The sequence below is a fragment of the Hetaerina americana genome, unplaced genomic scaffold, assembly GCF_022747635.1.
Source record: "Hetaerina americana unplaced genomic scaffold, ioHetAmer1.1.p SCAF_5, whole genome shotgun sequence".
Classification (NCBI taxonomy): domain Eukaryota; kingdom Metazoa; phylum Arthropoda; class Insecta; order Odonata; family Calopterygidae; genus Hetaerina; species Hetaerina americana.
In genome coordinates, this window is record NW_027287095.1 from 84,006,305 (window position 1) to 84,078,393 (window position 72,089).

Below are 72,089 nucleotides of genomic sequence, written 5' to 3' on the forward strand. Positions count from 1 at the left end.
TGAAAAGTGTAGGTTTTGAAAAATTGAACAAATTAATCACCTTTCCTGTTTTGAAACTTTATTTTAATAATTCACAGCTAATTCAACAGCTTCATCAAAATGCTAGCAAAGAAAATAGGTTTTAAATATAAATTATCATTACTCTCACAGCTGACATAGGGAGTAATGCATGCAATAAAGATTCCTCATTGTAGAATAATGGATGGATAGACACATTTGAAAGTTTTTTTGTGCATTACCCATGGGTAATGAATATTGAAGAGTGTCAATCAAGCTTTCATAGATTTAGCTAGTAACAGTTATCAAGTGAAGCTTGAACTTATTAGTAGAATTATTAAATCTGCATAATTCAATTAGTTATAAGAAAATGTTACTGAGACAGGAGCCATTAATGGCACATTTAAATCATTCAATGGCACACTTATGGTTTCCAAAATAAAGCTGATGCTCTGGAAATTGTGACTTGTGGCTTGCTATCACAGGTACCAATTGAATTGAAGCCTCCTGGTTGGTGGTAGATGAGACTAGATCACCTTGTCACTTCAACTCATCTTGAGTGCAATGTGTTCATGATAAGTGCGTATCATTCACTCCAATGAAACTCTATACATGGAAAGTAAATATTACTGTGAAGCAAGCAATTTTCTCAGGCCTCTTTGTCTGTTACTGATTTAGGTAATCAATTTCTAAGCAGAATACTGGTGAATACATAGTACAACAAACAAGGTAGGTATTCAGAGCAATCCATTGACAAATGTCTCCAGCTCAGTTACTTTTGGACAAAAATAAGTCTAGCAAGGAAAATAATAGTGATTACCAAGAACAGAACAATACAGGTGGGGATACAAGAATATAACAACACTGCCTGTACTATGAAGTCACCTTGAATGGTAGACTCAAAATGAGGTGACGGTTTTATATTAAGTTTAGAGCTATTCAGGAATTGTTTATATGTAGACATTTGTTGCAAATGCAAAAAGGTTTCATTTAGATGGAAAGCTTAAAATAAAACTAGATATTATTTATATTTTTATTTGGTATTGCTGGAATATACTAACATAGTGCAGCACAGTTCTGCTATGGAGTTTGTGGTTCCTGCTGTAGAGACTGGAGTGTCTCTTTGCCTGTAAGACTGTCTATGCATAGGCTAACTAGCCACTGGCATAAATAGATTAACAATTTGGGTCCAAAACTTCAATTATTTCACCTTGAAAGGATGTAGCATACAGCTAAATCTGCATAATACCGATTTCAGTGTGCTTGTTGCTGTATTTTAAAAATTCAAACAAATCTTTCATGAACGTAGTGTTTTTTGTGTTTACAAATTATCACCTTCCAGTTGGTTTTTATGGTAAAAGAGAGAAAAGATGCACTTAATGAAGCTTCATGTTAGGCAGGGACAGAAACAGAGTAGCGTCCAGAGCAGAGGAAGAAGAATTGGGAGGTTGCATTAGTGCAATGAATAGACTGATTGGTATTTGTTACTTGTGGTGTCTCTGACTAATGATATTGCTATTGACTACATGTCTGCCTTATATGATTTACGCAAAGGAAGCTCAAAGTAGATTTTCTTATCAGATGACCGCAGGTGTCAGCGATTTCTTTAAGGACAACTGAAGTATCCCTTCAGTTGGTAAAGATTAGGGTATGTGCAGTGCAAAATTGAACCCTCCCCATCCCATGATTGATATTCTCGTGACTTCATGATGGAATACATTTATCCCATTTCCTTTGCTAGCAGGTCTATTCTTTTCATTAAAAACCTCAATGATATCACTTGAGGTATTTCAGTGGAAGCAGAGGAAGAGCAGAAGATGAAAAAGTCAAAATTTTAAAACTAATATTTTTCCTTGAAACATGCCCATATCCATTTCGTAGTTGAAGTGAGTGAAAATAGGAATATTGAATAAGTAATATCTTTGTGCCAACCTATATTATTAAGCAAACAGTCTCATTCATCTCTGTCTAGTGAGTGCAATTGAATCAAAGATTTTATTTAACTTTTTGTACAATTTACAAATACTTCATGAAAAATTTTATGTTGTGGTGGTATTTTAACAGCATAAATTTATCAAAATAGGAAAATTCCCTTCTCTGCTGCAAATGGATTGAATGTTGAAAATTTGGACATGGTAGTCCACTGAGCAGGTTGTTGGTCTAATGAACAGAGGGCCCTGTTTAGATTCTGGGTGATTCTTATGGTTACCGCCAGTTTCACCTGAGCTGTGTGAGTTTTCGTGTACCAGATCTTCCAGCAAAACCAAAGGTGGCATGGAAAATAAAACAAAGAACCCAGCCCTGATGTGTAAATTCCTAACACCATTTGGTTTAGTATTGGGTAAGCTCTACCCTCACTTATCAAATCAACATATGGGTTGATAACTGTGGTATTGGTGGTGAGAAATTTGTTGGAAATCACCCCACAAAAATACCAATATTATGCGTGTATATACATCTACATCTATATGCATTATACCCTGAAAGCCACCTCAAGGGCTTGTGGCAGGGGGTGTCAAGTCACCACCGGTAAAAGAGAATAAAACCACATGCAAAACCTACACCCAAGAGGCTTACATATTCATGAGAAAACCTCGACCCACACACATGAAAATACACCATCAACCAACATACACATGCACCTGAAAGAATTGGAAAGCAAGAAGGGGAAACTCAACTATCACATGGGCATGCAACCCATGGTCTCTGCCCCAAAAGACAGAGGGAATGTGACACTACAGCAGGCAGGCAGTGGAGGCTTGACCCCTATGATAAAGATGTTGGCATCATAGTGTTTTTTACTGTAATTAAATCATTTGAGACCGCTATGATGTGCACATTATTGTGATATTTTAGTGGCATAATTATTATACATATATCATTATGCTTTCAAATACCTACACAAAAGTGTTTTTGAGTGCAATTTTTCCATGGAACAGGAAAACGATATAAAAATGTGTATATTAACTTGTAATTTCTTATTCCACTTCGTAGGAAATAACATAAAACATCAAAATAAGAACATGGAATAATCAAAGAAATCCCATCAGAGGAATGACTATATTTTAAAGAAGTGGGCACTAGGAAACATGCTTACATTGAGAAAACTAGCAAAATATGTTGCAGAACTCAAGCAGTAGAGTTGATGGCATATGTTTTTGCATCTATTTTTGGTTAGAGGCACGACGGCAGAATTTGAGACTGGGATGCTCTTTAAGAGTAAAAAAACCGAGCAAATTGTTTAACCACTGAGGCTTTTATCTTCAGTGATAATTAGAATTATGCTTTATGAAAGAATGAATATAGATATATGCATTCATGAAAAATACACATGTGCCGCTATTAATGTTATCTATTTAATTTTCAGAGAAATGGTTTAAATTTGACGCTTATTTTACAAAGCAGTTGAAGAATGAAAAGGAGAACAAGAGACTAACAAAAGGTGACAGTTTAAAAAAGGTGGAAATTTCTAAAAACGTGCGTCTGTGTTGCCGAACATTTACAGTTAATATTTTGATTAATATTTAGTAGCATGTGCTGTTACTATTACGAAAAAAGAATTTTTTTTCATTATTATACGGCATTGGAGCTACGCTGTGACATGTCACTCAAATAATTCCTACTTGTTTTCAGTATGCATCGGTGATATATGGTGATGAACGTATTTTTTATGTTAAGTTAATGGGAAATACTCTGCGCACTCAACAATTAAGTTTTTATTAATGACGTAGTTTCATTCGGCTGTGTATTTCTTCATTAATCTAACAGTTTCGTCTGTCTTATTGCTGTGTTCGTGAACGCATTGCATCAGCATGCTACCAAAGTTAATAACCAATATTTACCCAGTGGGGAGGCTTTCGTGTGTTCGTTTTTTTAGTTCTCAGAAGTTACATAGTAATATACTATGTAGCTCTAGACCCTGGCCATATTTTTTACCCAGAACTAATTTTCTGGAGCCGGTAATGAATAGGTGTACAGTTCATGCGTCAACAAATTATTTCGTTGCCTTCAGAAGTCTCTCTAGTAGTCCCCCTGGCTTGCATATGAAGAAGAGGCCTCAGAGAAAAAAGAAGCCTTTAACGAAGGACGGAGAGACTCATACTGGGGTGAGTCGTTTAAAATCATTTGTGATTCATATATTTGTTTTCTCAGGCATTCCTTTTCAGTTTTATTGTGCTAAAATTAATGCTTTCAGTTTTGGTCCGTCACAGCTTATGCTACCGCTGAAGAATATGACTTGGAAAAGTTGGAGGAGGGTCTACGACAGCAGAATTTATATGAATCGTGCTTCGTCATGAATGACGGAGATGACAATAACAAAACAGGTAGTTTTAATTAAAAATTACATAAGTAGAAAATGTATACAAGGAACTTAATCAATTAATTTTGAATCCCTTATTTGTGTGGGTGGATATTATCGTAATGTGTGCTAAGGATTAACTCGTTTATTTCCCATGGGGCTGTGAAGTTTATACTGTTTCAAAACACGATGTTCTTATTTTGAGTTTGCCATGAATATTCAATTCTACTTGTCAGCATGTCAATATCTTTATGTGCTGATAGTTAAAATTTCGGCTCATGAGAGCACTTGAACCGTCTTTTGTCAAATCCCTTCTGCCAAGCTCTCAATAATAGCAAAAAGCTTAGAATCATTGGTTGTAGATAAGCAAAACCCTATCTTAAATAGTATCATTATCCCTGAGCATTATGCTTTCGCCAAAGGAAGATGAACGCTCACTAATCTTTTTGTTTTTATTAAGTATCTTAAAGAAGGTAAGGAAAAAAGCATACACACATATGTCATATTTTCTGACTTCAATAAGTCTTTTGGTACTGTTAGTTATGAGCTTCTTCTTAGAAAGTTGGATGCATTGGAAATGACTGGTACCTAACTTAACTGGATGGAAAGTTATGTGACCAATAAAGAAGTTGTAGTCAAAATGAATGCATCTGAAATTAAATGTTCTATCCATCATCAAGTGTTCCCTAAGGATCCCTTCCAGGTCCACTATTTAACTTTTTTATAAATGATGTTACAATGGCATTAGACCTAATTCCTTTTATTTTGTATGCGGATGACTTACATTTTTTTTAACAGTTCAATTAATTGATGATCACCTAACTCTGCAAAACTATCTAACTTTCAATTAAAAAAATGCTATTCCTTAACATTCAACCAGAAAAGGAGGCCACAGCATTATGAGTATTGACTATGCAACTACTCCATGGCCGGATAAACAAATATGAAAACCTAGGAGTTGTATTTGACTCACAGTAAACATTTCATCAACATTATAACTATGGTCAATCTAATCTTACAAATTCCTTGAAATTATCCTCTGATACTGTAAAATGTTTAATCATATAGAGCCATTTAAAGTTCTGTTTATCTCTTTAGCCTGGCCACTCTGTGAATTCTGCTCTACTGTGTGGTCACCTTACTAAAAACTCCTATTCATAAAATCAAGCATGTTCAAAGAAAATTTGTGCACAAAATTGCATTAAAATTCAATATTCACAAATATCTTCATAGCTATCATGAAATGTTACCTCAACCAAATCTTTCCTCCTTGCATTAACATAGAAAAATTAATAACATAACATTTCTTAATAAATTACTGCATTACAAGATATATCCCTTATAACTCCTAAGTGCAATATCTTTCAGAGTGCCTTTGGCCCATTACAAATACTATCATTTTTATATTTAGTTTCCATTTTTTAATTTGGATTATTATTTAATATTGATATTTTTTCTAAATTAATTAATATTACTAGGTATGTCTGCGTACCTGTAAACCATCTAAAAATCTTTCATGCATTCCAAATCAAAATTCATCTAAAGTTCTAAATTATATTTTCATTTTCAATAACGAGTATGTATCTTTTTGTAAATGTTTTTGATAATTTTGGAACTAATCTATGTTTTTGCCTTTCTTTTTGTAAAAGGGTTATTTCCATCAGTAAATATCTAGATGGTTTGGGAATGTTTCTATATAAATTCCCAAGAAACTGCGGGAGATGCCGCAACAGTAACTTTTAACGGAGTCATCCGCTAATGTGCATTTCAATGCAACAATTTCAGAGTGTAAAAATCATTCGCCTTGACTGGGACTCGAACCCAGATCCCTCAATATCCGGTCGAGTGCTTTAGCCACTAATGCTACCGAGGCGTCCTCTTAAACTCTGAAATTTCTGTTTAAACCTTTATCTTTCCTTGGTCTGTGTGTGCTTTTATGATTTTAGAGTTGGTCATGTTTTGTGCTGTTTTGATCGAACATTGATGCTTCACTGTAGTGTGGCGATCATGATAGTTTGGTGGCTAACATCCTCGCTTCCCACCCAGAGGGCCCAGTTTCAAATCCTGGAGATGACATATTTTTCAGTGGTATCTCAATCTCTACTTGAGGTGCTTTGTGTAGGGCACTTTGAGTTAGTGCGCCATCGGTTGGATGGGGCAATAAAACTGTGGATCCCTTGGCACCTTTCGATAAGAGGAGGCTAATTCCAATGCGGGGTTTCTCTCGACCCTTCCACTTTTCCCACCCATCCCTAATGGTGCTAATGACCTCAGCTGTCGGTCGCCTCAACCAAAACTACTATTAACTTATTAACGCGAGGTGGGAAAAAGCAGAGCTTAGACATGAGAAATTTGGCGTCTTCCGCATGACTGTAGTTGAATTCTTGTAATAAATTTATCTTATCAAGCTATTTGATACAGTTATTTGAAATGTAGAGGTAAGATCATATTTAATTGTTTGGTGCTTCATTTCAAGGCTAAGTACATAGTTTTTGTCATTTTGTTTGTGTGCTTGTTAAATCTTATTTTGGTATATAAAGATTACGGAAAATAATATTCAAGGGTAATCTTGTTTTGGAGAGTGTAAGGTCAGTCGCCTCCCCTAAAACTACTTCTACTACTTCACTCTAATGTTTCAATAAAGACATTATTTTGTAAAAGATTGTAGCAGATGTCCCAGTTAAAAGGCAGTAGTAGTAAACACTGATGTTACCATATTTGCAACTAATGTTCATGGGTTAAAATTTTCACTCAGGCATTCAAAAGGAATATTATTCCTAGAGCAGATGGTATTACTAAGGGGTCATAGTAATTTATTAGGTATGCATTATTTTCTGAATGGTTTAAAAGATATTCTTCTTTTCAGAGAGTTCTGATGTTCTTCGTGCAACAGCAAAGTATCAGTTTGACACGGAACCTCGAGATATATATTTCTTCAGAGAGGGAAGTGTTGTGCTTTGGAATATTTCAGATTTAGAATGTACTAATATTCTGAATTTCCTGAAGAAGTTTGAAGAGAACAGCTACCCAGAGACTTTAGTTTCTGATGAATGTGAGACAATGAAGTATACGTATTCAGATCAAATGTAAGTTGCTGTTGTATTCAGTTTGTTTTTAGTTTCTCTTATTTTGATCCAAAAGAATTTTAATATGGAAATAACGTATTTTAAACTCTGTACTCTGCCTTCTACTCAACCCTATCTGATAAAAGTTTACGGCCACTGCAATTCTCTACTCAGCTAAAGTGATTGACAACTTTGAGCCACTTAAAACAGTACATTAATCTACCATTCCTATTATAATATTCAACTAATTTGTCATAGTATTCATTCTCATTCACATGCATTTAATGCTTGGGAAGTTTTAGCCGGCGATTTCATATAACTGTCCTAAAGAAAAAAGACTAAGCCTTATAGAAAGGAATTGGACTTTCACCTTTAATTATGACACTAAGGGTGTTGTTTTGCTCTCACTCAACTTCTGCAGGCACATTAGGTGACCACTCAGGAAAATGTTACTAATGCCAGAGGGAAAATAATAAAAATAGACTTTAGCACTAAATGAATTAAATTAATCATTCTATTTTTAAGAAAAGACTGGTGAAGACTTGAATATTAAGCATAGTTTTGTATGGCTTGGAAACTTGGTCATTGAGGTTGGAGGTTAAGTGTAGATTGAAGGTTTTTGAGATGTAGGTGTGGAGGAGAAAGGAGAGAATAAAATGGACAGAAATGAATAGAAACAATGAAGTTCTAGGCATGGTAGTGGAAGACAGAATATGTCCGGGAAATTTCAATTGGGCAAGATAAGTGGATACGGGAGATATGAGAGGCAATTGGTTAGTGAAGACTGTGATAGATTGGAAAATGCTGGGAAAGCAAAGTCAAGAGAAGAAAAGAATAATCATTTTGGATCAAATTAAGGCAGGTTGAAAGTATCCCGAGCTGAAGAATGGGTTATTATAATACCTGTATATAGTACAAATTTTAAAGATTTTTTTGTGTCATGTTAGTGAGGGCAAAAGAGTAGTTTGTAGTCCCTAGGTCTATCAAAAACCTACCCAAAGCTGGTACACTAATTCTAATAATATGTTCTTCGTAATGGTATTTCAAGATCACAACAAAACTAAGGATAAGACCCTGGCATTTGTTATGGGAAAAGCTTGCTTTCATCTTCCATTCTTATGACAAACACTTAGCATTTTTGCCTAGACCCTCATTAGAAAGATGTCTGTACTCCCCCTGCCGCTCACCATCATGGTGGCTCTCAAAGGGTGTGACATAGATGCTAAGGGAAATATTTTCTCAGCCTCTCAGGTTAATGGCGATAGACATATTAAGGTAGGTTTTGGATGGTAACTAACACATTATATACTACATACTGTGTGGATTTCTTTATCTTATTTCCTTCTTCATTTCTTTGCACCTTCTAACTGTCTTCATGCCCTCTAAGACAGCCATTTGATTTCTTCCTATGCCACATTTACGTATTTTTCTCCCCTCTTTTATGACTTATAGTATTCTGCAACCTCTCAGTGGTTCCTCCATCCATTTTCTCTGCCTTATATTAATTTCAACTAACAACTTCCTCTCTTCTCTTGCACCATGCTTAAAAAAATTTGTTATTGATGTTCCTCTCCTTCCTGCTTATTTTATCCCTTCTACAATCTCCAATCGTGGGAGCCTTGGGTCTATGCTCATCCTTTAGCCTCAAAGGTCAACTCTCAGATCCATACAATTCTGCAGAACATATTTAAGTCACTGCTCCCTTCTTTGCATCTTTTAGTCTGTTAAGGTATTCTGTTTCTCTTATGCCCACCAGCTGGCCAATTTATCATTTGCTCACGGCTATAATTCGGAAAGCTGCCACTGAAACCAAATCATGCTGTCAATATTGTGTGCTTGCCTCTTTAAAATCATTTGCTCTGAACATGCTCACTTAGGGCAGGTGACTTATTGTTGCCTCTCTTTTCAGCAAGAAAGCCTGCCTCCAGGATGAAGTAATTCTTTTTAATGACCTGGATGTTCCAGACCTAGAAAAATATACATTTTCTAATGCAGTGGGTCTTTCAGTTAAACTTGGTGTCTTGGAAGCATCCTTGGATCTCTATATCGACAGCGTGAGATCTGTGACTGAGGTAAGGTTTTTTGTTATACTTTTGGTTTTGAGAGATTGAATGAGATTAGAAATTGTGCAATTGAAAGAGTGTTTGGATCTACCAGCAGTTTTTCTCTTCCCACCTGTTGCAGAAATGCATTCAGAAGAATCAAAACGTTAGCAATTTTAAGTATGTAATTATTATGTATGTCTTTATGTTTGTAGCTAAATGCCGATCTTAGCCTTCCTAGTGTTTTTACAGCAAGATATGAAATCATTAAATTCAAAGTGGAGTAATTCATACACGTAGATATTTCTTTAGTTAAAAGAAGGAGCATTTTTGCTAGGTTCCATCTACGTTTTCTTATTTATTCTTGTATGTGTACCTCTGCTACTTAGGCTGCTAATAGTGCTAGTATAAAGTTTCTTAACCAGTTGCTAATGTCTTCTGACAGAGTCGATTGAATAAGGCTGATGTTGATATGTGCAACACTTTAATCTGAATCTAGTGAGGAGCCATGCTGCAGTCTGACTAAAAATGAAAAATGCACATGCCCCCTTGACCATTTACATTGGATGAATTCAATGATTTACATTGTAGCATACATGCTGTATCACTTGCTATCTCTAGCAATTGATTTAGGGGATAGATTTTTCATGGTGTTAATCAAAATAAATAACCTTTCAGTAAATGCAATACATGTTTCTGCTTTTATTAAACTCTGTACATTTAGATTTTCTTGAAAAAGTGAAAAAAGATACCTTACATTTGATGGGTTATCGATATCTAAGTCCATCAAATGCCAACTTAAACTTTGCTAAACTGTGCAAATCTGTATTATGTTTTAAAATTTCAGATTCCTTTGAGTTGGAGCAAATTTTTAAGAGCTCAAAAGTTTGACATGTGTGATTATGCTGCTAATTACAATGGATCTGGTAGATTGGCTCTTTCATGTTAGTAATTGGGGGAGGCGACTGACAGCTGAGGTTATTTATGCCTGAAGGGAATGGTGGTTAATCTGCTAGGGGTAGAATGTTTCAGGGAATGGAGGATGGGTGGTGAGAGATCTGGCATCATAAGTGCTCTTCGTGTAGTACCCCAAGGAGAGATTGGGACACCATTGAAAAATCCAGCCACCACCGGGATTCGAATCCAAGCTCTCAGGGTGGGAAGCCAGTACATAAGCCACTGCAGCATTGCGATCCCTTATTTCATGATTACGTTTAAAAGAGTGTTGACTAAATGAAATTCTTGCAATATATATGCTTAAATGAAAGTTCAAACTGCCTCAAATTTCCATTGCCACCTTAATTATAAATAATTAAAATATTTAAAAATTAAATAATTATCTTTTTTTTATTTTAAATTCATTGCCAAAACCCACCTGGGACCAGGATGACTCTAAGGAATTGCAGATTTTATGTATGCACCTATTTTTTTTTTAGCACTTTCATCATAAAAACTTGTCCCTCAACCTACAAATCTATAGTATGGATAGAAAATTTCAGAAAAATTAAATAAAAAGTCTTTTATGGAATTGAATTTGAGTTGGTGTATGTATCAGTACTGCTTGGATTTTTGGTTTTGCAAGATTTACTGGAATTTGTGTCAAAAAAAGAGTTTAACAATTCTGTGGATTTATTTGGATTAATGTTAATTATCTTTTAATTGGTAATAAATTATTTTCAGGATTTACGTCAAGGGAAACACATTAACATGTCTAGGGAAGAGGTCCTCCGCAAGATTGGTGAACTGTTTGCTCTGAGGCACATGATAAACTTAAGCTCTGACCTTCTTGACACGCCAGATTTTTACTGGGATAGGCAAGATTTAGAAAATCTCTATCACAAAATGTGCCTCTACTTCAGTATTGCGAAAAGAACTCGGGTAAGTACCTATTTAGAAAGATTGGATGCAAGTGATCTTCTAGAATAAATTAATAATGAAATTGTGAATTAAATTGCTGCATGTATCTTGTACCGTAGCAATAGATGCTCATCCTTTGCAGGACATAATTGATAATCATCTGATAAGATACATTTTATTATAATCTCATGAGTGGGGATTGTGCTGAAAATGGGGGGATATACTCCGATTCGTGCAACAATTATTTTTTTTGTTTGGGCGTTACGTGAAAGGAAGCAATCAGGATTCAGATTAAAAATCATATAGATTTGAATGATTTGAATAATTTGGCCAAAATGTTGTGAAAATGATGACAATAAGAGTGTTCAGGGTGAAAATGTTGCCATCAATCAGTTATTAACTTTTGAAAAACCAGGATTACTCCTTCATATTTTAAATGTTTATTTTACTGAAGATACCAATTATCTTTCTCATAGGACATGCTAAGTACACTTTTTTAGAGGCAATTTTATGACTCCATTTTAATGTAACTCTAAAAGCTTTAACTACCAGATAGGCACAAAAAGAATGTTGTGACTCACTGTTGGAATCATACCAGGATCTTGCCATAAAATTCTGATTGAAACACTTAAGATTCATCATGTCACTGGAAAATTCATGTTTTATTTGTCTGCTGATGTCAGAAAGAAAACTACATGGGGATCGGTTAGGAACTGATTACTGATGCTGATGATTGGATGAAAATTCTTTTAAGATCAGCATAACTGGAGATGGGATGTAGGTTTATGGATCTCTGATGTTGAAACAATATGCAGTTGTCACAATGGTTGAGAAAAGGCACTCCTCTTCCTAGATATGGCTGAGAGATCTGTCAAAGATCATGGCGATGTTGCTTGTATTTTTTGAATGGAAAGGCATTGCTATAATGGTCGAATGGATATCCAGTATGTTTATGTTGTTAGATAACAAACAATGAGTTATCCTAAGAAGTGTTAAGATGTTTGAAGGAGGCTGTGTACAGTAAGAGGTCTTATGTGTGGATATTACGTGACTTGATTGCTCTGTGTGCCATGCAATGTGCTCATGCATTGCTCCTTATCCACAATTATCCGGAAAACCATCAGACATCCATTGTGCTACATCCACCCTATATTACAGACTTGGCCAAAGGAGACATTTTCCTGTTACAAAACTTAAATTAACTTTGAAATTATGTTATTCTGAAACTTTATAGGAGATTAAGGAAGAGATATTTTAAAGAAATGTTCACAACCACAGAATGTGCACTCTAGGAAGTGTTTCAACAATGGAAGAACCAGTTTAAAGTTGGTCATCAATAGATATGATTGCATTAAAGAGGATGGTTTGTAAATGTTGCAAAATGGGGAATGTAGTCTCTATATCCAGAGTTTGGTCTTTTCTTGAGCATTAGTATTAATTAGTATAAATTCTTTCCCTGAAAGGGAAAATTAATTCATGTAATATTTTAAGCGAAGACATGTGCATATTCTTAGTATTAATTGCATACATTTTTCTTCATTCATTTTCTACTCATATTGTAATATGAGATATATTAAAAAAGTAAGGACTGTTTTCTTAAATTTAAACATTGGCAGGTCAGAACAAAATTGTAAACATATGGCACCATCTATTGACTGTGTCTGAGGCTACGGAAGTTATTGTTTTGATTCAGCGGTCATTTTACTGTCAATGAATGCAGATAACAATGTCTGCAAAAATCATTGCCCATGACAGTGGCAAGCTTGGCTTCCCACCCTGAGGGCGCGGGTTCAAATCCCGGCGGTGTTGAATATTTTTCAGAGGTATCTCGATCCCTACTTGAGGTGCTTTGTGGAGGGCATTTTGAGTGAGTACGCCGTCCGTCGGATGGGACGTTAAACTGTGGACCCCTTGGCGCCTTTCGTAAAGAGTAGGCTAATGCCGACGCCGGGTTTCTCTCCACCCTTCATCCTTTCCTATCCATCCCCTATGGCGCAAATGACCTTAGCTGTCGGTCGCCTCCCCTCAAAACTACTACTACCAGTGGCAAGCTGTGATTCAATTTTTGTATACAAAAGAATCATCTGCTGCCCAAATTCATCGAGTTGTGCGTAGTTGATGGACCAACAGTATTGAGTGTAGGAAAGGTTAGACAATGGTGTAGAGGCTTCAAAAATGGCTGCACGAAAGTGCATGATGAAGAGCAGGCCTAGTATCCAGACAGATGAAATCGTTCGACAAATGGACCAATAATTGGAATCTGATTGACGATTGAAAATTAGTTCTTTGGCGGATACATTTCCTTTTCTGGTATGCACCACTGTAGCCACGATTGTCATGGAAAAGCTTGGATATTACAAATTGTGTGCAAGGTGGGTACTGAAAATGCTTATTGAACCCTCACAAAGAGCGAAGAATGTTGGATAGACGTGCATTTTTGGACCGCTATCGACAAGATGGAGATACCTCTTCTTGAACTTGAAACAGTGGCTTGGTGGGCAACAGTTTGAAGGTGACGAAGAACTCAAGACTGCAGTTATCAGCTGGTTTAATTCTCAGTAGCAAACTTCTATGTCGAGGTATTGAAGAAGCTGTTGCAGTATTAGGAAAAGTCCTAATAAATGAACAGTGATGACGTAGAAAAGTGAAACTGGTTTGTAGTAAACTAATACCATTAATAAAAATTTTCTGACGTATAATGTTTTTTTATGATCAAAAGAACTTAACTTAAAAAATAACCCTTGTAGATTCCAATGAAAATTGAAGTTGTTTTTCATCAATGGAAGATAAGATATTCTTTAATATATGAACAGTGTTCATTCATACTCGTTTATCAGTTATCTTTTAGCGCATCACTGTATTTGTGTAGTTTCATCAGTCTTTCCCCTTTGAGCTGAGGGTTATCACATGAAACTTAGCATAAGTCCCTTCTGTCAAGAAAATTTTGAGTTTCCAATATCACCAAAACTTTAATCTTGAATGATTAAAATTACTTTTTTACAATTAAGGAATGAAATTTTTCCAGAATCATTCTACTGAAAGCAATTACTTCTTTCCAGGTTATGAATGAGAAGCTTAACCACTGCATGGAGCTGGTTGAATTGTTGTCTTCCCACCTGAATGATCGCCATCACATTAGACTAGAGTGGATGATTATAATACTCATCATGGTGGAAGTTCTGTTTGAAATTGTGCATTATGCCGAGAGAATCTTGGGGTGAAAGATTTGCTTTACCGGCTGTCGGTTGTTTTCAAGATATTCAGCTTTCAACTCTTTGAGTGTTCTCTCAAAAGAACTTTCTTTCTTCTCGGAAGAACCTTCTTGGCTTGAATATTTATAGCGAGCATTTAGATTATGAAGTATTAATTATCATTTAATAAATATTTTGAAATATTTATTATGTTCACTCATTACTTACATATTTTATCTTAAATGACTCGGGTTTCCCTTGGTAGGTACTACCATGTATCAAAATCCAAAGATTTAAATCTGAAGGTATCCTTGCGCATGAAGATTAAGGTAAGATGAAGTAGGATCTCATACCATCACCTTATGTTCAAAATTGGTTTATGATAAGGAATTCACTGCATATGAAAATAAGTTGTCTATCATCAATGTCATCTCCGCTGGAATTTTCTTGGAACTTTTTCAACATGACTTTCTTACTTATTCTCAAGTTGAAAATTTGCATATTGTGTCAGTAATGGAGGCTCTAATAACATTTTTTGATGGTTGAATAACCTTATGGTATATTTATTCACACATTTTTAGTTCCTCCTCTTTTAGCTGTTTTCACCGATCTATTGATGGCCTAAAATAGAGGCCTTAGATGCAAGGTGATGTTTAGAAGACTACCTTTTCCTATTTGCAATTATAATTGATGAGACTAGCCCATGCTGGAACCAGATGCATTGTATACGAAAGTTCAAATTTGTTATCAAAAAGCCAATGTTGTCAGATGGCCGATTTATTTTTGTGAGAATCTTCATAAAACTCAGGGCTATGATCTCAACTTGATAATTCTGACTGCCTCATACTGAGAGAGAATATTTCATTTATTTGGAAATTAATTTTGGAATTAAATGAAATTCCATTAATTAATGGAATTTGGCGATTGGAATTTCACCTGTTAACAACTTGATAGGAGACATTGAGTCCTGCCTGAAAGTGGTGACCTTGTGGAAAATGGCCTTTGGTATATTTTTTTATTTTTATGTATCGTATGAGATTGTTAACGAATAAAAAGACAAAATATTTGGAATGGGTCAGTAGTAGATGTAAGACCTTCATGATTGGTGCAGTCTCATATGGATCTTCTTCCATAGATGTTGCTTTTTTTTGTTAATGACACCATTGCAGAGGTTGCATTGCAATCACCTTTCTTGTCTCTAAAAAACTATGTATAAGCAAAATAGAATTTTGAAGGTGTCATCATGCAAAGGAAAAGGTGGGGTTGTTAATTAATATGTATATGTCACTAATAGGATCATGGTTAAAAAATAGCCTAGTTTTGAATATCTGATATGGCTTTAGAAATTTAGAAACTTATTGAAATATTTCTGTGCTGGAGGTGTGATAAAGCAGGTATCCTCTATCCATTGATCTAGAAGTAGCATTTTTTGGGAAGATAACAAAAAACTTAAATCCACCCAATTTGTGGGTTTTAGTACAACATGACTCTTAATAAGTCATCGAGTTTAATAACATTTTTTTCGTATCTCTTCGGTGGATAAATTCTATAAAATAATAACAGGAAGTTTCCTGCGACAAGAGTTGCATAATAAAAGTATTCTTAGGTCACCGGTACTGCAGGATAGTTGCTTTCTTTATACTAAAATGGCAATTAGGTGCACACAGCTGGGCAGAAATTAGAATGAATAATTTTTCCATGATATTTTTATAATTCAAGCTGAAACAGAATATCTTATTTTACCATTAATTCCAACATAAGGATTTTTAGCATTCTTTGAAAATATTGCAAATGACCTCGGTTCTGGAAGCTTCGGTGCAGAAATATAAGTGCAAACATGTTTGTTCCTCCTTTTCCATGGGTTTCTGCTTGCAACAAATGGTTCCTGTACAAGTCATATTGTACCCTTACTATTCCTAAAGTATCTGGATTAGTTTCTATCAATTACGGTGTGAAAATTGTTTCTTACAAATATCAGTTTCAGTTAAGTTAAATAGTTTCCAAATAATTCTAATAAGTGGACGTCTACCCGGTCAACAACAAAGTCCAAAAATTTGTGCAACTATAGTTCATTCGAAGTATTTATTGAAAAAGTACTCGATTGCTGTGGACACTGAAGCGAATGAGATAGAGAGTGAGCTATCGCCTTACAGTATTTGCTCGCTAGTCGGCGGATCTTCATTTTTTTTTTAAGGTAATCTACTGGTTAAGGTAGGTTTTTGGATGGACACAACTACCAAACAAATAGTTTATTAGTCCTAACAAAACACAAAATCCATCATCCTACTCTATATCAGGTCCCTCTTCATCTCTGAGTACTTTCTTCCTCCCTTCATCCCGTCCAACATCCCTATCCTGTTCCTTCCCTTTCCTCTTTTGCCCAACATTCTACACTGTATCACAGTCTTCAACATCCCACTGCCGGTCAACACCCCCTTCATCCACTTTTCCTGCCTCCATAGGATTGCTCCCAACAAACCCCTCTCTTCGCCCACCATACCAAGTACTTCCTCGTTTGCTTTTATCTCTGTCCATTTCACCTTCTCCATTCTTCTCCACACCCATATTTCAAAAGCCTCCAGTCTACGTCTATCCTCCTACTTCATTGACCACGCTTCCCCGCCGTACATAGCTACACTCCATATCAAAGTTTTTACGAGTCTTTTCTTAACATCCTTACTCAATGTCCCTGTCATCAACTCCCTCCTCCTTGTGAAAGCCTCTTTGCCTAGTGCAATTCTTCTCCTTACGTCCCTACTACTTTGACCGTATTGGTCCAAAACACTACCGAGATACGTAAACTGTTCTACCTGCTCTAGTTTTTGCCCTCCTATTTTAATGTTTAGCTTAGCCTTTTTCTTTCTAGAAAATCACATAACCTTTGTTTTATTAATATTGATTCTCATCCCATACCTGTCGCACTGAATTTCCAATTCACTCAGCAATGCCTGTAACCCCTTGGCTGACTGACAAACTAAAGCTTGGTCATCAGCAAACCTAATTGATTTTAAGAATTCCCTGCCCACTTTCATTCCTACCTCCAGTTCTTCCCATGCCTCTTGGATCATTTCCTCTGCATAAAGGTTGAACAGCAATGGTGATAATGGGCAACCCTGCCTTACACCCCTTCCTAACACTGTCCATCCGGACTCCCCGTTTCCCACCCGCACCTGAGCAGTCTGAGACATGTACAGGTTGCGGATTAGCCTCCTTTCCCTCCCATCTATTCCTATTTTCTGCAATACATTCATTAGGTTTTCCCAATTCATTCTATAAAACGCTTTTTCGAAATCTACGAAACAGGCAAATACCTCCTGGTTGTGTTCTATATTCCTCTCGATTAATAATCTCATTACTGCAATGGCATCTCGTGTACCTCTCCCCTTCCTAAACCCAAACTGATCATCCCCTAAGTACTCATTTGCCCTACTCTCTATCCTTTTGTTTATGATCCTGAGAACAACTTTAGCGGCGTGGGATATCAAACTAATTGTCCTATATTCCTCACATGACGTGGCCTATATACTACGGATCAGCCCATATAGCCTCTTCCTCCCACACTTTCCTAAGCATTTTAAAAGTTCCACGGGAATGTTATCTGCCCCCACGGCCTTTAGTTTCATCTCCCTTAATGCCCTTTCTATCTCATTGTCTAGTATGCCTGGACCTAAGCTGTCTTCCTCTACGTCATTTTCTTTTTCAATGTCTAACTTTGTTGGTCTGAGTTCTTTACTATACAGTTCTTCTATATACTCCTTCCATATCTCTTGGATCTTTCCTGCGTCAACTATTACCTTACCCGCCTTATCTCTAACTGTTAGCATAGCTCTTCCTTTCTTACTTCCTGATAACGATTTAACTTTGCTGTACAGCGCACCGATTTCACCCTTCCTCTGCAGACTTTCCATATCCTCACACTGAGTCTTCCACCATGCTTCTTTTGCTTTATTTGTTGCCCGCCTCAATTTATTGTTCAATTCTTTGTACTTCATTTTGCCTAATTCGTTATTTATATTCTTCCATTTTCGCCGCTCATCCATCTTTGTAATCATCTCATCCGTGATCCATGGTTTCCTAGTCCTTTTAGCGTTAACGGTTCCAATAGTGTCTTTTGCGGCTTTAGACAACCCTTTCTTGATCATTTCCCATTTTTCTTCGATAGTACTAAGCCGTTTACCATCCTCCATGATTTTCTCTACCGCCTGTTTGTATTCCTTCCTTTTCAACCCATTTAATGCTTCTACATTCCATTTTCTAACTCGCCGCCCTTGCCTTTTCTTTTTGAAACGTACACTACATTTCATAACAACTAAATTGTAGTCTGAGTCCGCATCCGCTCCCGGGAAGCTGTGGGAATTTATCACACTGTTCCTAAACCTGCGTCTAACCAGGATATAATCTAGCTGATATCTTCCTGAGTCACCTGGCATTTTCCATGTATACCTGCGTCTTTTGTGGTGTCTAAACCAAGTGTTGGTGATGACTAACCCCTGTCTCCTGCAGAACTCAACTGCTTTCTCCCCGCGGTCATTCCTCGTGCCTAAACCGTAGTCCCCCACCTCATCACCATCTCTTCCTTCGCTTACCGTCGCATTCCAATCCCCCATCACTATCAAATGTTTCCCTGCAGGAACACACGCGATCATGTCCTCTAACTGATCGTATATCCTATCGACCTCTTCTTCCTTATGGTTGCTCGGTGGCATGTATATCATTTATGATAAGATAATTGAATATTACATATAAAAGCTTAATTATTTTCTCCAAATATGTGTTTTGTATTTTATTTTCTGTGGTTCATACATACTTAAATAGTATTTTCTGTAATGTGCGTTTTTTGTGTTACTCTAATGACGACTCCATGCAAATGTATTTCGCTTAAGGATAAATAAAGCTACTACTTCGCAGGATTTGTACATACCAATAGCTTTTATAAATGTTTTTAGGTCGGTCTCCTCACTTGATTCATTTTCTACCTCCACTTTAATTACGTAATGGATTGTCGAGGCTGTTCTCGCAAAGCCAATTCGTGGTGTTCGTTCTAGGCCATTTGTGTATCTTCCCCCCCAGATATATTCGGATCTATGGCGCAACAATTAATGCGCATATGTAATACCCGTAAGGTTATAAAAAAAAGGGGCACAAAATTTGATCGAGTCATTGGTTTTTGAAAACGCAAATCAAGTCCGCGTTTTAATCTAAAAGACAAACGAGTAACAGATTTCGTAAACTTAAACCCTCATGGATTGCCACGGTTTGGTGGTTGGACATGGAATGTCAGTTTATACTGAAGAAATTTATTATTGCGGAAGGGATGACACACTTAAGGCACGGCTGTAGATTATACCTTTTGTTTGCCGTTGTGTTTTTACTAAGCCTTGCTCTTGTTTACGTTGATACTGTTGGTAAGTATTTGGACGCATATAATATGGAAAACCCTGCTTAATTATTCCGTTGCTATATGTGAAACTTCTTTTATGTTTTCTTTAGCTACCAATCTTCACACATTTGATGGAGTATCCACAGCAGATATTGTTGGGTCTGACATTTATTTCGAAATAGTCGAGCCAGAAGAAATAAGCTATACATACAGGATACGCCCGGCAAGAGATTTTGGCGTTCCATTTGTAAGTTTAATCCCTAAATAATGGATATTATTCATTAACTTGAAGAATTGTTTTGGTGATTCGATCGTCAATGGAGTTTTTCACTCGGTATTCAGTGTATTTTATTCGAGAGGCGGTACGGTCAAATGTCAGTTTTCTTCATTTGTTGATAGTTCATGTTCCATCCAGATAAGCCCTTGTACGTATGTCCTCCTGAATTATGAGGAAAATTAAAACATCCTTGCGGGCAAACATATTATTCTGAGCTAATATACTTGAAACAAGGGATGGGGTTATCCAATGTCAGGTTATATTTTATCTGAAGGAAGGCTTATCAACCGCTGACAGTAAATAATCAATGTATAAGATAAAAGAACAGTATAAGCTTGGGTAATACTGTTTGAGCCTCAAATGAGAATTATATACAGTGAATGATATGATGTATACTTCGGACAAAGAAACTTGAACTAATGTTGTCACTGGCTGGAATAAAATATGCTCAACTGATATCACCAATGAATTTAAAATTTTTATTTTTCTTCTATCCATTTTTACAGAACTCAAGCTTTTGTGTCAATAATATTCCTTTGGTTCTCGTTGAACCACCAAATGGGTGCACTTGGCCTTATAATGCAGAGGACATTCAAGGAAATGTAGCTCTAATTGAAAGAGGGTAAGTCAATGTTTTAATAACGTATCTAGTTTTTGGAAGTTTGTCGATTTAGTGTCAAATGAATGTTAAGTTCATGCCTTTACATCTTTTTTAGGGAATGTTCATTCCTGAGTAAAACAATACAGGCTGAAGCTGTTGGTGCCCGTGCAGTAATTATTTCTGACCAAGATACTGAAAATGATGAGTTTTATATAGAGATGATTGATGATAATACCCTTCGTGATGTTACTATCCCAGCTGGATTTTTATTAGGGAAGAATGGGTAAGGAAATTTTTGATAACTATTCAAATGATGTACTAAACTCTCTAACTGAATTTCTGTCACATCCTAGTTGAGTTTTAAACATTGCCAAAACAGTATCTTAACAAAAAATCAGGCGGATTAACATAACCAAATACTGCAAAACTTCACCTTTACCGACTTTGAGGCAGTTGAGCAGACATGACAGTAACCTTAAGAACTACACAAAGTTTGTTTGCAAATTCTTTGCTTTCTGCTAATACCAATTATGTACCCATGGTTTATCTACAAGCTTTGCAAATATTTAGAGAGTTTTAGTTATTATTAAAGACATTTCGTGCTTGTGGTGAGGACTAGGAAAAAAGTGAAAAGCCAATGACAGTGTTTGTGTTAACAAAGCAGAAGAAATAATTTAGAATGATTGAAGATAGTATAGAATGGTCAATGAAGTCATCTCTCTGGTACATCCATTTGTTTTGTTTGTTTTCATTGAATGGTGTGATGTGAATTAATGGCTTTCAAGAATTGTCCATATTATACCCCGAGGTTGAGGCTTTAAGCTATGATTTGATTGCATGGAATTACAAAATGTATTTAGTGTATGAATTGAAAACAAAATATTGATACATTAATTGAAAATGATGGTTGATACAGGCAAAAGATGGCATTGTGAATTCCTCTGAAGCTCCTCTTATTACCCTGTAATGACCGCTGACTTTTTTGGGAGGGATTCTCTATTTATTTAATATGTCAGGGGTGAAATAGAGAAAGGGCAACATCTTAATATAGCCAAGACTTGGCTGTAAGGCTAAGAGTACTATGAAATGCTTAAACACTTGTGTTCATTAATGCCCACCTCTAAGGTACAAAAAGACAGTTTCATTTGTCTTTTGAAGTTATTGTCTCTAGTAATGTGTTAATATGTTTACATTTTGCCTTTTCACAGGTATATCATACGGAAGACCCTGGAGAAATTAAATCGGAATTATGCCTTGATAAACTTGCCAATAAATTTATCATTTGTTCCTCTTTATAAAATGAATCAGCCTCCATGGCTTGGGTGGTAGGCCTAACTGTGATATGTATTAATTGAATCAATTACCCCCATTCTAGCTGTGGGGTTGCCGTAATTATGTAAATATATTTTATTTGTAGATTTACCCTACAAAATGTACAAAATTGTTGAATGCTGTTTGGGCATTGGCAGGATTTTGATGGACTGTCAGGTAGTTCATCTCTAACATATCTTAATCCTCATGATGGAGAAATTGCTTTATTAATTGAAGTTCATAACTACCTGCAAATTAAAATCTCTGTGTTTGTTTGAATTGGCACCTTGTGTTACCACTACACTTTAACGTTAAGACATAACACTAATTTTAATGTCAATACTAAACATAGTAATTCATCATTGTTTTGTTTGTGTGAAGTTATGAAAAGGATACTGAAGATTTTCATTATGGATAATATTCATAGGGAAAAAAATGCTATGCCATATTGTAAATTTCTACCAAAATTTAAAATTGTCATTTGAATTTTGTACAAATAAGTGGAAGAGGAATTAAAGTGATATTTCCAAAGTGTCTTGAATTTTTTGTTGTGCCCCAAGAGTGTAATCATCCAACAACCCGTGAATTCAGGCTGCTCTTATTCTAATCAGATTCAGTCAACCTATGCATATATTCTGGCTCTTAATGATTTTCTAGTGACTGAAAATTTTTATCTTTACACAGATGCCTTTTAGGGCTCTTTAAATGTCCATTTGAACATGACTAATAATTATTTAACAAAACACTGGCATTGTTTACAATAGCAGGATCTCTGCAAGGCTTAAGTCACTGCTCTAATTAAGTACATGTATGTCAAATTACATAGCCATTGGCATCTTCTGTTAAGGATACACTAATAGTTTCTCTCCACCCTCCCCAGTTATTGAACAATCCTATCTTTACATATTTACCCACCTATCACCAATGGTGTAAATCACCTTCACTCTCCACCTTAGCTGCGAATCACTGATTACCATAGGAATATTCAATAAAAGAAGCCCAAAATAATAGGCTTAAAAGAAATTTAGCTGTATGGACAAGAAATAAACATGCACTTCTACACATGTGAGATTATAATGGAGAATATAGAGGATCTTCATGGTTACTTGAATGCAATGGACAACATTTTCATAGAACATGCTATTTACATCAACTGGAAGTAAGCAGCCGATTTTTTGTGGTAGAAAAAAATTTAGATAGGTGCTCTAGTTGAAACATAGAACAAGTGGAACATCTTGTCCCATCTCAGAGGTTCTACAATTTGGAATGGAATAAGCGTAATGGACCAAAGTAAAGTACACTACCACCCATCTAGGCATTTAAGATGAAGAGTATTCGCCAATAATAATTATTCAATCCAAGAATTAGATAGTTCAACAGAAAGAGTAACAAAGTACAAAAAAAGCCCTGTCCACAATTTCTAAAATTTGCTGTTAATCATTAGTGATATAATTCTATACAATTCTCAGCAAGAGCATAGGAGAAATACATGCCTGTAGCCTGTTTTTATATTAAATACATATGCACCTTTTTTCACGCTAAATCGTGCAGTCGAAAATGCCGCCCAGAGAAAGGGGCGGGGGTTTTTATGAAAAAAGAAGTACGAAATGCGGTATGAAGAGTTCATTAGAGAGTATGGATGGAATTAAATAATCCAATTTTAGATATTTAAAAAAATGGTTAGCTGAAGGATATGGCCTTTTGGGTCTCGGAACGAGATGGTAACATTAAGATGGAATGGTTCCGAGTGTTTAAGTGTAATCAGGTGAGTCGTGTCGGAGTAACAGTTCAGGTGATTTGCTATGTGTTCGGACTCATCACATTTTAAATTATTTCCCTTAGAAAAAGCATGCGGCACCGGTGGGATATGGTTAAACTGTTTTTTAACGCCTTAACCTACAATTATTTTGTCGATCAAAGTTATGTAGCCGATACTTTGATGGAACCAATGTTTTGGTTTGTTGACAACTTCACCAAAGTACTTGGCCCAGTAAGTGGATGGAAGTTAACTTAAATATTGATGATTGTAATTACTTATCATAATTAATTAATTGCGTGTTCGTTAATGATTTGACCGGTGCTTCTAAAAAATAGAACAGTTTTTTGTTTTTTCAGTTTGCAGCCTGACACTATCCGTGGTATTTATTGCATACTGGATAGGATTTCCCCACTGGTGGAACAAGAGTCAAACGGCTACGATAGCACTGCTGATTCTAGGAAATTGGCTGCTTCTTAACATTTGTTTCCATTTTTACATGGCGGCAGCTACTTCTCCTGGGCATCCTCCTGAGGTGTGTATGTATTCTTCAATCGGCATATTATTAGATTATTTCATTTTTCCTAGCTACCATAGATGACTAATGTCCTCAGTCGAGTGTCATGTGTCGAATACGTGTTTCGCAAAGATATGCGATTCATGGTTACATTTTTGTGTCACAACTCGTTTTCATTCCGGAATAAGTGGCGTTAGTTGCATTCGCACGATTAACTGATGATTGACAGTGTTTTAAATGTTTGCCAAGTAGTTCAAACTGAAGTAAAAATAGATATTTTGGCAAAAGAACCACGGTTGAAATGTAGGCATTCATGGTACGCTGCTAAGGATATTTTATTTTAAAGTTATTAATAAAGTATTTTATGCCGTTGAACATATGTTATTGGAGTATCATGTGATTTTTCTCTAATTTTTAGGATACCTTGATTCCTGAAGCAGTCAGCATATGCAAAAAATGCATTTCACCAAAGCCACCCAGGACTCATCATTGTTCTGTTTGCAATAAATGCATCTTGAAAATGGATCATCACTGTCGTATCCTTCAATATGGAAAACGTGCACCATAATTAGTAATTATTTTAAAATTAAGGTTTGGCCATTAATGGGCAGATCGGGTATGCTTACAGCGATTTAAAGCATATTTCTAGGTGCCCCAGTGGTGGTACTTATTTTACTATACAGGTATGTGCGAACTTAAAGTACTATTGTATATTGGGAAAACATTGAGCATTGTTATTTGCCATGTTTTCTGACCACTCCTGATTCATGCTCATCTTAGTTGGCTCCGAATGTCTAGACTTCATTATGACCAACATAAGTTACTTCAGTGGTTCATTTTTTACATACTCATCAATACTGTTCAATGACAGCCACTGGATAACAATAGTGTTATTACCCCATTGTTTTTAGAAAATCTATAAAATTCTCAGCCATATCCTCATCTATCCTAACACATTTTGGCAAACTGTCATACTTTCTTACTTTTTATGCTAACTCTTATGCAAGATTAGTTGTTCTTGAGTCCTATTGGCAGTGGACTCACATGATCTAAATACTTGATCAAGAGGGCTGGATGATGTTTTTGTCCTTGACATTGATCCCCGTGCTCCTCCTATGAATTGATATCAATAGCAACTACATTCCCTTTGGGAATTTCATATTAATTTATTCCACCAAACACCCATGCCAGTATCTTTTCACTGTAGATACGATATTCTCGTACTCTTATGATTTACCAACTATTGCTAATATATCTGGTTTGTAATTAAACTGGACAAATGGTTCTGTAATACTCTTTAAAACACTTATATACCCAATAGAAGGTTGTCCCATATTCCCTCCAAATTCTTTTGTTCCAATGATCAGTAGTTTGTTTCAATGAATCACTGTCACCATTGCCCATTTAAAAAAAGGTATGTTAAGTAACTCTGCAATGGGTCTTGATTTTAAATCTTTAGCGAGCATTTTTTATTTGGAAAAATTAGGCTTTTATTAATATAGTAAGGTAGGTTTAAGCTGTCTTTCTTGCCCTGTTTTAGATGTTTATACCAGGAGTTTCATTAGTATATTTTTTTACAGTTTTTACATCTGATTATTTAGAATTTTATTTTAAGTATGAAGTATTTTAAATTTAAATTTGGCAGAAAAAATTACACGCACGCATTGTAGTGACACATTTGTGTGCTGAAGCATTTGCAATTCAAATAAACATAATTTCCCCAGGATGTGCAAAGATGCCATTTCTCAAAGAATTAAAACCATGTCTTTATTTGTGGATGATAAAGTCAAATTTGATAATAATAGAGATAAGATAAAAGCAGGAAAGGCACTACTTACTGAATGCCTTGAGCGCAAATTTTCGGTATGAGATTAAAAAAAAGCACATGGTGGTGCCAAATCAGAAAGATTTGGTAAGAAATATTTTGGAGCAATGGTTTGGGGGAGTTAATGTGATTTTCAAAATGTAAATGTACATCTACTTCTAGAGTTTGAGGTTACGTACTCCAAAAATTATTCTTTTGATTTAAAAGAAGCATTCTTTTTTAATTTGCCTCCTTTTTCTTTTATAAATATAACCATCCATTTGTCGCATAGCTAAAAGCCCTGGTACTATCACTTTTGTATTTATTACACATTAGCATTATATCATTGCCATTTTAATTACAGAGTCTGTCCCAAGTATAAGTAGAATGAATCCAGGGAAATTAATATAATTCAAATCAAAGTTCATATTAATGAAATTAATCAAAAGAGTTCCTTTTGCCATCGACACACAAATTCCAGTGCCTTTGACAGTCACGGTATGCTACCAGGAAGGCATTGACTGAAACCTTGTTCAGGCATCTAGTCACAGCCAATTTGTCATCATCCAGTGTTCTAAAATGTTTACCTTTCAAGCTCCTTTTTATTCTTGGGAATAAAAAGAAGTTGGGTTGTGCCACAGTAGGGCAGCATCCAGGAGGTAATGTGACATTGTCAGCTGATCAGCCTTCTGATCTTTCAACAGACTCTTGGGGACCATCTTGGCACACATTCCTCATGGCTAAATGTTCTGTAAGAATGTTTTGCTCTGTGGTTTTCAGAATATTACAATCTTCTGCTAACATTTTGATGCTCAGGCGTCAAACTGAATTGAGCATGTGTCTTACTTGGTGTACATGTTTGTCAAACAGACGTTTAGGGCATTCCTTATGGTCAACCTCCTCCATACTGTCCCAGAACATCTTGTGTCCGTGGAAAACAGTATCAAGCTGATAATATGATCCATTTCAATTGGATATTTAAATAATTGTAGATTTCAATGCATACAATTTTCCTTAACAGTTACGAAAAGCATGGCTAAACAATTGCGTTGGTTTTGGAAATCACCGATATTTCTTCATGTACATGGTGTACATGTGTTTGGGTGTTACATTTCTCATGATATTTGGATTTGAAATTGCATACGTAGAAGTGTGGATGGATGGAGAAGAGTTTGATGATGAAGATATGAAGGATGAAGAGATTGTTGGACATCCAGTCAGAATTCACAACTCCGTGATAATACCTGTGGTAATATTGACTGTTTTTATTATTTCTCTTTTGGAATTAATCGGGGCCGTACCTGTAAGTAATTGTGACTATATGGGAGGGTGCATTTATACCACATATATGATTATTTGGTTTTTCTTGGTTGAATAGGGGATGGTTGGGTTAGGGACTAGTGTGTTGACCAAGTTTGTCCATAAGGTATCCAGCCATGAAATATTTTGAGAAAAATGACCTACCCAGAACAATGAGGCCGTAAGTCCTTATCAAAGTACTCCCCTTGGAACCTTACACACTTATCTCAGTGTCTCTTCCACTTTTCAAAACAATTGGCAAAGTCCTTTTTCGGAATGGTCATCAGTTCCCTTGTTACATTCTCTTTTATCTTGTGAATGTAACAAGAATTTCGTGCTGCAGTTGCATGGGACTTGCTCCAAACCCACAAACGATGACCCAGGTTTTCTGAAAAAGGTCATAACTGAACAAGGGTCAATGGTCTATGGCTATGACCCTGAATCCCAGCCCCATATCTTCCCAGCAGTCGATTGACGAAATAAAGGAGAATGTGAGGAAGCAGTTGATCACCATTCCGATAAAGGACTTGGCCAATTGTTTTGAAAAGTGGAAGAAACACTGGGATAAGCATATGAGGTTCCAAGGGAAGTACTTTGACAGGGACTAAGGTCTCATTGTTCTTGGTAGGCTATTTTTCTCAAAATATTCCATGGCTGTATAGTTTCCGGATACACCTCGTATGTTCAGTTACTAATGATTTATTTGTATTTGTTTACTTATTATTTTTGGTTCAGTATTTATTATTAATTGTATGGTATCAATCCCCTATCACTGTGTTCATATGTTGATGAGGGAAATAGGATGTTTTCAATGGGTTTCTTGAGTTAATGACTATAATGTTCCCGTCTGACTGGAATTAACCAATTGTACTTTATTTTTAGTTTCATAATGGTTCAATTGAGTTGTAATAATTTTCAACCTCTTTATTTTATGGCAATGGCTGGCAGAACGACCTTGTGGGTGGAAATTCATCACTCATCAAATCAAAAAGTGAAACACGAGAATGGAAGCAGACGGCCATAATTTATGCAGCAATTATTTCAGCAGGTATACCCTAATGTTTCGGTCTAATAATTTTTTTTATTAATGAATAATCTTCTGGGCCAAATGGATGAAAGAAGAAAATGGAAGACTGTTAACAAAGAGTTTTGCAAAATGAAGTACGAAGAGTTAAATAATAAATAAAGACGGGCCACAAATAAAGCAAAAGAAGCATGGTGGAAGTCGCAGTGCAAGGATATGGAAAGTTTGCAGAGGAAGGATGAAATTGGTGCGCTATACAGCAAGGTTAAATCACTTGAGCCTGTGTCTTTGCTCCTTTTCGACGTGTCTTATATCATGTACATACACCACCCACCTGGTATTTTTGTATTGTGATCTCTGGGCAAATAAAAAGTAATAATAATAACTATCGGGAAGTAAGAAGTGAAGATCTGTGCTAACAGTTAGAGATAAGGCGGGTATGATAATAGTTGACAGAGAAAAGATCCAAGAAAGATGGAAGGAATATATAGAGGCACTGTATGGTAAACAGCTTAGGCCAAAGGTTAGACATAGAAAAGGAACATGACGTAGATGAATATAGCTTAGGTCCAGACATACTCAACGATGAGATAGAAAGGGTGTTAAAGGAGATGAAAATAAATAAGGCCGTGGGGGTGGATAACATTCCTGCCTAACTACTAAAAGGTTTAGGAAGATGTGAGAGGAAGCATCTTTATGGAATGATTCGTGGTATCTATGAGGAAGGAATCTGGCCGGAAGACTTTGTGAGACAGGGTTAGTTCTTATTCCGAATAAGCTAAAGGCTACATCATGTGAGAACTACTGGACAATAAGTTTGATATCCCACGCAGCTAAAGTTGTTCTCAGGATCATAAACAAAAGGATAGAGAGTAGGGCAAATGATTACTTATGGGATGATGAGTTTGGGTTTAGGAAGGGGAGAGGTACACGTGATGCCATTGTAGTAATGAGATTATTAATCGAGAGGAATATGGAACACAACCAGGAGGTATTTGCCTGTTTCGTAGATTTCGAAAAAGCGTTTTATAGAATGAATTGGGAAAACCTAATGAATGTATTGCAGAAAATAGGAATAGATGGGAGGGAAAGGAGGCTAATCCGCAACCTGTACATGTCTCAGACTGCTCAGGTGCGGGTGGGAAACGGGGAGTCCGGATGGGCAGTGTTAGGAAGGGGTGTAAGGCAGGGTTGCCCATTATCACCATTGCTGTTCAACCTGTATGCAGAGGAAATGATCCAAGGGGCATGGGAAGAACTGGAGGTAGGAATGAAAGTGGGCAGGGAATTCTTAAAATCAATTAGGTTTGCTGATGACCAAGCTTTAGTTTGTCAGTCAGCCAAGGGGTTACAGGCATTGCTGAGTGAATTGGAAATTCAGTGCGACAGGTATGGGATGAGAATCAATATTAATAAAACAAAGGTTATGCGATTTTCTAGAAAGAAAAAGGCTAAGCTAAACATTAAAATAGGAGGGCAAAAACTAGAGCAGGTAGAACAGTTTACGTATCTCGGTAGTGTTTTGGACCAATACGGTCAAAGTAGTAGGGACGTAAGGAGATGAATTGCGCTAGGCAAAGAGGCTTTCACAAGGAGGAGGGAGTTGATGACAGGGACATTGAGTAAGGATGTTAAGAAAAGACTCGTAAAAACTTTGATATGGAGTGTAGCTATGTACGGCGGGGAAGCGTGGTCAATGAAGTAGGAGGATAGACGTAGACTGGAGGCTTTTGAAATGTGTGTGTGCAGAAGGATGGAGAAGGTGAAATGGTCGAAAAGGAAAACAAATGAGGAAGTACTTGGTATGGTGGGCGAAGAGAGGGGTTTGTTGGGAGCAATCCTATGGAGGCAGGAAAAGTGGATGAAGGGGGTGTTGACCGGCAGTGGGATGTTGAAGACTGTGATACAGTGTAGAATGTTGGGCAAAAGAGGAAAGGGAAGGAACAGGATAGGGATGTTGGACGGGATGAAGGGAGGAAGAAAGTACTCCGAGATGAAGAGGGACCTGATGTAGACTAGGTTGCTGGAATGTGTTTTGTAAGGAGTCAAAAAATATTTATTTGGTAACTGTGTCCATCCAAAAACCTACCTTAACTGGTGGATTACCTCGTAATAATAATATTAATCTTGGGGGAGCTATCCCCTGGATATTCTTCCATGGAGGTTTGCGTTGCTGGGGCAACAGTTTCATCTGCGTTTCAGTCTCTTGTCCCTTTTTTTGATCGGTGGGATCCTACTCCAGAGCTGGCAAAATTGTTGTCCCAGTAAATTGGACCCATAGAGAAGGGAACCCAAGAGGGACAAATTTCAGCATCATCACACATAATACCTTCACCAGGATTGTTTTAATGTAACACTTAAGATTTTCAGAGTCGCCACTCATTCAGGAAAATTGGGAATAATTTGGTAATAACTCAACTCATTCGGAAATTTTGGGAAACAGGGCCAAATTTTTAGAAAATCAATGAAATTGATTTGTGGATTGGGATAATGTTAGGGGACTTGTGGATCCTCAACAAGAAGGGCATTCTTTTTAGTTGTGAGATCAGTCTGTTTTAGGCATTAGCCATTCCCTGTGCAAGCCTTGGAAAAATCATAACTACAGTTTGCGATGGACTTTAGTGGTATGAGTCAATATGCAATGAGGTGTGACTTGTAAAAGATATGTATGGGCAAATCTCAAATTGGGATGTGAACGGGGATGCACGGAAATTTATTGGGAAAATCTGGAAACTTTCAGGAATGGGAACCCATCATGATTTTTAGTTGAGGTCCAGAGTTAGAATGAGACAATTAGAAAAGCCCCTATCATAAAGGAAATTTTCACTTTTGTAAGCTTGGGAAATAAATGTTTACCGCCCTGTTTAAAGCCCTTCCTGCCTCATTCATGTGATTGCTCAAATTGCTCAGAAATACATTTGTCAGATAAATAAAGTGTTGAATACAGATGATAAAAAAAATTGCTCTTATGAAAGTCTGCTTTATAGCTTTACTCCCTCTTCAATATAGCCAGTATATTAATAACTGCATCTGATTGGACACTTATACATTGCTCACCCCCAGAGGCAGGAGGAACTAGGGTCATTGAGGAGAATTTGTGCATTGATTTGGAAATTGAAATGGAAGTAGGCGGTGCATAGTATATATTCTTAAATTCTTGGTAGTTGTTATGCCTTTTTTCAGTGATAGACCCTTTTAAATGCAATAATTTCAAGCACCTTGAGTCCACAGGGTTAAAGATAATTTTCACACTCAAAGACGTTTACCTTAAACAATTTCAAAGGAGCTATGAGAGATGTTGCAATAGTAGCTTTCAACAGAGTCATCCACGAATGTATATTACAATGTAACTGTTTCCAAGTGTGAAAATCATTCACCTTGGCCGGTATTCAAACCCTCGATGTCTTGTTGTGGAATTTCTACCTTTGTAGCTTCACTGACTAAAACAATTGGCTGAATATTGAGGGATCTGGGTTCAAATCCTGGTCATGGTAAATGTTTATAACACTTTTAAATCATTGCATTGTAATGCCCATTACCAGATGACCAAATTAAAGGTTATTGTCGTGGCATATCCTGCAGTTTCTTTGAAATTGTTGACTCCTCAATTGTGTGAGAGAAAAAGGATTCTTACATCTGTAAAACAGTCTGTTTACCCTAATTTCTCTCTTCTCTCTCATTTACCTTGATAATGGGGACAAAATTATTCTGTGTGTGTCAACATTAACCATGTATTATTTGGCATAGGTTGATTTTTGCATGCTAATTTTTGTCCCTTTAATTGGCTCCAATCCAAGGTCTTTTAATAATATTTTTAATATTTCTACTCGAAAATATTTTTTTCAAGGGAATAGAAAGCTCTTCTTTGTATTTTAAATAAGTTATTAAAATTCTGGGCTTTGAATAGCTTTTCCAGGGAATTTGACCATGGAATGATTGCTGTTTATTTCCTCTTTCAGCGGTGTTTATGGCCCTGGGGTCGCTGTCAATATGGCACGGAAGACTCATTAGCCATGGGGAAACCAGTATTGAAGCTCACATAAATCGTGCTGAAACAAAACGCTTAGCAGCTGAGAATCGGGTTGGTTTCTCTAATTATGCTTTTTGATTTTTACACTTAAGAATTTTTGCTCTGTTTAAAACATTATTTCTGGAGGACAGTCATTTTTGACCAATTCCACCGACTGTAAGAAAACTTTAATGACCAGGTACCCCTATACTGTTGGTGTCTGTTGTCTTTTGATGGGAATACTACAGGTATTACACCACATTCTTACATGGTGTTGTTTTGAGCGTTTGATTCTCAGAAACTAATGTAAGCTTATATATTTTACTTTCATTCTTTCTTAATCTCTAATCTTAAAAAAAATTAGTTATTTAAAAAAAATTAGAATATAGTAAAAATAAAATGCAATCATTTTATTCTTAAGGAACCATTATGATTGTGTGTGTACTTTTCTGTTTTATTATGTGCAGACTTGAGTTTATATGCCTAACTGCACGTATGTCTGTGTATATCATGTGTGTATGTATGTATAAATGTGTATATGCATGTATACCCCTCTATAAATATGTACATATTCACATGGATATAGATATAAGGAAAAGGGATAAGGGCACATTTAATATACTAACGAAGGAGAGGTAGGGAAGGCAGAATTGAACAGATCACAAGTGCAAAAATATTTCATTGACCAGGACTTGAACCACAGATCTTTTGACTTGTCGGGCCGATGCTCTTACCACTTGAGCAATTGAGGAAACATAATTTACGCTGAAATCTGTGGGGGGTTTATGCAACCCAGTGCCCTGCCGTACTACAAATAAAATACTATAAATAAATACGATAAATAATAATTAATAGTTGTAATTATATTTCAAACTGATACTGATCTAAGTGTTGCTCTTTTCCAGATCTACAAAAACCCCTATAACTTTGGTCCGCGCAAGAATTGGAGGTTGTTTCTTGGTCTTGTAGGTGGCAGGTATGATGATTGCTTCATTGTCTCCTAACTTGAAAGGTGGTTTGTCATTTTGGTATTCATGTCACATGTGGTCTACAATAGTTTGTAATAATTTGTTGAAAGAAGACTCATATTTAACTGAATAAATACTGTGTATCATTGCAAAATACTAAACAATTATTATAATAGATTGGAAACATTTTATCAACGTATAATTATATCTGCGGTAATATAGATGAAGAATCGATTCCTTCCCACAATGGAATTGCCAACTGTGCTTCACACACCATGTGGCAAGGTGCTCATCGCCTCGATTTTTTTTGTTTGAAGTTTGATTGTTCCCCCACTTGTACGAGAGACAGTGGAGTTTTGTCATCATCTTTTATCAGGCTCCTTTTTATTTCTTAAGAACATGACAGTCATTTGTTTAATTTGAGTAATTTCATAGAATTGCTACAAGCTAGCAAGCCTGTCTATCAGCGTAGACAGGGTCAGTTATGTTTTCATTTGATTCTATTTAAAAAATGCATCAATACACTCATTTCTGTAAACATTGCCAATTTGCAATCCTATAGTCAGAGGTCATTCTCATTATTAAAACTTGCAGTGAAGAATTTCCTGTAGACTGGATACAACACTTTGATTTTGGTTGTAAACTACGAGGGTCATCCGGAAAGTAGTACCCGTTCGTGCCGCATGAAGTGCTGACGACGCGAGTAGCCGCTGGACGAGGTCAGATAGCTTCAGTGGCTTGTCTGCCTTCTCTGAGCCAAGTTGCGTGACGCTAGCATTGCCTGTGTTGTTTCTGTGATTGTTTACAATGTTTAAAAAAATTGAGAACGCCGCCAGTTGTGAAGTGAGGGCAGTGATTAAATTCCTCAATGCAAGAAACGTTCGCCCATGTGATATTAATCGCCAATTAAAGGAGGTGTATGGAGACAATGTAATGGAACGAACGGGTACTACTTTCCGGATGACCCTCGTACTTATGGCATAATGACCAATATGTTTTCAATTTCTTTTTATTGGGGGAAACGTTTATTGCTGAAATGCTTTGTTGACATGAATTTGCTTTTTTACTCATTGTGATATGATTGTAAAATCGACTCTCTCTCTTTGTTGTGAAACAGAACATGGTTGCATTTGGTGATCCCGTCGGCTCACAAACCCGTCGGAAATGGTTTGACGTGGCCCACTATTCATTCAGAAGAAAGCGACGAGGAATTGATCCAAGTTGGAAGTAATGAATGCAAAGCTGGGTTGATTGCAAAAAACCTCAAGCAGCCTTAGAAGTTTTATCTTGGAGTATGTTTGGTGCATTCCTGTTTTGTCTGGCACAGTTTGTATTTTTGTCTTTCATGGAGCTGATTTTTGTAAATTAATCAAACTTCATGGAAATCCAATTTTTTTCCTGAAGATTGGGTAATATACATGTTATGAATTGGCTCCAAATTGTGGAAAGACTTCCTGCATAGATGGTGGTGTCTCCAATAACATCATGGCAGGCAGTCAGTGATTCTCTGGTATGATTTGTCGGTTGTTCAGGAAGGGATGTGGATGAAATATAATTTTTAAGCATTTTGCTTAGTTATTTATTGTGACTGAGAACCATATATGTTTGAAACAATTCAAAGTGGAATCTTCAGCCTTAGTGATCGATTGAATACCTAAGGCTATGGCTAAAGTCAGGGTCAAGAAATCAATATAAATTTGGTTTTTCTATTCACAGCGCAGGAGAATCCATTGCCATGCCTGAAAAAATAATTATGATAATTAAATAAATATGTTTAGAAAGCAATGTAAAATTAGTTAGCACACGTGATCTGTGAATAATTTGTAATTAATTATTTTCTTTGGAAAATGAAGTAAGAAGTCTTAATCAGTTAACTGATTTTTGCTATCCAAATGTGAAATGTTTGGTCGAAAAAAGTGGGCTTCTCATGTGACTCAACTGTAATTTGATAGGTTTTCATTGGGCTTTTTGTTTGAGAAATTTCTTGAATTGTGATCGAACATATTTGGTGGATGGCTGTGTGAATGTGTTGTTTGTAATTATATTCTGCGTTTAGGAAATGGAATCCTAAACTAATGCAAGTGTAGAATACTTGTAAGAAATATTTTGTGGAAATTACATTGTTTTATTTTTCTTTGGCAAAGTTTTGTACTGATCATACTTCATTGAGTTCAATTAATGGCATAGCTTATTCTAGTTGGATCATGAAAAATATTTTAAAGTGTGTACAGACATAAATTGTCTTTGAAACTTTTTTTTTATAGCCGTAGCTCTGTATTCAAGGTCAGTATTTTTCAGTTTTTTTTTGCACATCTTTTCTAACAGATAGTACAAATGATTTCGTAATATTTCATTGAATGTTCACGTTTTGATTCTGAAGTTAGGTGTTTTTGTATGTCGTAGTTGTGGTGGGGGCCAAGAGGGACATATAAATGAGCCCATTCCTGTGTGTGTGTGTTAGTGTCCTACTCATGCCTATTTTTTATGCATGCGTACATATGTAAACCTGCCATCAATCCTCTTTTTTTTTTATTGACCGTAAAATTACACTTGGCTCTGAAATTATATTTCTAAGTCTTCTATGAATGCGTTCAACCTTTTCTATACTCTTTAGATTATTAAATGACAGTGTGATAGTCTTGTTATTAATCCTAATGAGGAAAGCACCATTGGGACCAAACGATTCAGACCAACTGACAGAACGACTTTGGGCCTTCCCGTACATAGATAGGGTGGCCACTTTAGTTAGGAAAATCAGGGAACCAAATGAGGAAAGAGGGCAGAATTCTTTGAAGAAGTCGGGAAATTGTTGTGTAAATCAGGAGTATTTTATGAGAAATGAGAATTACTGATGAGGATGATGTTCCTTTTAGTTGTGAGATTGTTTTTTTTGTTTAGCATGGAAGCCTTTGTGCATCCAGGATCGTGCATTGTGAAAATCAGAAAAAATGAATAGCAATCTGCGTTGCATGAGTGGCTGCCCTGCAAGAGTTTCAGTGAAAACTGTCTATAGTGGAATATTGCAGAGCCAAAAACATTTCTGTTGCTTTAAGTTTTTGGAAACATCCAGGTGTTTGAGTAAATATATTACTGGTTTCTGTGTAATTGCAACGTATTTTTGTTGAATTAATCTTCATGTGTCGTATGATGTTTGATAAAAAATTAAAGTAAAGAGTCATCGCAGTTGATGAAATTTGATATTTGAAACACTGTGAGGTAACACACATAGTCGTTTGGTATATTTTTATTACATTTTGGTACACACACTTAAATTGGAATTTAAATGTTAAAATTTTACAAAGGAATCAATTTACAATGAATAGACATTCAGATAAAGTAATCACTTATTGAGTATTTGTGATTTCTTGGTCTCTAAATGTTTTTATTCCCATTGTCATTTATTAACTTTAAGAATTGTGTCATTTTACTCCGAAAAGCATTAGCATTAATCAATCAATTGTATCCTAGTATTTCCAATATATACATATTTTTCCAGCTCTTTAATCATTGGTCTTGAGTGAGGAAAGTTACTTTCTACGATATGAACTATTAACTAAATATGATATTAACTAACTAACTAACCTGTACATTAAGGATAACACTTAAAGAATTAAGTGGCAGCATTTATACATTAAATTCATGATTTTTCATATGCACATTTAAGGTTTATTCTTTAGTTTTTCGAATGGCTGTTCCTTTTTTTCTCGGGACATTCTCTTTGAAATAATTTTGGATCACATATTAGTGTTGCACTCTTGTTTATGGTATTTTTAAATATTGATTCTATCCTAAATTTATTGAATTCCTATTCCAAATTATTTAATAATTATGTTCCCCACACAACTAATGAACAGTATGCACAAGCTATGAAAAATCTGTTTGTGAATATTGGGCATCCTGTTCATCTGAGCAAACTGACCCATCTAACTTTGTCCTTGAAAGTGTGTCGATTTGTAATTGGGGGAAAGAGAAACATGGTATGTTGTAGTTGATAGCTGTACAAAATTGATTACCAAATGGAGATCTCCAAGTTAGCCACTAATTTGCCTAAACATGGTTCAAATTATTTGTTTGATAGAAACCTATGTATCCAGGTTTGAATGCGTGAAGAATTGCATATTCAAGGTTGGGTCTAAGGAATTTCTCCATATAGAACAAGTTTTTGCTGTGTGGGGTCAAAACTATGGACAGATTTCACTGTACTATGTTGCTGGAATACTTAAATCAATTAATGCCCTCTGCCATGAAAATTCGTAGAAAAATAGATTGTGCTGTTTATAAGTGTGATTGTTTTTCAATATTTTTTGTGCCATATTTAATTCGTGTGTGTTATGTCAGAAGTATGTCAAGCCTCTTTCTGAATGCACTTATGCTTTTATGTTCACGAATTGACTGGTAGCAACAGGATAAATATTTATCATTGCCTTGACCTTTATCCATGTGCCTCATTGCCTTATGCACATGCTCTAGTTTTTTTTGTTAAGTAATCTTCTTATTATCTTCATTGGACTAGAAAAAATTTACTTTGAAAAATACTGAATAAGCTTGGCAACTGAAGACTATGAAACAGTCATGTTGTGTTATATTATGGTTATAAGAAGAACGTGGAGGGTCTAAGAAAACTATGACACATCTTCATGGATACCTTAAGCCCTCCTTCACAACCAAAACTATGTTTAACCTAGAGTATTTGTCCTTTCTTTTCATAACTCCCCTAATGCCGTCCAAAATGTCTCTTCTCTTCAGCGTTTACGGAACATTTTACCTTCTATCGAAGCCTTCAACATCCAGCTCTCCTCCTCAAATGTCTCCTGCTATCACTTTTTTATCCTTCTTAAAATTTCTCCTGGCAAGATCCTCTCCTTCCATCAACCACATTCAACATTTCTTCATATTGAGTAGTTTCAGGCGTGATGATGTGGAATCAGAACGTAATAAAGATAAAAATAGTGATAATTTACCACCGGTTATATCTAGTTGAACATTGTTACTATCTTTTCTTTGCTGCATTTCTTTGCTTGTCTTCATCTCCATCAAGTCAGTTTTAATCTCCATTCTCACGTTTCCAAAGCTTCCTGTCTAATTTTCTTCTTTCTCCTCAAATATCACTCGAACTATATGAATGTTGCACTCAATATTGTTGAAGTTCTTGCATCAAAACACAAACTATGCAATGTGATATCCATATTGTGTGAGTATTCGTTAAAAAATTATGGAAAATGGTAGGTTATGCATGGGTTTTGTGTCAGTGGGTAGCAAAAAATAAGTGTGCTAGAATTCTTAAGAAATGATATGATTGATGGAGATGAGTGTAAATGAGTTGGGAGTGGGAATGTGGTGGAACCTGATGAAAATCTGTTAGCTTAGGTTTACAGTGTTTTCCTCCATGGCCCTTAGAAAAAAAAGATCAGGGAAAATTCATCAAAATTACCTTAGAAACAGAATGTGTACTGTTTGTGAGTTCAATTTTAAGCTTGCAAATGTCAATCATCAAAGTCCAATCCCATAAAACTAACATTTGTGTGCCATTGCTAAGAAAAATAATGATTGATGCGTCAGTTCAAGGATTTGTTTCATATTAATTTTGCGGAAAAGTTGTTTTCAATATGATCATTTGATTTTTTAGGCCTAACATTAATTTGAAGGTCAGGCATTCATGAGAAGTATTATTATTTCATGTCAGTTTTATCTAAGGAATAGTAAAACTCTACCATAGTCATGATGGGCGGACAGCCACTGCTTGTTTAAGTTGACAGTTCGTGTATTTCCTAGTTTCCATATGTTTTTTTTCTTGCCATGTGCAAGAGGCAGTCTGGAGCTCATATTCAGCTGTGGAAGGAAGCACTGTTCTGTTTTTTTATATTAATAATCCAACATCTTTCACTTTTGATGGATCATTACTTTTTATACATTCATTATTTCATGATGAATTCAGGGTTGGAAGCATCCGTGTGAAACAGGTTGTGATGAAATTAATGGAAAAGATAAGGAAAATTTGTCTAAAATTGGATAGAATTTTTTTTGAGGACATTTACAATGATTCGAATTTCACCTCACTGGTCGGAAAGTATGAAAGAGGTTCAGTTGTACATAATGAATGATGCCTCTGATGTAATATTTCACAGTTACAATGAAAAATGCAGTCTCTAACATGCAGATTTTTATTAAGTTCTAAACTGTTATGTCTCCTGCTTCATTCAAACTGTTTTCAGTGGTCATCCTGCCAATTTTGAAAGGTGGATACAGATTCTATTTTGAGGCATGGAAATACTAGTGTAAATTTTTGTGGGCTATGCTTTCTCTGGATGCATTTGAAAAATGTTGGGGTTATTTGAGAAGATTTTGCGATTGTTCGTAATTTTCCCTAGAGACAAATACCCAATTTGATGCCCAGTGCTTTTATAAGGAGAAACAAGAAGTATGCCATTGAAAATGAATGATGGAATAAGCCTGTGGATTTCATTGATAAGTTGTGATGAGTTCTTATTATTTTCTTGACATTGTGTGAGTTACGTCAAAAAAGCAGGAAGTTCCACATTGTCTATGTGTTAAATTATCCTCACTTTTGAAAAAAGTGTGGTATCTGTGATAAAATCAATTTTACTATCAATGGGAATTTATAAATATGGTCCGCCAACTTAAGTTTCAATTTGTATGCGTGAAAAAATGAAATGATGAAGGTTTTATGTTGAAGATTTTTGTGGTCTGACTTGTGATTTTGTATTTCTATGATTCTTCTGTTATGATCCATCCTGTTAGTCATCACATATTTGACTCGGATAGAGGACACTGCAATTTCTCACAATGTTTTAGACTCGTGCAAATAATTTATTCAAGGGCTCTGTTCTTACTCAGGTTGTATTGTGTATCTGTTAGCCAATGTCAGGGTTGCCTCCTATCTGGAAAACTTGGAAATGTCATGGACTTTTATGTGGGTATGGAGTGTAGGTAAAGTCATGGAATCCTGGAATAATCACTGGAAAAATTGTGTCTAGGTTCGTCTTCTTTATATTTTTGATAGTGTGTTGTGCAAAATGGATCTAGTGGTTTTTTTTAAGGAAGACTGATTTTTGTGATTTTTCATCATGTAATATGTAAAATGAGCAAAAGTTATTCCTTGTACTAATCTGTGTATAATGCAGGAATTGTCTAGTGAAGATTTGTTTAGAATATTTAATGTTTGAAATTTTTTTGTTGCATTTTATTTTATTTGTTAAAAGCTTTGCTATAATATCTTAATCTTAAATCATCCATGAAATTTGGACACGTGAATGCTTTTCCTACATGTTAATATTGTTCCGCAGGGTTTGTTATCATATATGTCTGGCTGGAGATTCAATGCTCAGCTATAGTTTGTGGATTATGCAAATGATGACTTGAGGAATTATGCAAATTTAACCTTGTGAAATTACCTTAGTTGGTGATACATATTATTACTACTAGTAAGAATTCAATCTTAAACAGGAAAGAAAAGAGTTTCTCATTTTTTTCGGACACAGCATTTGTAACTGAAATGATATCAACGTTTTTGACCTATTTAATCTTTTGATTTTTGTTGTGCAGCATGCTGTTAAAGTATAGTGTATACATGTAGGTTATCTAAGGCAATGCTGCTCGAAAATGGTGCATTTTGATTCTTAGAGTTCAAATTTAAGGAAATGTATGGAACCAAGTGATTTTATGTTTTGGAAAACCTGGCAGAGTCTGGGAATGATGAAATTATAGTTAAGAGGCAATCCTGAATGTGCTGTGTATTAAAATTAGTAGTATTCTTTAAAGAGAGATAGATGCCATTCTTAAATTGTAAATATTTTCGATTTTGACTGTTACTAACAAAAAAACCTGTATAAGTGTTAAGGATTGAAGGCATGTACTAATATATTTGCTTTGTAATAAACTTGTTTTTATATTTGGGTGGCTGTTTAATTCACAGAAGATAATGAAGTTTAGCAGTGTGGTGTCTATATCATTACAACATTAGAAGATATTGTTTTGTATCAAGTTACATGTATGTTTTGGGTAAGCATTTTTTAGATTCTTGTCAACTCAACACTACCCTCTCACCGTCATCCCTTTTTTTCAAATCAATGAGGAGGTATTCATCAGGGAATTGATGGAAATCCAATGAGGACTTTCAGTCAGTGGATAGCTGATGTTCTTTCATTGATCTGCATAGTGTGTTTATACAATGTCAAGTCTTGAGGCAGAATCAAGTGAGTGTTTTGGGAGTCTGGGTTGGGAAAACTGAAGGTAGTTGAGGTCTAGCTTTGTAGTGGTCCTCTCGGGATATGACTATTTATTCTATTAATTGGCTTTATCATTTACATCTGTCGAAAATTGATTTATAATTGCCAGAAGATAATTTATTAAATATGGTGAAATTGATGTCATTTCACAAAACGTGACTGACTAGTGCTAGAAAAGCTTGTAACAATTCGAGAAGAGAGCAATATCTATTGTAAGTGCAAATCAGTACAATATTATATTTTATTATTATGCTACAAGTTGGTGACTTAAAGTGTTTACTTTTTGCCCTATTTATTGATAAAATTACGAATTAGTTCGTTAGCAATTAATTATTAATGAATGGCTTAATTGTTAAACTTTGTCAACAATAATTGCCTAAGTATTTGATTCACCACAACATTTTTTTTCCCCTTCACAACAAAGAATGGGAAGATTTGGGAATTAAAACTAAAGGAGTGTGTAGGGAAATATAAGTAGAAAAAACTGGGGAAACATTAATTGCAGATCTGAGTACAAATTACTGAAATTCTTCAAAACAGCAGCCTTGTGCACCAATACCCACCATGGTACACTCCCTGGAAGGCATCGACATGAACCTCATCCTTTGAAAATTAGTGTTACATATGCCGCCTCCTTCCAAATGTTTGGCAGGGCATTGTTGTGTATGGTACGTAACATTGAGTAAATGAATTATTTAATTTGGAACTGCACTATCACCCAATTTGAGAAATTCATTAGGATTCCATCTGATCCTCCTGTTTTCACTTAATTCTCCTAATTTTTCTATTTATATCCGAGTTCATTGTTTAAATACTTTTCGTATTAGATATTTTTGTCCCTCCTATTACGATGACTCAAGGAGGAGTGCAGTACTGAATCTAAAGAATCCACTTTATTTACCCTCCCCTTGAATACACTTGCATACCAATTCTTAAATGCATTAACCTTTTCTTTCTCTCCTACGATTAGGTTTCCTTTTACGGTTAGAGTACTGCTCTTGTTTTAAGTAATGCTACATTTTTTCTATTTTCTATCTCCTCCTTTGCTATGATTTATAAAATTTATTTCCAATATCATTGAAGAGTATGTTATGTAGAAGGTTTCTTCTAGTGAGAGCAAATGGGAAATGTATTTGTAAAGGAGAAATTTAATGTTTTCCAACAAAGTTGAACTAAGCAGGGGAAGTATTTCAGGTGTCCCCTCCGGCCAATCCTAAGAAATTCCCTGGTTGATCTCACTCTACACTGTGTGTGCAGGGTGCGCTGCTTTAATCCGGACAAACACGCGTTTCCTTGAATGAGATTGCCTCGGCAGGCTAGCGAAACCTTCCCCAGACTTCTCCAAAGCATTATACTTAGCCACAATATCGTAAACAGTTGATCTGGGGTACCCGAAGAATCGAAATAGTTCGAAATATAACGCCCAGTGCAAACACTTTTGAAAATAGCGGCTCTTCGATTGTGCTCCGCACTTTATGTAACATATCAGCTATTTTGAGGTTTATGACTGTTCACTAGATGCCTATAGCTTTCAAGAATGCTAATCGTGACCTCCAGTGGAACTACGATATGGCAGGGAATTCAAATTGGAATTTGTCCGGATTGAAGCACTGCGCCCTGTAGTCAAATCCTGGTTACAACCCTCCCACAGTTATATTTATCTTCTCTATTTTAATTCTTTTGCTATTCTTTAGCTTAGTAATTGCATTTATCTCTATCGAATACAGTGGTCCTGAGAAGGACTTCTTTTTTATTCTCGTCGACTTCTGGCTGTAGACAGCGGTCCCCTTATCTCTTCCTTTTTCAGGAGAGGCTGGTGGCTTGGAAGTGTTGCTCCTGCTCAGGTCTGGCTGCTGGGCTGTAAGAGAAGAGGGGAGGGAAGAATTAAGTGGGGGGAAGTGTTTTTTGACTATTATATTGGAAATTTGAAGTCTGCCTGTTGAGGGTGGGCATGTTTTATGTGACAGTAAATATTCTTTTTTGTGGACTAGATCCATCATGCTTAATGCTCTAAAGAAGATTCCACGGAAAAGTAATACAAAGGATTATACTGGTGAACTTGGTTCTCTTTTAGATGGAGTTAATAAGCCTCTTCCATCAGTCTTCATTAATTTAAAATTGTTCCTTGGAACAGAAAATTACTTAAAATTTACAACACGAATGAGGATTTATGTGGTCATATGAATTACCCAAACCAACTGAAAATGAAAGCAATCAATTTGCGACTGACAACCGATCAAGTCTAATGAGAAGGAGACTCATATATTTCCATCCACATAGCTATGGGTCAGGAAAAATTCGGTCGGCTTTGATCTGGAACTATTCATGGGCCAAATCTTGGCATACACCTTCCCATCATGAGGATTGACTGATGGGCATATTTTCCATTTCCCTATAAATACTTACCTGAATGGGAATTAGGGTGACATATTTGTCCTCTGAACTGTTTTGTCCAGTTTTGAATGTGTAACACATTTGATAATTTGAATTATTTCAGCAAACACCTAAATACTGAGGATGCGTGGAATTATTTCCTTGATATCACTTGCTCAGCTGCTGACCAATTCATACTAAGTAAATTTCAAAAGAGAATAAGGAACGTCGATGTTTTAAAATGTGGAATTTAGTCGATTTGGTGTGATGGCAAAGATTTAAAGCTCCACAAATTGAAAAAAATACAAAGTTATTTATTCAGCAAAGAACAGAATGAGACAGCGCAGGATTTTATAGACATAATTAGGGCGAACGGAGTGAAAGGAGTATGTCAATTCAAAATAAAATAATTGTACTAACACTTAAGATGGGAATCAGATTTGATATTATGTAACAGTCAGTTTCAGGATAGTGAGACATTAATTAGCCCATTTAAAAACATCAAAGACAAAATAATAAACAGTAATTCTGAAAGGGTCAATATTTTGCACTCCTCTTTTCAAAGGGTTTTTTCCTCGTTCCCACAGTACCTCTGATAGCCTGCTTAATCATTTTCTCCGACTGATGCCTGAAATTGAAATCTTACATAGCTTAGTAGTAGAATGACTGCTGAAGTTCATAATATCAAATAAATTCTCTGATTCTAATCAAATACCAGTATACACATTTAAGGAACTAACATTAGAAATTTTGCCAATATCTGGAGGTCATATTGATCCCAAAGGATGGAAAAGAGCCAATTTTTAAAAGTGGTGTAGGGGAGGAACCTGGTAAATACTGATGTATCTCCATCACATCTATATTATGGAAGGTCTTGGACTATATGACTGTTAGTTCTGTAATGAGACATTTTAATACTAAGGATAGTTAACAAAATATCATCCAAGGTTCTGTAAGATCCCGCAAGATCCAAGTTGCAGTTGCTGGTACCTTGAGTTTGGCAGAAAATACATTTTGGTGGCTTTTCTAGGCCTGAAAGTATCTTCTGACAAAGTGACTAATAGCAAGCTACTTAGAAAGCCAGAAGCCTATAGGATAGATAAAAATACCACATACTCCATCAAAGACTTTATAATGATTGTACTCAAATGGTAATGTAGGATGTTTTTAACTCTACTTCAATCAAAGTTGCAATTGGTGATCCCCAAGCAAACCTCATTAAGTCCATTTTTTCCTTATTTACCCTAATAAAGTAATGTGGTTTATTCGTAGTAAAATTCAATTGAGACAAGGCAGCCATCAACAGCAATGGTGCAATACAAGGCAATTAATTATATTTAAAGAAGTATGTAGAAAGGAATTCTTGGAATATGGGTAGCTTTTCCTACTCCCCATGGACAATTCATGGTATGAGCCCTGAAAAATTCAGGATTCACTTTGCTGGACTGTGTCTTGCCTGGCAGTGGGAGATTCAAGGAAGGCTTCCACGGTTGTCATTGCATGAAATTCTTGCAAAATTGAATTGATAACAGCTGTTCAAAAGACACTTGTGAAGGCTGAAGTAGTTGGAATAAGGACTTGGAATGTTAGCACGTTATTAAGAGCATGGAAATTACAAAAAAAGGAGGAGACGCAGTGGGGAAAAATAGATATTTCATAGCTGAGAGACATGAGATGGTATGGTAATGAAGTTATGCGGAGTGGAATATGTAGGAGCAATAGAGTAACATACAGATGAACGGAACAGAGCAGATGGCTGATAGTAGTATTGAATAAAAAATTAAGAAGAAGCCTATTATACATACAGCAGTTGGGCTATAGAATATTACTCGCAGAAGAAAAAACTGGACCGATAAATTTGGCCATTATTTTAGGTCTAAATGACAAGTAGTCATAAGGAAGAAGAAATAGAGAGGGTATACAATCAATCAGAGGATATAACTACAGGTATTCCTGGAGGGAAAACATTTGATTGCCATGGGATGAATTAGAACACCATGGTGGGTTGAGGGAGAGAATAGAGTGAGGTAGGAGACTTTGGTTTAAGAATAAGGTATGACCATAGAGAGAAACCAATAGGTTTCTACTGTGTGTGTGAAATTTTAAATCATAATGAAGACATGGCTTAAACAACAAAATAGCCTGAAAATGTACAGGGATTCATGGAGATATCAATTAGTTTAAGAGGGTTGCTTTTTATATTTTCAGTCTAATAATAAAAAGACAGTAATTTATTGTTGAAAATGGCATTATTGTTTTTCGAAGTATTCTCCATGATAATCAATACACTTAATTCCTCTAATTATTGGCTCCTCTAATTATTTTGATATGCTAATCAGTTAATCATAGCAACGTTTTATAAATCTGGCTCCTCCATGATACACGGGATACAATTGGGTAATCAATCCTTGTACTTCATGAGGATCCCATATATTTGCAGCATATTCTAGTTCCAGATTAACAAGCATGCATTTGTCAGGAATGGCATTTTCTATGTTTCTTATGTATATTCGGAAATGTGTACATAAAAACTTCAAAAAAATTTGGTTTATTTGTTTCCTTTATGGAATAATATCTATTTTTCCATTAATGAAACCTTTTTTATTTAGTTATATTGGCTCCCATTTAATAACATGTTACACAAATTAATACATTGTCAACAAATATGAATTTCCAAATAGACAAGATGGCATGTTTCAAAGTGGACACCTCCCTAAACTGGCCAATTTTTTGTTCCCCGTATTCGGTCATTGTAAGAAAGTTCCGCTTGGTAAGAAGAAGGAAGGATTATGGATTAAGGATTTGTTATTGATATAATTAGGTAATTTTATTGTTAATTTGGATGTAGGTACACTCTCATAGGAAACCGAATAGGATGGTCCTCCATTTGTGTTCTCTTTGTGGACAATGGAGTGAGCATGTGGGTGGTTGGTCCTGGTTGTCTCTTCCTGCTAGCACGGTGGGTGTTCTGTCAGCGCTGTATCGGAGTTCTGGTAAACTGCAGTGGGGCGCCAGTGATAGGAGGGTGTGGCCGTTACGTCTGTGCAATATCTGTAACACGTCCTGCACCTAAAAATAGAGAAGAAAGAAAGAAAGACATGGCGGTTTACCTGGGGACATTCTCCTCAAGTGAACCGGGCACTCCACCCAAACCATATACACGAGACTTGAAATGAGTTTTCTCTTTATTAGCACTACTTGTGGATTTTAGGGTACCCTACTGCTCAACCACAACTTCTGCAAAGCTAAAGACTTTTTTGCAGCTTGATCTAAACGAATTCATTCACTGAAAAACAATTTCATGCTAATTTGCAAAGGTTTTAATAACTGATAGGTTTTCCTAGTCTGTAGTTAGTATACTGCCATATTTCCCAATACATCCATCAATCATTATTAATTAATAAATCGCGATCATTAATTTTACCTTATTCCCTCTTTCTAACACCTTTCGTAATCAACAAAAGAGAAAAATAAATCCTAATTGTATTTTATTTTCCTCTCAATTAGTGACCTCATTGCTGAAATGGCATCGGAGATGATTAGTTTGGGTTCCAGAACCCAAAGTAATCATTTGCCCTGAACTCCATTCTCTTATTGATGATCCTCAGAACCACTTTAAGCTACGCATTACCTGATGCTTGCATTGAATCAGTAAATAGATGGATGTCATTTTTGGGTTTATGATCAATATTATTTTCAGAAAATAATATTTATTTCAATGGTTTCTTTTCTTGTGAAATATAAAAAAAATCATTCGTCTTTGCATCGATGTTGATTCTCAATTTGGCTTACATGATTTATCTGGACGATATTGACTTATTGTTGCCTTCTCTGTAAAAATCATACCAAAATGTTTAATTTTAATGGGCTCGAAATTCAGTGTTCAGCCCGTTCATTCACGTGGCAAAGCTCGGTTTCCCAGATGCTCTTGCATGACTATGTACTGTGTTCACTTAACTAATGTTTTAATTTGGGCATCCTCTCAGACCAATTTCCCTTCAAAGTATTTATCAAAGGCCCGGAATCGTCAGCAGTAAATAATATGTGCATGGCCGTGAGGAAGAGAGAGAGAGAACACGAAATGGAGAGGCCGGCTCGGATTTGTGATTCAGTGTAATTTCTTTGAAGCGATATCAGCTAGGGAGGCTGGGGGAACGGGAAGAATGGAGGGGGTAAATTTTATATATTGTTATAGAATACCCCAAAAATTATATTAGCGTTAAATATTGATCAGTTTGCCACTTAAACATTTTCTGGATTAGCTTCGACTGATTAATCTCACCTATTCACGAAAACGTGTAATCTAATTATTGAAAGAAGCTGCGGAAGCCTCCATTTTCAAATTAATTAATATATTTATTTGTTTTCTTATATCGCCATGGTGAGAGACTATTTTGGGTTGTTTCTTTTGGCGATTTTTATGGGAGAGTGTATAGGCAGGTTTGGTGTTCAGCTGGGATCACCGTGTGATGAGAAAAATACCACTTCCTAAGGAATTCCAATAATCTTAAATAACTATATTCTTTCCTTTGAAGAATGACTTTCAAATGTTGAAACATATGTGGATGTTTACTTACGTCGTTGGTTGATATGTTGACGAAAATAGCCCAGTTGTACATTTTAATGGTGAGAGGGTATTGGTATAACATCTTCGCATTATGCCGCTGAAATAAATGCGACCGATTATATTAGCGTTCCTTGAGCCGATGGCCTTCAGGCATTTGAAAAATGTATCCTCGCACGCGCAGTCACTCCTGCCGAAAGAAAATGATGAGGATGTAGATTAATTTTTTTGAAAGGTGTCGAAGAGAGATTTCTTAAAAAAATAAGGCTAGGAAAGTGTATAACAACAAATTCAGAACATACACCCCCACCCTTTTGAAATTATGTACCGAAGGAATAATACACACATGTCATTTCAAAATAGTTCAGTGTCATGGCTTAATAAATTATTGAACCACAAGTTTTAGTTGTAAGTTATACTACAACTATTACTTGTATGTAATAATGCAATAATCAAAGAAGTTTTCAAAGCTAAACCGCTGGGTCAACATATGTTTGAAGGGGTACAAAGTTATTTGTTTTTATAAAAATGAATTGAAAGTAAAAAAATAAAGTATTTCCAAGTGAAATTTGGGATAAAATGCGTAATTATTCGAATGTTGCCCCGCAACGGAAATCGGAATAATATTTTTTACATCGCAATTGATGTAGCTACGTGTAGTTAGCACCGTAAGAATATTCCATCTTTTCGCTTGCTAATTTGACAGCGTGTAAATACCATGGCTACACGAGAAAGTACACAAGAGTAACTACTGCCCTTTTCACTATGGCGGCAAATATCCTTTCGAGGGTTCTTTGACATTCAAGTTTACTTTCCTTATATTATATCTAAAGATTTGAGCCTAACTAAAACGCATTATGTTTTGGATTCATAACACATTTAAGCCTACCACTCGAAAAAGGTTTTGGTTAGACACATAGATCAACCATTGTTAGATATCCATGCCTCGCTTAACAAGACGATTTGACTCTTTTAAAATAAGCGCATTTTCAGTTCCGCATACTTTCAATCCTTCTTGATTTCTTCCATAAGGCCTATTCTTTGCCTCCCCCTTCGTCGCCTGCTTAAAGTTCTCCCCGCTATCACAATAGTATTCAATATTCTATCACCAATCAATCTCCGAATCTGTTTTTATTGCCTTATTTTGATTTCTCTCAAAATTTTTCTCTCCTTTATCTAGCACCAATTATTTCTTAGTTTATTTTCATTTCCGTCTGTTTAACTTTTTCCATCCTTCTCCACGCACACATTTCAAATCCCTCCAATCTACGCCTATCAGCCTGCTTCAATGAACATGTTTCTGCTACGCAAAAAACCTAGTTCCGTCATTCAATAATTTTTCCCCAACGCCCCCGTCATCAACTCTCTCCTCCGTGTAATATGTTCTTTGTCTAACGCAACGACCCCTTGTTCTTACTTTGATAGTCTTGGTCCGGAACATTATAGAGGCGGGGAAACTGTTCCACCCGCTCAAGTTTATGCCTTCTAGTTTAAAAGTTAGCCTCCTTATTTATAGAAAATAGCATAACCTTTGCTTTATTCGTATTGATTATCATCCCATGACTATAACACTGATTTTCTGATGCCCTCATTAATGGCGGATTTTTGGTTGACCTTTAGCTGACCGAAGATTTAATTTCAGTGGGCACCTTTTTTGTTTTATCTTTGCTATTCCTCGCCCCCCTCTCTCTCTCAGTTCGAATAATCGGGATGGATACGTGCGATCGAAATGGAACAAATGCCCCTCACGGTGTACGTGGGTCATTCATTAACTCCTTAGAATATCCTTGAGGTGGCGCTGGTAGTATCGGAAAAGGTTTGCCTTTAATAAACCAAATATCTCACTAGACTGTTGTTAAAATTTTCAGATATATCCATTGCGTGATTCCATTTTCGTCAATTGATTGAAGCAACACATTGTAACTATATTCAATTGTTTCTGGCTCAAATTTGTGGAAGTTCATGTTCATTAAATGAAGAATACAATGTATTTTTCCACTGTTTTTTATTTTCGTACTATTAGTTTGAACGCTTGGTCGTCGTCATAAGGGACAAAGAAAGTAAAGAAAATAAAGAACAGTGGAAAAATACATTGTGTTCTTCATTTCATCTACAAATTTTCGCTAATTTAGAAAAATAAAAAAAAACTTAGTCCAGTGCGGTGGTTAAACACTTCTATTTAAAATGCTCAACGGCGAAAATGAGCAAAGCCGAGTTGAATGAAGTTCATGGCACATCAAACTTCTGTATCTGCGACTATTTACAATTAGGATAATGAATTTAAACGTGGCCGCACATCCGCAAATGATGATCAACGCCTGGGACGTCCAGTGAAAGTAACTTCCTCGGAAAAGGTTGACAAAATCCATTCCATGGTTTTTGAGTGATCGACGAACCAAAGTAACTGAGGCTATAGGAATATCACGAGGCACGAGGCTTCCAATTTTACGTGAATAATTGTTTGAGAAATAAATCTATTTAATATGTATTGACGGCACTCACTGCGAGATGTAGCAGTCATTGGTCAGCCCGGAGACGGGGTCTGTCTGCCCGGCGGGAATGTAGTTTATGCACTCGTCGTGTCCCTTGCAGCAAGCGTCCTCCGCCGCTAGATATCTCTCCGGTGGGATGAAAGTGTTCGCTATGTTGCCTATGCCGCAGTATTTCGTGCCTGCAACGGAGAGGAGTGTGGATGCAATTAGGGCGACTCTGACATTTAAAAGCCTCCTTTTAGGAATAAAACTAGTTGATTAGAAAAATAAATTCAACACAAGTCTGTGGAATATTGCAAGATAAGTGCGTAGCCATTCAAGCGTGAGGGATTTAAAGAGTAGACCTAAAATACTTAAGTATTTTTAGAGAAAAAAAAACCTTCATGAAAGTATATCCTTCAGGATTTAAAAAAATCACAAATATTTCGATTCACAGAGCGTATCTGTGGCAGAGTTTACAGTGTAGGGCATCAATTCAATGTAATCTATCTATTTAAAGGCGGGTTTCGGAAGGTCCCTGTTGGCTGTTTGTTTCAAAGTATCATGAGAACTTCCTCTTTCTTGCCACTATATTATTGTTTTTTTAGCTATTCGAAATTTCTGCCTGCCTTAGTCTTTTCTAAAAATCACACTCTCTTCCTCCCTGTACCACGCTTATCCTGCTGTATCACGACCTTCAACATAGCACTGCCTAAAAAGAAACGTTTCAGGCGTGATATGGTGATCATGATTATTAAAAATGGGCAATTTTCCACAAAATAAAATTTAATAAGACCGGTTTCAATGTAACTGCATCATCAACAGGTGCATTAATCATAATGGTGATCTGATGATGATGTAGTTATATTGAAACCGGCGGTTTTAAATTTTATTTTGTAAACAATTACCTATTTTTAATTAATAGCACTGTCTTTCCACATTACAGGGTTGCACCCAAAAGTGGTAGGACTGATTTTTTGACAAGAATTTTATTGACGATATTCTTACATCGACTTAATAATCTTCAAAGTATGCTCCTTGAGCTGCTACACACTTAGTATAACGTTGCTCCCATTCCCCGTACGCCCGCTGGAAATTTTCTTTGGGAATGCCGTTGATGACCCTCATCGAAGCCTCTTGTACGGCCTTTATCGAGTCAAAACGTCGTCCCTTGAGCTGTCTTTTCATCAGGGGGAAGATGAAGAAGTCCGGTGGTGCCAGATCGGGAGAATAGGGCGGGTGCGGTAACGTGTCAACGCCGTATTTGGCCAGGAGCTGTCGGTGGACACTCAGAATTTTCGGCACCATCATGGCGCACACCTTGCGCATGGCCAAATCCTGTGAAATAATGCGTTGGACGTTGGATGCAGACAGACCCAACTGGTCTGCAATTTCTTCACTGGTTAAGCGTCGGTCTGTGTTCAGCAGTGTCCTCACTCTGTCCACATTCGTGTCGGTTCTTGCCGTCGACGGCCGTCCGGTTCGATGGTCGTCTTCAACGAGCTCGCTACCCTCTTTAAACAACTTGTGCCACTCAAATACTGTGGAATGGCTTAAGGCAGTGTCCCCATAAGCCTGCTTGATCATATCGAGGGTCTAAGCTGCCGTCTTCCCGAGTTTCGCACAAAACTTCACGGAATAACGTTGCTCTAAATTCAGAATCATTTTGTTTTTCGACGCGGACAAAAAACTTGCTTCCCTAAAACCAGTATCCTCACTCAACGACAGCCCGCAGGCGACTGAGGTTGGTGTTGGTCCGTTGCTAAGAGCCCCCTCCACCTTACCCTGCTAGACAGACCCCCCTCCACCGCTCCGTTCGCGCCAGAGAAAATCAGTCCCACCACTTTTGGGTGAAACCCTGTCTCTTAGGAAGTAAACAGAGATAAGAGTTTTGCTGTTGTAGAATAGGATGTTGGGTTGTGTTTTCTTTGGAGAGACAAGAGAATTATTTCGTTACCGTGAGAAATTTTCCGAAAATTTCTTATCGCAGGGTAAAGTGACGGGAGACTGGAAAATTCCCCGCGTGACTGCCATTCATTAAGGCGGAATTCAGATTGATCACGGAAATTACAGGTTGATATAGTTAAACTCTCATTCGAAATTCTCCTCCATATTACTGTGAGTAACCAAGGGTACTTCCTAGATGATTGGCAGCTTCTTCTCACACAGACAACATGGGGTTCTGAATCATCTTGTGAAACACTGACTTGGGCTATCCATTCGTGACACCCTAAAATCAGGCGAAACATAAAACAATCAGACGCCATATTCTTAGATCCAGTACGACCCAGTGAGCTGATTTGCGAACAAAAATCTTTTGGAATTAATAACAAAGTAGCAAGGTGTGCTCGACACAAATTCATTGCCGAACGCTTCTTGAATAATTGAATACGTTTCAATTGCATTTTTCCCTAGGTTAAGACAAAATTCAATTCAACACCTTCATTCTCACCGACACAAGAATTTATAACGCAAGCGTGTGCAAGCTCCGACAAGAATCTCTGTTGTGCGGAGACAAATAAAGATAGGACCACGAACAAGGCGCTGTTTGACTTCTCTCAGACGCCGCTATGAGGCGACACCTCACTGTTTGTGATCCGTCAAGTAGTTTACGCATAGAAATACCAGTCTCATCATTCTTAAACTACAGGAAATTTGGTATCCAAATATATTTTTGATATATTTATTTACTGGAACGTAATGTCAGTTAACTTAGAATAATTCTAACCGAATGACTCAAGCAGAACTGAGCCCGTTTTATGTTTTTTATGATGAAATCACACTAAAGGTTCATGTCTTAGATCTTTTGTAAACATATATCAATCATGTACATGTATATATACATGTATTGCTAATTTTTACCAGAAATAGATATTACTTTTTTAACGCATGTATATTAGTTTTCTTAGAGTGAGTTTTGCAATATACCATCAAGCGATCCTATAATTTATAAATTGAATCGTGTTTGATAATTAATGTTAATATTTAATATTAATAACTCAGTGTAAATTTTCGTTATGATAAATTTATTTACAAGGTTAAGAATCACTCAGGGAGCGAAGTTTAAATTTCAGAGTAACCCTCTTGCGTAAATTGGAAGGATCTCTTTAGCAGTGATGATGAAAATGTACGAGGGTCATCCGGAAAGTAGTACCCGTTCGTGCCGCATGAAGTGCTGACGACGCGAGTAGCCGCTGGACGAGGTCAGATAGCTTCAGTGGCTTGTCTGCCTTCTCTGAGCCAAGTTGCGTGACGCTAGCATTGCCTGTGTTGTTTCTGTGATTGTTTACAATGTTTAAAAAAATTGAGAACGCCGCCAGTTGTGAAGTGAGGGCAGTGATTAAATTCCTCAATGCAAGAAACGTTCGCCCATGTGATATTCATCGCCAATTAAAGGAGGTGTATGGAGACAATGTAATGGACGAGTCGTCTGTTCGGCGGTGGTGTCGCAACTTCAACATGGGGAGGGGGAACACACACGACGATGAGCGTTCGGGGAGACCGTCTGTCATTACAGACCAACTGGTGAGCTCAGTTGACGAATTCGTGAGGAACGATCGGCGCGTCACAATTGATGACATCTGTGAGCATTTTCCCAATGTTTCTCGAACAATTGTTCATGAAATTGTTAAACACCATCTGCATTATGCAAAAATTTGTGCAAGATGGGTCCCTCGCGTATCTCAATGAGCTGGCGGCGAAGGACTATGCAGCAGGAATACAGAAACTTGTCACACGTTATGAAAAATGCCTTAATTTGCTTGGAGATTATGTTGAGAAGTAGTTTAAAGTATCCTCTTTCAAATAAAATTTTTTATGTTTGTTAATATTTACTTTTGTGTCTTTATTTCACGAACGGGTACTACTTTCCGGATGACCCTCGTATTATTACCCCCATCGTACTACGGAAGAAGAGATCATGCAAATTAAATTAGATAGATCAAGTGTAGAACAGATAGATTTAAGATATCATTTTTCCCAAGAACGTTAAGGGATCAGTATAACCTTCTCCGACCGCGCCAGGAGGAAAAAGTATTTGGTTCAAAAGAAGTCTCCTGTGTAGTCACTCCCTTCCACACACCCTAGTGGTGGCTCGCAGGGTACTAAAATATACTAAAAATACTAAAAAAATACGATTTCAAGGTGGAAATGAGGCATTAATGCATTTCCACCGTCATGTGATTGCATTAGTCGTGTGAGCACTAATATGAAGACAAACCTGGGTATATAATTTGGCTAGCGCCTATCATGCGAGCCATAGATTCAACTTCTTCGCTATCCCAATCCATGTCGGGCAGGTTGTTGTCACTTATATCTTGAATACCCTCGAAGTTGACGGAAGAGGGATTTGCGACCACCACGTGGACGAAGATCAGAATTGGCGCCGTCAGAAATAAAATCCTCATGATTCTAGGGTGTTCCTTGTCGCCGCTGGGACCTGAAAAATGTAGACAAAGTTGCGTTTTTTATTCGTCAGGATTTAAGGCACAAAGAAAAGCCAATCAGGACGCAGGTTGCGGCGACGAAGGATTTTCTCAAGTTGCGTCCCAAACTGGTTGGGGGGTTAGGATGAATTCCTTTAGAGGCCTAAGTGTAAGGCACCTAATAAAGAGGTAGGCAGTAATACTGCGTAGGGTTTCCAAATATAATTATGAATGAGACGCCATAGTGGTGACGTGTCCTATCATGAAATTTACTGCACCCGATTAGCAGCAGCATTAATATCAACGTACGAACATGAAAATCAGAAAATGCCGACCATAGCAACGATCTAGCTTAAGTGTCGTATACATTTCTTATTACATATTTAAGTTCTGCGGTGAGTATTAGTTGTTTCAGAAATAATGAAAAAAAACGTTCTCGATATTGAAATATAACCTCCTTAATTTTTCAAATAATATTTGTGATCACATAACAAAGCCAGTATATTTGATTTACGATCCATGCAATAGTGTAAGAGAGTGCAAGTGTATTGATTGCAAATGAATGGAATATGTTTTGCTCATTAGTAGATTTTTATTTCCATTTTATACCTCACTTTACAGGAGTAAATATTTCCTCTCTGCCGTGGAATAATATGTATTTTGTCCGACTTATGAGCCCGAAAGGTAAAGAAAAATCATGCCAACGTAAAAAACATTGAATATTGCAACAGATCTACCTGATCCCAATACATTGTATTCGTGAAACATATTCTAAATCGTAGTAATGATTGTATTCATAATTCCCAATAAAAAATTATGGTCAAATAATTGATTTGCGAAAAGCGTTAATGTGGTGTGATAGAATAACTCTAAGGTGAGCTATTATTTGAATTATTTAAATAAATAATGGCTAATATAAAGTACATGCATGTGTAATTTGTCATCAGCATTAAATATACCAAACGATTCACATGACGATACGAAACATAAAGAAAAATCTACAGTATTCAATTGGAATGTTGTCAGCCCTCAATTGACTGGGTTTTTAAACCTTCAAATTTGTAGCGCTGCTCCGGTGCAACAGTCGTTCACCTTTTCAGCATTTTTCGCGTTAACATTGGGACAAAATGACGAAGGAGTGTAATGACCGGTGTGCCTTTCCAGTGTACAGGAGAATTTCTAAAGAGGAGAGGTGCTTGTGCAAATATTTTCAATAAATTAATTTAAAAAAATATAATTGCATTACTTATTGAACGCACCATACAAGTGAAGTGAAGAGCGAAAGACGGGCTAATAGTAAGCAGAAAATGCCACTAATCCTAGGAAGAAGTAATTTTAATGACTGATTTGAATAATTTCTAATGATTGTAATAATCTAAAACTAAACTAATATTAATGTGCCCGAAGTTGGTTTAATATGTGGAGGTAGAGCTCACCCAAAACTAAACTCAACGTGAAATTCACACATCAGGGTAAACTAATGGGGGAGGGGGGGCAGTGTCCTTCCCTGTGTACCGCGTGGGGTTTCCTAGGAAATTCTGGTACCCGAAATATCAACCAGCTTGGATGAAGCCAAGGGGGAGGCATCACCAGGAATCGACCCCGCGATCTCCCGCGAGTAGCCCAGCGATCTAACCACTGGACTGCCACGTCCCTTCATATCATGTGCTAAATTATTAACATGTAAATAATGTCATGTCAACTTTTTGACAAAACGAAACCATTTATAAAAGATTCCAGTACCTATTATTAATTTCAAAATGATTATTATCACTATTCCTGATCAGTATTAAGCAAAATAAAATTAATAAAGCGCGATTTTCCAAATATTTTTCAAATGTTTAAGTATATTAAACTAATATGGCATCAAAATAAATTAGATTTTCGCTTCTCTTATCTGTTATAAATGGACATTTTCAATTTACAGCTCTATATGTTTATTTACCTTAGAAACCTCCATAAATACAACGACACGTACACGATAGGTTAAAAATTTACTTTGTGTATTAGAAATATTTGTAAAATTAGATGCAGAAAACGTTGGCGGACAAACTGAAACAATTATTCTGTTCGATTTATGAGTCTAATTCGGAATCGTAATTAAAGTGACGACTTTTTGATTAAAGTTGCAATGTTACATATATATATTAAATATATATGTGGAATAACATTAGTATTTACTGATAGTATTGCATATAAATCGTACGGAATAAAGTTTGTTTTCAAGCGACCCAAACTCGGTGCAATACATGTTTATATAGAGTACGAATGACGGAACTAAATAAAATATCAGCATTCTGCACGAATATTCCGTATTTCTGGTAGCATAGCTGTAATTAAGGCCAGAAGCACTCGAATAATTTTCCTTATCGGGAAACATATTCATCAACTGCCTTTGGATGATTAATGAGCCAGCAGAAAGTGTTAATTAATTTGGAAGTGGCTATGACTCAATCCCATTTCGTCGGAAATTTAGGTCGTCGATTTTCCAAGGAGTAAGAGATAATGTTCGACGCAATTTGGCGAAAATGGCCGACATAAGACATCTGTGATTAGGAACGGTCGACATGTTGGGGGTGCTAATTGAAAATTAAGCGCCGTGCTTATTTATCTTTTCCGGTTCTGAAAATCGAAATCAACTTGTTTTTTGAAAACAATGTCCCATTTTGAACGATACAATTTTTAGTACTCTGATATCAGTACCGAATCAAATATTGTGCAAGTCGGCCTTTAACGAGCTCTTACGCATCTATTGCCTGGTTCAGAACCCTGGCGTCACCTACAGTCTTCTATGATTCTGGTGACATCAATGATGTACCCATAGACGGCCTCTCCTCGTACTGTATGGCTACTGTTGACGGGTAACGCTACAACTGATATATTGGTAATAGGGCTACACATCCTTTGTACGGTAAGTGCAAATGAATTGAGCTGCGATAATTCGCGTATATCAGTTCGGAAATAATGCGAGGACAGAAAATGTGGGCGTTGTTGTAAAGTAGTATGTATCCTCTACACATTTTTATCACCATGTAAACGGAATTTATGGCTACGGATGTATTACGTTGCTGTAAGCAAGATTTCCTTTTGTCCGTTACATTCTCAAGAAAGGTTCCTCGTGCATTACCAGTTCTTTTACTAAACAAATGCAATATTGCTATAACCATTTAATCACTACTCAATCAAGTAAAACGTCCGGGCCGGACATCGAGAGATCCGGGTTCAAATTCCGGTCAAGACGAAAGATTTTTACACTCTGAAATTGTTGTATTGAAATGAATATTAGCGGATGACTCCGTTAAAAGTTACTGTTGCGGCATCTTCCGCAGTATCTTTAGAATTTGTCAAGGTATAAACACCACATGTGTTTAAAAGTTGGCTTTAACCTCGTGGACTGTGGCGCGTCGCGCACGACTACGAATGCCTGTGACATTGTATGTACGATATTTCGTCACAACATCTTGTTCCTTTAAAAACTCCAAAATTTCAGAGTTTAAGAGGACGCCTCGATAGCTTAACTGGCTAAAGCACTCGACCGGACATTGAGAGGTCTGGGTTCAAATCTCAGTCAAGGTGAATGATTTTTACACTCTGCAATTGTTGCATTTATGTAAAACGTGTTTAAAAACAGTGTTATAGGATTCATTTATTAAATAACGTGACGTTACGCTCATGATTGAGCTTATCCGGTCCTGATACGATTCGTTCAACTTTTCAACGAAGTTCTCTGTCTAGAACTTCGAAACGTCGAAGGGGAGAACGTACGAACTCCGGAGACGGAATAATCACTGCAGCAGCCTTTGCACAAAAACGATGCATCGCGAGTTTCTAACCTTCATCCAATTGCAAAACTTCTTTAGGCAAACGTGGGCGTTTTATTTTTCAACCAATTTTTGAAATAGTATAGGCTGACTAAAATACCATCGATGAGCATCACGCGTTTGAATAATTGCGTCGCGATTGTATAGACTCTATCGATTCCTCTCCCACAAGCAGACCTTCCACACAGATCATGCATTCACGCTTGTCCTGACCTGCCAACCAATTTTCCCTTCCGTAAGCGGGGATGTTATAGTAGAACACAAGAACAGAATGTAGTGTCAATTCTCAAAGCTACCCAAGACAGTATCGAAATAATTGAGAGATAAGGAGGAGGTTGTTTGGATATTACGATGGTGTCACAGCTTGATCAGGATATTGACGCCCAACTAGTTCGTGTGGCCAAGAAAGTGATATCCTTCCTAAGAAGGTAGACTTCGGTCAATTAAATAGGCGATTGCGGACACGGCTAGAACCTGTTGCATTTCGTTAAACCGAGTATTCCCCTTAAAGTTCCATAAAAACTTGCCTTGTTATCCGCTATTCCAGTTCAACCTTGTTGTCCTCAGTTGGTCGGCCGTTCAACAGCAGAAAATTTCAGGTCTTCAGTCAGTCGTTCTCCAATGAATATTTTATAATTCTCGTGAATGTTTTCGGTTGTGGTCACTTCGGGTTCCGCCGTCCCTCTCGGTTTGAACAGCTGACCGACTACTACCTCCACGATCGCCTCTTTATAACCGTGCCCTGGTCCCTCTCCTCAATCAACGAAAGCCACCAGTCAAACTCCTCTCCCTCCCTTATCGTCCGCATGCGTTCGGCCCTAGTTGACACCCATTTCCCGCCCCCTCTCCGCTCGCGTGTTAGGGTAATGATAAACTCTCCCTCCCTCCCTCCTGCAGATTGGGCAAACGCACTCTTTTCGCGAAAACATCATGTAAGGGTGTGAGAAAGTTGTTTTTGTGATGAGCACAAAGTTCCAAGAAATCGGAAGGCTACTCACATCGCCAAAAAACATTAGATTAGGATGAAGTGGGTAATTATATGATGATACCAACTTTTTTTTAATGTTTGGTCGCGTGAGAAGGTGGCCTATTCGTCTGGATCCTGAGGTAATCCTCAGGGCCCATACATGCATTCTAAACGTGCATGTGGAACAACTCTGCGGTACGTTTTATGGATTGAGTTTATTATAAAGTGAATTTCCTGAACTACTGCTTGCGTACAACTTCCTTAAAGCTAGCATTTTTAATAATTATATAGACATCCAGACGTCGAGATAAGCTGATATACCTCGTACTCTGATGAAGGTGGCTAAGACCACCAAATTATAAGTTAGATCTGTTAATGTTTATTTTTACGGTAAAATCAATGAACGCATATGCGTGTGTATATGTATGTATAAATATAATGCATACAAATGCACACACGCATATATATATATACACACACACATATATATATATATATATATATATATATATATATATATATATAATTAGGTAATCTCCCGGTTAAGGTAGGTTTTTGGATGGACACAGCTACTAAATACATATTTTGTGACTCCTAAAAAACACAAAATCCAACATCCCACTCTATATCAGGTCCCACTCTTCATCTCTGAGTACTTTCTTCCTTCCTTCATCCCGTCCAACATCCTTATCCTGTTCCTTCCCTTTCCTCGTTTGCCTAACATTTTCCCCTCTATCACAGTCTTCAACATCCCACTGCCGGTCAATACGCCCCTCATTCACCTTTCCTGCCTCCATAGGATTGCTCCCAACAAACCCCTCTCTTCGCCAACCATACCAAGTACTTCCTCATTTGTTTTCTTCTCTGTCCATTTCACCTTCTCCATTCTTCTCCACACCCACATTTCAAAAGCCTCCAGTCTACGTCTATCCTCCTGCTTCAATGACCATGTTTCCGCGCCGTACATAGCTACGGTCCATATCAAAGTTTTTACGAGTCTTTTCTTAACATCCTTAATCAGCGTCCCTGTCATCAACTCCCTCCTCCTTGTGAAAGCCTCTTTGCCTAGCGCAATTCTTCTCCTTACATCCCTACTACTTTGACCTTGTTGACTTCAAAACACTTCCGAGATACGTAAACTGTTCTACCTGCTCTAGTTTTTGCCCACCTATTTTAATGTTTAGCTTAGCCTTCTTCTCTCTAGAAAATCGCATAACCTTTGTTTTATTAATATTGATTCTCATCCCATACCTGTCGCACTGAATTTCCAATTCACTCAGCAATGCTTGCAGCCCCTTGGCTGACCGACAAACTAAAGCTTGGTCATCAGCAAACCTAACTGATTTTATGAATTCCCCGCCCACTTTCATTCCTACCTCGAGTTCTTCCCATGCCTCTTTGATCATTTCTTCTGCATACAGGTTGAACAGCGACGGTGATAATGGGCAACCCTGCCTTACACCTCTTCCCAACACTGCCCATCCGGACCCCCTGTTTCCAACCCGCACCCGAGCAGTCTGAGACATCTACAGGTGGCGGATTAGCCTCCTTTCCCTCCAATCTATTCCTATTTTCTTGAATATACTCATTAGTTTTTCCCAATTCACCCTATCAAACGCTTTTTCGAAATCTACGAAACAGGCAAGTACCTCCTGGTTGTGTTCTATATTCCTCTCGATTAATGATCTCATTACTGCAATGGCATCACGCGTACCTTTCCCCTTCCTAAACCCAAACTGATCATCCCCTAAGTAATAATTTGCCCTACTCTCTATCCTTTTGTTTATGATCCTGAGAACAACTTTAGCTGCGTGGGATATCAAACGTATCGTCCAGTAGTCCTCACATGACGTGGTCTTTACCTTTTTCGGAATAGGAACTAAAACGGATCTCACAAAGTCATCCGGCCAGATTCCTTCCTCTTAAATACTACGAATCGGCCCATATAGCCTCTTCCTCCCACATTTTCCTAAGCATTTCAATAGTTCCGCGGGAATGTTATCCACCCCCACGGCCTTATTTTGTATCTTCTCCCTTAGTGCCCTTTCTATCTCATTGCCTAGTATGCCTGGGCCTAAGCTGTCTTTCTCTACGTCATATTCTTTTTCAAAGTCTAACTTTGTTTGTCCAAGTACTTTACTATACAGTATATATATAGTATAGTTCTTCTATATACTCCTTCCATCTCTCTTGGATCTTTCCTGCGTCAACTATTACCTTACCCGCTCTCTAACTGTTAGCATAGATCTTCCTTTCTTACTTCCCGATAACGATTTAACTTTGCTGTACGGCGCGCCGATTTCACCCTTCCTCCGCAGATTTTCCATATCCTCGCACTGCGTCTTCCACTATGCTTCTTTTGCTTTGTTTGTTGCCCGCCTCAATTTATTGTTTAATTCTTTATACTACATTTTGCCCAATTCTGTCTTTACATTCTTCCATTTTCGCCGCTCATCCATCTTTGTAATCATCTCATCCGTGATCCATGGTTTCCTAGTCCTTTTAGCGTTAACGGTTCCAATAGTGCCTTTTGCGTCTTTAGACAACTCTTTCTTGAAACTATCCCATTTTTCTTCGTTAGTACTTAGTTCTTTACCATCCTCCATGATTTCCTCTACCGCCTGTTTGTATTCCTTCCTTTTCAAACCATTTAATGCTTCTACATTCCATTTTCTAACTCGCCGCCCCTGCCTTATCTTTTTGAAACGGACGCTACATGTCATAACTAAATTGTGGTCTGAGACCGCATCCGCCCCCGGGAAGCTATGCGAATTTATCACACTGATCCTAAACCTGTGTCTAACAAGGATATAATCTAGCTGATGCCTTTCTGAGTCACCTGGCATTTTCCATGCATACCTGCGTCTTTTGTGGTGTCTAAACCAAGTGTTGGTGATGACTAGCCCCTGTCTCCTGCAGAACTCAGCTGCTTTCTCCTCGCGGTCATTCCTCGTGCCTGAACCGTAGTCCCCCACCTCATCACCATCTCTACCTTCGCCTACAGGCGCATTCCAATCCCCAATAACTATCAAATGTTTCCCTGCGGGAACACACGCGAATATGTCCCCTGACTGATCGTATATCCTATCGACCTCTTCTTCCTTATGGTTGCTCGGTGGCATGTATACCTGAATAATTACCAAGTTCGTCGGTTCTGCTTTTATCTCTATTAGTAATAATCTATCCATTACCTGCTCTATGTCGACTACGCTTCTTCCTACCTCTTTATTTAATACTATGGCAACCCCTCGTTGGCTTTCGTCCCCGAGGCTGTATATTATTCTATACTTATCACTCCAGTAATCCCCGCTATCCTTCCATCTCACCTCGCTTAGACCTAAAATATCTATATTTCCCCTTTCCATCTCTCGCTTAACATTCTCCAATTTCCCTGTCTTCATCATTGTCCTAACATTCCACGTTCCTAGTCTAACTACTTTGGTCTTCTTCTCCTGCGTCTTCTGTCCTGCTGCTGCTGATTTTCCCTTGCAAGGGTTTCGTGGGATGACACCGCGGAAGCCTTGCCTCTTATGCTAAATCCCTTATCGTTTATGGAAAAAATGACATCTTAAATTTATCTTTTCTGCACTTAATCTCTATAATTTTACTGACATGATCTCGCCTACGGAAAGCGATGGGGGTGATCATACATTTCAGACATCATTGCTAAAGAGAGACCTCTTTCCAATGTATGCGAGAGATTTAATCCGTAATTAATCTCTCCTCCTTAAGTAATTCTCAGCCTAGTTCTTCTAATGTTTTGAATACGCTTCTCAGTTTATCATGAACACGTTTTAGAAATCTAGCTCCTCTGCGCTTCACCTGATCCAATTCGGCAATCAATCCAAATTCGTGAGGATCCCATATACTTGCAATATATAGTATTCTAAATTAGGTCTCACCAACGACCGATAACATTTCTCTTTAACCTTTTCATCACATTTCCCCAACACTCCCCTAATAAATTTCAATATTTTTTTAGCTTTTCCGTATGCTTCACGTATATGTTGCACCCAGGAGAGATGTAGATTGAGGGTAACGCCTAGGTATTTAATTGAATACCTGTATATCGTATACAAGTACATGCATACATCTCTAGAGACTTAGACAATATCTCAGGATGGTGCAATAAATGGGGATTAACACTTAATATATATAAATGCGCAGTTTTGAAATTTTGGAACAAAGGAAGCGAGGAACAGGATATAAACTACAAAATAGAGGGTTCAGTACTGACTACGGCAAATCAAGTTAAATATTTGGGGGTTGTTCTAACACCACGCCTTTCATGGGGAGCACATATCAGGACAATATGCGGATCAGCTTTAAAGTAACTTGGCTTCATAAAACGGGTGGTGGGGAAATGTAATGAAAAAGTTAAAGAGAGGTGTTATTTGGCTCTAGTTAGACCTCATTTGGAATATGCCGCAAGTATTTGGGATCCTGTGGAGAAAATTTGGCAAAAAGAATTAGATAAAGCCCAGAGAAAATACGCTAGATTCGTTAAAAATTGTTGTGATAAGAACACAAGTGTGACAGGTCTCTTAGGGGATTTAGGCTGGGACCCACTTGAAGTGCGGAGACAACAAGCGAGGCTTAGACTTTTAGAAAGGTTCTGAACAAACGAGTTTAACTATGACACTGAAGGAATTATAATGGCCCCACACTACTTAGGTAGATCAGACCACAAAGATAAACTAAGGGAGATAGATTCCAGGACAGATAGGTACAAATACTCATTCTTTCCCCGAACAATCAGAAATCATAATGGTAAGAAACTTAAGTCACTTTAGAATTATTAAAAACATTGAATTTACAAGTCGGAACAAAATTAACATTGCAAATACAGTATGTTATGTATACTTTCAGGTGCATGTACGAGGGTCATCCGGAAAGTAGTACCCGTTCGTGCCGCATGAAGTGCTGACGACGCGAGTAGCCGCTGGACGAGGTCAGATAGCTTCAGTGGCTTGTCTGCCTTCTCTGAGCCAAGTTGCGTGACGCTAGCATTGCCTGTGTTGTTTCTGTGATTGTTTACAATGTTTAAAAAAATTGAGAACGCCGCCAGTTGTGAAGTGAGGGCAGTGATTAAATTCCTCAATGCAAGAAACGTTCGCCCATGTGATATTCATCGCCAATTAAAGGAGGTGTATGGAGACAATGTAATGGACGAGTCGTCTGTTCGGCGGTGGTGTCGCAACTTCAACATGGGGAGGGGGAACACACACGACGATGAGCGTTCGGAGAGACCGTCTGTCATTACAGACCAACTGGTGAGCTCAGTTGACGAATTCGTGAGGAACGATCGGCGCGTCACAATTGATGACATCTGTGAGCATTTTCCCAATGTTTCTCGAACAATTGTTCATGAAATTGTTAAACACCATCTGCATTATGCAAAAATTTGTGCAAGATGGGTCCCTCGCGTATCTCAATGAGCTGGCGGCGAAGGACTATGCAGCAGGAATACAGAAACTTGTCACACGTTATGACAAATGCCTTAATTTGCTTGGAGATTATGTTGAGAAGTAGTTTAAAGTATCCTCTTTCAAATAAAATTTTTTATGTTTGTTAATATTTACTTTTGTGTCTTTATTTCACGAACGGGTACTACTTTCCGGATGACCCTCGTATCTTAGCGTTAGTGTGTTTGCGTGTGTGTGGGGTGTAAATGTTCTTCCATGAATGTATGCCATGTTTTTTTGTGGATGTATGAATTTGTGGTTTTTGCATGCGGTATTTTTTTTCTTTTCTAAATTGCGGGTGGTGTCCTAACACCCCCCGCCACACGCCCTTGCGGCGGCTTGCGGGGTATTAAGTAGATGTAGACGTAGATACATACAGGGTTCGTCCGGAAAATAAGTGTACTGAGCTTAGGAAAAAAAATTTATTACACTTTTACATATCTTAAGCTAATATTCCTCAAAATAGGACCCTTGTGAGTCGATACACTTGTTCCAGCGGCGTTCCCATTCCTGGAACGCTCCCGCGAAGGCATCATCGGGAACCTCTCGAAGACTCGTCGTCGACCTCTCCTCTGCCCTCCACGAACATCTTGTGCCGCCGAAAGATCATGTTTCTGGACATGGCTGACTCCCCGTAAGCCTGGTTAATCATACCGACAGTTTCGGTAGACGATTTCCCAAGCTTCACCGCAAATTTGATGGAATAACGCTGCTCCAAAAACTTCGGCATCGCGTTCCGTGACGTGGGTCGAAGCGTGGAGGTTCGCGTTAATAGAGCTCCTCACTACACCACAGCTCAGAGCCGACTGCCTTTTTCAGCGTCGCTTGCCAACATACCCCCCTCCAATCGCAGCCCGTCAGAGCGGTGCTGGGCGCGCCTGGAGCGGCGGGAAAAAATCAGTGGTCAGTACACTTATTTTCCGGACGAACCCTGTATAGCTCTACCCTGACCCATCAAATGATATCGGGCGTATAACTGTAGTTTTACATTTGCGTGTACACATATACAGGAGAGGTCAAGAGTGAGGGTAACGTCTAAGTGTTCATTCGAGTATACATATTCCATTTGGTATTCCTGAAGCAGTAGGCGTTCGGGAGGGAGCTCTTCTCATTCCAAAAATTCATCAATACGCCCTTTTTTTAGGATGATTCTAACAGCCAAGTGTCGCACCAGCATTGTATAGCATTCACGTTAACTGCCAAAGCTGTTTTATTGTCAGAATAACGGAATCCTCGTTCAATATATGGTCCACCCAGGAGAGGTCGTGAGTGAGGGTAACGCGATAGTATTAAATAAATTCGTCATTTCAGGTTTGAATTTACGAGTATGATGCCTGTCCAGTACGGAAAGAAAAAATGCAGCCTTTATAATTCCACTCAATGTGGATAGCAAAATGGAAGTTGAACATTAAGTACAATTGTTCCACTTTCAATTTTTTATCCACATGAAATGGAATTAACGAAGCCCAAGTATTTCATTTAGTCTACACTATAAAAATTTCGGTATTCCTGATGCATTAGGTGTTCGGGAGGGAACTGCTCTCATTCCAAAAATTCTAGACCACGCACTTTTTAAAAGTTTATTTCTTATTGCCAAATTATAAATTGCAGAGAATTAAGGTCATCTGCTAAATTTCATCTCTCATTCCAAACCATCATTCTTCTCTCTTATATCTCTCTGTTCGGTGATTTGACTTGTCATCCATCCTCTCAAACATATCCACATGTCAGCTTAAATAAACACGTCTATCAAACATTTCCATCACCAGTGCATCGGGAACTCATTCAATCGTAACTCACTCATTATTGGCTCTATCTCTCCCATTTGTGCCGCAAACGCTAACGCCTACAATCTTCACCGCACTGACGAACATTCTTTATTCTTTTTTTTCATACATCACATATAGAAGCACCACCAACATACCGTTTTGCAGACATTCGCGCGTTTTTGAGCCCCTCCTCGAATACTACCAAATTTCATTGTTCATTTATTCCTTTCTTCTTATCGCGTACGACCACTTCCGTTTTGGAAGCATAGTATAGTCTCGAAGTCATTATATCTATAATTTAATGAAGCCATCCGCGGACTCCTGTAGATGGACTCTCGTCCAGCAAAGACTGCCCTTTTGGTGTATTTGACCACATGCGAATTCATACTTCCAATTATTACGCTGGCCCAATTCATTTCTCATAAATTTAACAATAAAAACATTGAACAGCCGTGGTGACACTGTTTATATTCTTCTTGTTTTACACCTTACAGAATGTGAAACCTCAAACAACTCACACCCAAACGCTCACACGCCTTGTCACATTTACAGGTATGCATTGAAATTAGGGAATTAAACGATTGCTTATTAAATGACTCTGCGGTCTCTCATAACTTTCTGCAACTTTCCTCCATTTTATTCTGTCGAACCTAAACCTGCACCCAGACTCGTTAGGCATTAGGGAGCATGCATTTAGGTGCCTAAATTTCAAAAGTCTAATGAAAAGGTAGCTTGAGTTTGAACACCCTACGAAGTAGTACTGCCATCTTATATATCTAAGAATAAGGAATGAACAGATGATGTCCGAATGTAAATATTTTGATATTTAATATAGCTTGTGCAAACATTTGCGTGTAGTTGCGAAACAGCGTAATGATTTTTGCGTAATTCTGAGCTCACTTAGAAAATCCTTCGGCCGTCTTTACTTTAATTTTAACTCTTTTTCCTTTAATTTAGAAACCTGGGCAAATTATGGTACTGGTTCCAAAGAAACTGCGGGAGATGCCGCAACAGTAACTTTTAACGGAGTCATCCGCTAATGTGCATTTCAATGCAACAATTTCAGAGCGTAAAAATCATTCGCCTTGACTGGGACTCGAACCCAGATGAGCGGATGACTCCGTTAAAAGTTACTGTTGCGGCATCTCCCGCAGTTTCTTTGGAATTTGTCAAAGGGAAAACACCATACGTGTTTAAAGTTGGCTTTAACCTCGTGGACAGTGGCGCCTCGCGCACGACTACGAATACATGTGACATTGTATGTACGGTATTTCGTCATAACATCTAGTTCCTTTAAAAGCCCCAAAATTTCAGAGTTTAAGAGGACGCCTCGGTAGCTTAAGTGGCTGAAGCACTCGACCGGATATTGAGGGATCTGGGTTCGAGTCCCAGTCAAGGCGAATGATTTTTACGCTCTGAAATTTATGGTACTGGTATTCATTTTCTCTTATCGGACTATATTTAACTATGTAGATTATCCGCTTTTAATTTTTTTACCTTTAATTATTAGGCCAAACAGTGTTTTATTTCAATAATTTTAAAACTTTTTATCTCATGGTATTTCCCTCCAGGGTAATTTTTCGGTCGTTAATCCATGTCAGTAATTGTTTGAAGATATGCTTTGTGTCATGTGTAGTTCATTTATATTCATGCATAATTTTCGAGCTAACTGTTTCATATTTTTAAGTTAAGCTTTTAGTCAATTAAATTGTAAACCTACAATTATTCTTTTTTTGGCGCTTTTTCATGTTTGTTGGTTTTTTTACTTTGTGGGCTGACGAAGAGAAACGATTAATCCTTTCACAAAGTTTTGGCGAACGACCTATAATTACCCAGTTGGATTCATGCAGATAACTATATTTTTACTAAGGGCATTTTTACTAAACGCTTACACTCTCCGAAACAATCTCCGTAATCTTTATATACCGAAATAAGATTTAACAAGCACACAAACAAAATGACAAAAACTATGTACTACCAACGCTGGGTTTATCTCCACCCTATCTCTTTTCCCGTCCATCTATAATGGCGCAAATGACCATAGCTGTCGGTCGCCTCCCATTAAAACTACCACTCGAACTCTCAATTAAGACGGGGTAACGATAGGGACTGGCGTTGAAATTTCCTTTCAATAATTAATGGATTTTGGCCCAGTTTGTCCAGGCTTGGCAAATAAACGTTTAGATTCACTAGTTCTGAGATTTACATGGCATAGATCTTATTTACAGAAATATCGAGTGCGCATTTGCAACTCGAGTTGAAATCAGTTTCGTCCATGCAAATTTCAGCCTTTAACTAGCGTTATAATTGTTAAAATGAAAAATAAAAAAATAGGCTCTCATTCCGTTATAATGGGTCATTTTTCATAGTGAAAAGTAAAATGATTATGTAATTTTCATTATATCTACTCTTATAAAGTATTAGGGTGACTGACGACTCTGACTGATGTATACTATGTAGTTGACTTGATAAAGCGAAAAACCTGTGACGCGACTGTGATGTGATAAAAACATTTTTCTTAACTCATACAAGTTTTGTTACTTAAAGGAAATAAACCCAAAAAGATTAGAGAGTGCGATATTTATTTCGGGAAATAGGGGCAAAAGTGTGACCGCATTTAGTGAATTTCTCTTATGCCAAAAATTGTGGTTATTTAGTAAGGATCAAACGGCAAAGATGTTCCATTTGATCATTATTGTACCTGAAACTACGCAATTCGCTTTAGGTTATATATTGATATAAACAAAAAAGCTTTTAAAATAAAAGTAATTTTAACTTATCATGGGGCGCGGCAGTGTAGGATTATAGCGTTGGATTGCGGACCAGAGGGTCCTGGTACGATTCCCGGGGCCTACCCTCTGGACACCCTCCAGAACCACCCGAACTTTATGACTTTTCGGGTACCAGATCTTCCTGGGAATCCATAACCGGCACAGGGAAAGGAACTGGCCCCCCTACCCTGATGTGTGAATTTCACACGCCGTATAGGGCTTAGTAGTGGGTGAACTCTACCCTCACCACCCAACCGATCTTCGGGTTGATTACTGCCTTTATGGCTTTTTTAATGACGATTAACTTATCAAATTTTAATTCTTCATTAATATTTTTCAGCAAACGTTTTCTTCTATTATATGAGTATTCAATTTTGGGTATCGGTTGGCCGGCACGATTTGGTAAGGTGCCGGAGACATTCGGTGAGACATTGTTGAAGACACTTTGAAAGAAGGACTTTAATAAGTTGGCCTCTTCCAAACTGCTAATTACTCTTTCGCTTTTATAATTTTTGAGTGAATTAATGGTTAACTTATTTCCCTGAATCTCTCTGACTTACGTCCAAAATTCTTTCGGATTCTCCTTCAAATTTTCCGCTAATCTTTTCCTTTTGTATTCGCTTAACACCCTCCGAAATTCCTTCTTGACATTCACCATACATATCTTGTAATCATAAGTGATAATATTTTTCATCTTGGCGTGATATAGCCTTTGAGGATGCAATGCTTTTTTGACATCCGCGTTCTACCATCTTGGTCCCTTGTTATCTTTTTAAATTCACTGCGAATGAGCTTGTTGCTGAGCGAGGAGGAGGGAAGGAAGGAAGTGGTTCCATGTATCCTTAGTATTTCTGTTATTCCTATCTCTCTTAAAATTTGCAAATTGACTCTGTAGAAAACATTTTGAGCCATTATAGTACCCTTCTTTACACAAGTATACGTACATTTCTTAGGCTTCTTATTTCAGACCCCATATAGGCTGAGAAAAATTAGCACTTGCTGCCCTGTGATCACTAATTCCTTTTATAGTTTCTGCAGATAAAAATTTTCGGGTATGTTCATTGCCAATAAATCAAGAATATTATCTCCCCTAGTTGATAAAGTTTCAAGTTGATGAATGGAGTTCTACGTAAGGGATTTTAATAGAGACGCGTAGGTATCTTTGTCTTTACCGCCCGTTTTAAAACTATATGTGCTCCAGCCAATAGATGGCACATTGATATCTCCGCCGAGTATAACGTCGCGATCATTTTATTTGGATAAGAAACCTTTGATTTGCTGATCTAATTCTAGTATTAAATTACCTTTATTTATTTGCATACACCCTGAAAGCCACCACTAGGATGTGTGGCAGGGGGTGAATATACACCTTTGTCGTCCGGCGGTCTGTAAAATGCGCATACATAAATTCTTTTGAATTGAGGACTTTTAATTGAGCACCAAACGCTTTCCAAACCATTACCCGGAATTACCTCAACCCTGCTGACGCAAGCATTTTTAACTGCAATAAAGACACCGCCCCCGATTCTATTTACTCTCTAGTTTCTGTACACAAAAAATATTCTTATGATGAAAGATTTTAGCAATTCCCTCAGTTGTGACTTAGAAGTGCTTAACAGTACATGGGTCCTTCATAAACCTATCTTGACCGCTAGACTTTATTCTTTAAAATTTGAAAAGAAATATATGAAAATAATCGATAAGTTAACCAAATCACATGCAATGAAATCGAAGAGCGATGAATTTTACTATTTTAATGAGGATACATCCACATGTTTTTTGGCCTTAGAGTTTCACCCGAGTTTTCCAAGTAATTAAAG

At 37.2% G+C, this 72,089-nt stretch overlaps 3 protein-coding genes across 4 annotated transcripts; all 3 read left to right on the forward strand.

Annotated features, from left to right (window-relative positions):
- The first annotated feature begins 3,473 nt into the window (after positions 1–3,473).
- Positions 3,474–14,643, forward strand: LOC139693894 (required for meiotic nuclear division protein 1 homolog). Of its 2 annotated transcripts, none has more exons than XM_071592214.1 (6): positions 3,474–4,103; positions 4,193–4,322; positions 7,164–7,383; positions 9,272–9,434; positions 11,085–11,282; positions 14,321–14,643. In XM_071592214.1, exons 1-6 carry the CDS (start codon positions 3,810–3,812, stop codon positions 14,480–14,482), a joined length of 1,167 nt encoding a protein of 388 aa, XP_071448315.1. In that variant the 5' UTR covers positions 3,474–3,809; the 3' UTR covers positions 14,483–14,643. The 2 variants fall into 2 exon arrangements, with proteins under 2 accessions (XP_071448315.1, XP_071448316.1); XM_071592215.1 differs by having other exon boundaries at positions 3,475–4,103; positions 4,209–4,322.
- A 4,921-nt stretch (positions 14,644–19,564) lies between these two features.
- On the forward strand, positions 19,565–22,553 carry LOC139693712 (PRADC1-like protein). Its single transcript, XM_071591970.1, has 5 exons — positions 19,565–19,857; positions 19,943–20,079; positions 20,616–20,731; positions 20,826–20,993; positions 21,919–22,553. The coding sequence occupies exons 1-5, from the start codon at positions 19,722–19,724 to the stop codon at positions 22,037–22,039; spliced, it is 678 nt and encodes a 225-aa protein (XP_071448071.1). The 5' UTR covers positions 19,565–19,721; the 3' UTR covers positions 22,040–22,553.
- A 1,099-nt stretch (positions 22,554–23,652) lies between these two features.
- On the forward strand, positions 23,653–41,263 carry LOC139693654 (palmitoyltransferase ZDHHC16). Its single transcript, XM_071591894.1, has 9 exons — positions 23,653–23,786; positions 23,864–24,011; positions 24,121–24,312; positions 24,713–24,830; positions 27,130–27,347; positions 28,346–28,445; positions 32,381–32,502; positions 33,336–33,406; positions 34,516–41,263. Exons 1-9 carry the CDS (start codon positions 23,740–23,742, stop codon positions 34,673–34,675), a joined length of 1,176 nt encoding a protein of 391 aa, XP_071447995.1. The 5' UTR covers positions 23,653–23,739; the 3' UTR covers positions 34,676–41,263.
- The last annotated feature ends 30,826 nt before the right edge of the window (positions 41,264–72,089 follow it).

What these genes read in the sequence shown, in the direction of transcription:
- LOC139693894 (XM_071592214.1), top strand. Translation starts at nt 3,810, where the DNA reads ATGCTACCAAAGTTAATAACCAATATTTACCCAGTGGGGAGGCTTTCG. An exon ending in ACGGAGAGACTCATACTGGG is followed by an intron (nt 4,104 to 4,192) that starts GTGAGTCGTTTA and finishes TAATGCTTTCAG; the next exon opens with TTTTGGTCCGTCACAGCTTA. An exon ending in AGATGACAATAACAAAACAG is followed by an intron (nt 4,323 to 7,163) that starts GTAGTTTTAATT and finishes TCTTCTTTTCAG; the next exon opens with AGAGTTCTGATGTTCTTCGT.
- LOC139693712 (XM_071591970.1), top strand. Translation starts at nt 19,722, where the DNA reads ATGGAATGTCAGTTTATACTGAAGAAATTTATTATTGCGGAAGGGATG. An exon ending in GTAGCTCTAATTGAAAGAGG is followed by an intron (nt 20,732 to 20,825) that starts GTAAGTCAATGT and finishes CATCTTTTTTAG; the next exon opens with GGAATGTTCATTCCTGAGTA. An exon ending in TTTTTATTAGGGAAGAATGG is followed by an intron (nt 20,994 to 21,918) that starts GTAAGGAAATTT and finishes GCCTTTTCACAG; the next exon opens with GTATATCATACGGAAGACCC.
- LOC139693654 (XM_071591894.1), top strand. Translation starts at nt 23,740, where the DNA reads ATGGTAACATTAAGATGGAATGGTTCCGAGTGTTTAAGTGTAATCAG. An exon ending in GAAAATGGATCATCACTGTC is followed by an intron (nt 24,831 to 27,129) that starts GTATCCTTCAAT and finishes AGTTACGAAAAG; the next exon opens with CATGGCTAAACAATTGCGTT. An exon ending in CTTGGTCTTGTAGGTGGCAG is followed by an intron (nt 33,407 to 34,515) that starts GTATGATGATTG and finishes GTTGTGAAACAG; the next exon opens with AACATGGTTGCATTTGGTGA.